The sequence below is a fragment of the Heteronotia binoei genome, chromosome 1 (assembly GCF_032191835.1).
Source record: "Heteronotia binoei isolate CCM8104 ecotype False Entrance Well chromosome 1, APGP_CSIRO_Hbin_v1, whole genome shotgun sequence".
NCBI lineage: Eukaryota > Metazoa > Chordata > Lepidosauria > Squamata > Gekkonidae > Heteronotia > Heteronotia binoei.
The window spans coordinates 255,993,210-256,058,785 of record NC_083223.1 but is presented as its reverse complement, the minus strand read 5'-3'; the positions used below and the strand labels follow the sequence as shown (position 1 = coordinate 256,058,785).

The 65,576-nt window shown below is 46.0% G+C and overlaps 3 protein-coding genes across 4 annotated transcripts; 2 read left to right on the top strand and 1 right to left on the bottom strand.

Annotated features, from left to right (window-relative positions):
• Window positions 1-18,982: 18,982 nt before the first annotated feature.
• Window positions 18,983-26,350, bottom strand: LAMTOR2 (late endosomal/lysosomal adaptor, MAPK and MTOR activator 2). The gene is made up of 4 exons (XM_060253833.1): window positions 25,245-26,350; window positions 23,341-23,503; window positions 21,303-21,392; window positions 18,983-19,268 (listed from the first exon to the last, which is right to left on the bottom strand). Exons 1-4 carry the CDS (start codon window positions 25,310-25,312, stop codon window positions 19,212-19,214), a joined length of 378 nt encoding a protein of 125 aa, XP_060109816.1. The 5' UTR covers window positions 25,313-26,350; the 3' UTR covers window positions 18,983-19,211.
• Window positions 26,314-47,194, top strand: UBQLN4 (ubiquilin 4). The gene is made up of 11 exons (XM_060253824.1): window positions 26,314-26,627; window positions 28,367-28,518; window positions 30,774-31,018; window positions 31,920-32,182; window positions 33,042-33,200; window positions 34,714-34,936; window positions 38,263-38,402; window positions 39,269-39,352; window positions 41,323-41,438; window positions 43,795-43,972; window positions 46,267-47,194. The coding sequence occupies exons 1-11, from the start codon at window positions 26,415-26,417 to the stop codon at window positions 46,417-46,419; spliced, it is 1,926 nt and encodes a 641-aa protein (XP_060109807.1). The 5' UTR covers window positions 26,314-26,414; the 3' UTR covers window positions 46,420-47,194.
• A 4,664-nt stretch (window positions 47,195-51,858) lies between these two features.
• LOC132582245 (G patch domain-containing protein 4) lies at window positions 51,859-65,252 on the top strand. Of its 2 annotated transcripts, none has more exons than XM_060253794.1 (8): window positions 51,859-52,020; window positions 53,427-53,516; window positions 54,679-54,752; window positions 57,061-57,153; window positions 61,028-61,135; window positions 63,070-63,176; window positions 63,386-63,436; window positions 64,702-65,252. In XM_060253794.1, the coding sequence occupies exons 2-8, from the start codon at window positions 53,435-53,437 to the stop codon at window positions 65,033-65,035; spliced, it is 849 nt and encodes a 282-aa protein (XP_060109777.1). In that variant the 5' UTR covers window positions 51,859-52,020; window positions 53,427-53,434; the 3' UTR covers window positions 65,036-65,252. The 2 variants fall into 2 exon arrangements, with proteins under 2 accessions (XP_060109777.1, XP_060109769.1); XM_060253786.1 differs by lacking the exon at window positions 51,859-52,020 and adding an exon at window positions 52,037-52,164.
• The last annotated feature ends 324 nt before the right edge of the window (window positions 65,253-65,576 follow it).

Genomic DNA, 65,576 nt, shown 5'->3' with positions numbered 1-65,576 from the left:
GTTGAAATAGAGGGCCCAAAAGGAAATTTAACTATGGGAGTTTGTTATCGCCCACCAAATCAAAAGAGAGAGGACGATTATAATATGATGGAAGGCTTAAAGATAGCGGCTAAACGTAAAAACTGTGTTGTAATAGGTGATTTTAACTACCCGCAGATTGATTGGGTCAATATGTGTTCTGGTCGAGAGAAAGAGATTGAGTTTCTTGATGCTCTCAATGACTGTGCTATGGAGCAGATGGTCTCAGAACCTACCAGGGGTGGGGCGATCCTGGATTTGGTCCTAAGTAATGCCCAAGACTTGGTGAGAGATGTAAAAGTGATTGTGCCGCTTGGGAGCAGTGACCATAATGTTATTGATTTCACCATTTGTATAAATAGGGAGTTGTCCAAAAAGACCACCACAACCACGTTTAACTTTAAAAGGGGTAAATACACTGAGATGAGGAGGCATGTGAGGAAGAAACTGAAAGGAAAGGTACATACGGTCAAAACCCTTGGGGAAGCTTGGACGCTATTTAAAACTATAATCCTAGAAGCTCAGATAAAATACATACCACAAGTTAGGAAAGGCACAAACAGGCATAAGAAAAGGCCTGCGTGGTTAACAAACAAAGTAATGGAAGCTGTAAAAGGTAAGAAGGACTCCTTTAAGCGGTGGAAAACCAGTCCAAGTGAGATTAGTAAAAGGGAACACAGGCTGTGGCAAATCAAATGCAAGACTGTGATCAGGCAGGCAAAAAGGGACTATGAGGAGCATATTGCAAAAAACATAAAGGCCAACAATAAAACTTTCTTCAAATATATTAGAAGTAGGAAACCAGCCAGGGAGGCAGTGGGGCCCTTGGATGACCATGGGGTAAAAGGATTACTGAAGGAGGATAGGGAAATGGCTGAAAAGCTAAATGAATTTTTTGCCTCCGTCTTCACTGTAGAAGACGAGAACTTTTTGCCCGCCCCAGAACCACTAATTTTGGAAGGGGTGTTGAAAGACCTGAGTCAGATTGAGGTGACAAATGAGGAGGTCCTACAACTGATAGACAAATTAAAAACTAATAAGTCACCGGGTCCGGATGGCATACATCCGAGAGTTCTGAAGGAACTCAAAGTTGAACTTGTGGATCTTCTAACAAAAATCTGTAATCTTTCATTGAAATCTGCCTCCGTTCCTGAGGACTGGAAGGTAGCAAATGTCACCCCCATCTTTAAAAAAGGTTCCAGAGGAGATCCGGGAAATTACAGGCCAGTCAGTCTGACTTCAATACCGGGAAAGTTGGTAGAAACCATTATCAAGGACAGAATGAGTAGGCACATTGATGAACACGGGTTATTGAGGAAGACTCAGCATGGGTTCTGCAAGGGAAGATCTTGCCTCACTAACCTGTTGCATTTCTTTGAGGGGGTGAACAAACATGTGGACAAAGGAGACCCGATAGATGTTGTTTACCTTGACTTCCAGAAAGCTTTTGATAAAGTTCCTCATCAAAGGCTCCTTAGAAAGCTTGAGAATCATGGAGTAAAAGGACAGGTCCTCTTGTGGATCAAAAACTGGCTGAGTAATAGGAAGCAGAGAGTGAGTATAAATGGGCAGTCTTCGCAGTGGAGGACGGTAAGCAGTGGGGTGCCGCAGGGCTCGGTACTGGGTCCCATGCTCTTTAACTTGTTCATAAATGATTTAGAGTTGGGAGTGAGCAGTGAAGTGGCCAAGTTTGCGGATGACACTAAATTGTTCAGGGTGGTGAGAACCAGAGAGGATTGTGAGGAACTCCAAAGGGATCTGTTGAGGCTGGGTGAGTTGGCGTCAACGTGGCAGATGCGGTTCAATGTGGCCAAGTGCAAAGTAATGCACATTGGGGCTAAGAATCCCAGCTACAAATACAAGTTGATGGGGTGTGAACTGGCGGAGACTGATCAAGAGAGAGATCTTGGGGTCATGATAGATAACTCACTGAAAGTGTCAAGACAGTGTGCGTTTGCAATAAAAAAGGCCAATGCCATGCTGGGAATTATTAGGAAGGGAATTGAAAACAAATCAGCCAGTATCATAATGCCCCTGTATAAATCGATGGTGCGGTCTCATTTGGAGTACTGTGTGCAGTTCTGGTCGCCGCACCTCAAAAAGGATATTATAGCTTTAGAGAAGGTGCAGAGAAGGGCAACTAGAATGATTAAAGGGCTGGAGCACTTTCCCTATGAAGAAAGGTTGAAACGCTTGGGACTCTTTAGCTTGGAGAAACGTCGACTGCGGGGTGACATGATAGAGGTTTACAAGATAATGCATGGAATGGAGAAAGTAGAGAAAGAAGTACTTTTCTCCCTTTCTCACAATACAAGAACTCGTGGGCATTCGATGAAATTGCTGAGCAGACAGGTTAAGACGGATAAAAGGAAGTACTTCTTCACCCAAAGGGTGATTAACATGTGGAATTCACTGCCACAGGAGGTGGTGGCGGCCACAAGTATAGCCACCTTCAAGATGGGTTTAGATAAAAATATGGAGCACAGGTCCATCAGTGGCTATTAGCCACAGTGTATGTGTGTATATAACATTTTTTGCCACTGTGTGACACAGAGTGTTGGACTTGATGGGCCGCTGGCCTGATCCAACATGGCTTCTCTTATGTTCTTATGTTCTTAGGGGATCCCCTGGTTTGGAGGCCCTCCCCCTGCTTCAGGGTCATCAGAAAGCGGGGGAGGGGAGGGAAATGTCTGCTGGGAACTCTGTTATTCCCTATGGATACTTATTCCCATAGGAAATAATGGAGAATTCATCCGCGGGTATCTGGGGCTCTGGGGGGCTATTTTTTGAGATAGAAGCACCAAATTTTCAGTATAGTGTCCAGTGCCCCTCCCCAAAATACCCTCCAAGTTTCAAAAGGATTGGGCCCGGGGGTCCAATTCTATGAGCCCCGAAAGAAGGTGCCCCTATCCTTCATTATTTCCTATGGAAAGAAGGCATTTTAAAAGGTGTGCGGTCCCTTTAAATGTGATGGCCTGAAATCCCTTGGAGTTCAATTATGCTAGTCATACCCTTGCTCCTGGTTCTAATCCCAATGTCTCCTGGCCCAACCCCCAAATCTCCTGGCTTCACCCCCATATATTTCTTGAATTGGACTTGGCAAGCCTCACTCCATCATGGAAGCCACGGCCCTCATTTTGCAAGAGCTGAGCAAGGGTGTAAATGTTTTGGAATAGATTTAGGTGGGTAGTCATGTTGGTCTGAGGCAATAGAAGAAAGTTTGAGTCCGGTGGCACCTTTAAGACCAACAAAGTTTAATTCTGGGTATAAGCTTTTGTGTGCATGCACACTTCCTCAAATACATGTTTTGGAAGTCATTGATTCATAGTGTTGCCATAAGTTGGAGACAGCTTGATGGCACGTAACACAAACACAATGCTTTTAAAGTCTGCTTTCAAAACAGTGTTATAATTTTTCTCCCTCCCCCGAAAGACCAGAACTCGAGGGCATCCAATGAACCAGGTGGGCAGTAGATTCAGGATGGACAAAAGGAAATACTACTTTACACAGACCATGACTAAATGATGACCACAGGAAAAGAGTTTTAAAAGGGGAGGGCCTGGCATGACTTTGTCCATGGGGTCGCAAATAGTCTGACTTGACTGTGCAACTGAACAACATAGATTGATGGAAGGTAGGTCAACCAGTGGCTACAGGCCATGGTGACTGAGGGGAACATCTACATTCAGAGGCACTAAGCCTCTGAATCCCAGAGCCAGGAGACAACATCAAGGGAAGGGCTTAATCCCTCTGTTGTTGGCCATTCAGAGTAATTGGTTGTGTGAGACAGGATGCTGGATTAGATGAACCATTAATCTGATCCAGCAGGGCTCTTCTTGTGTTCTTAGCATACAATGTAACCAAAGACAACGACATTAATTTTTTTTTACAAAAGGAACCTGTGTGTAAACAATGATCACCTGGTGCCCTTTCAAGGGGTTGTTTGCTCTCTCTCTCTCAGTTTGGGTGGAGTCCTTTACAGTTATGGGGCCGGCTCTTTGTAAGGGTCATCTTCTGAAGGCTGTTTGGAGGCCACTGATGCTAGCCATCTTCCGGAAGGTGCCTGTGGACATTCTTTTGAAGAAGGCCTCTTGAGGGTGCTTCCTTGATCATAGAATCATAGAGTTGGAAGGGACCTCCAGGGTCATCTAGTCCAACCCCCTGCACAATGCAGGAAACTCACAAACATCTCCCCCTAAATTCACAGGATCTTCATTGCTGTCAGATGGCCATCTAGCCTCTGTTTAAAAACCTCCAAGGAAGGAGAGCCCATCACCTCCCAAGGAAGTCTGTTCCATTGAGGAACTGCTCTAACGGTCAGGAAGTTCTTCCTAATTGAGCTGGAAACTGTTTTGATTTAATTTCAACCCATTGGTTCTGATCCTACCTTCTGGGGCCACAGAAAACAATTCCACACCATCATCTATATGACAGCACTTCAAGTAAGAAGCTGAAGATGGTGATCATATCACCTCTCAGCAGCCTCCTCTCCAGGCTAAACATCTCAAGCTCCTTCAACCTTTCTTCACAGGACTTGGTCTCCAGACCCCTCATGTTTGCTTGAAAGCATTCCAGAGATTTTAACTGAAGCAAACGTAGTGGCTACCTGAGGGTGTTCTTTGTCTGTTGCGGATGTTTTATATGCTTTGCAGTTTTATTAAAGCAAGGTTTGGGGCCATACTGAACACTTATTCAGGCACTGTGGGGACTGAAATGCTTCTTTTTTGCTTTCTGATTTCTGATATTGAAGTTAAAAGCTATAAATGACAACCAAAATAGCAATAGCAGAACTAAATCATAGGTTTAAAGATGTGCTGGGGGAAGAGCCACCTCCTCCAACCATCTGCCCACCCCTTGACAACAGGGTTTTCAACCTCCAGGTGACACCTGGAGATCTCCCACTATTGTCATTGATCTCCAGAATATCTCCAGTTCTCCTGAAGAAAATGGCTGTTTTGAAGGATGGACTCTATGGCATTATACCCTATTGAGGTCCCTCCCCTCCCTAAATCCCACTCTCCCCAGAAGGACCAGATCTATGGGCCCATTCTACTTTATGGGTCCATAGAATAGAATGGACACCATAACCAATTTGGTGCCCCCCCTCCAATGGCGCCGGGAGCAAGCAACCCCCTTTGCCCCCCACCCTAGATCTGGCCCTGCTCCCCAGCTGCACCCCCAAAATGTCCAGGTATTGACGTCTAGCAGTGTGTGTGGGGGGTTCTACTTTTAACCCACAACTGAACATGAAGGTGGAGGAAACCAAACACTGCTTCTCTGTTTCATATCACTGAAATAACATTCTATTGCATTAAGCATTTTTCTTCATTCCTGGGTCCAATATCAGCTGTGAGTTGCTCTAAAAGAAATGGTCTGTTGCTTTAAGAATATTTTGGTGGGTTGCTTTTGTGTGTGTGCAGATGGGAGGATGCCACAAAGTAAAAAGAGGGAGGAGGATTAGTTCTCCTCACTGGTGAGAATATTTTATTTAAAGAAAGAATTTCTGTCAAAACAGACACCCCCCCACTTTACACTTCAATATTCAAACACACAAACAAATGAAGATCGACCTTCCTGTTGTAACAAGCATAAATCTCAAAAATAAGCGGCTCTTGATTGTGGGATAATTGCATGGAAGCTGTTCCAATACCAAACAACAAACTTGTGGAAGTAGGGTTGCCAACTCTAGGCTGAGAATCCTGGAGATTTGAGAGTGGAGAGGGACCACAGTGGGGTACAATGCCATAGAATTCACCCTCCAAAACAGCCATTTTCTCCAAGATCTCTGTCTGCTGGAGATGAGTGGTAATTCCACCGGTCAGACTATGTTAGCCTGGGTGGTCCCATGGTCTGACTCTTGGTCACTGATCTGCCGGCTCTGGGTTGTGTGGAAATTGGTTGTAATAATGGGAGACCTCCAGGCTCCACCTGAAGGTTGGCAACCCTTGATTGAGCATCTTCGTGTGTCCTGTTTGCATCTTGAGAGACCACATACTTTGCCTGTCAAAGGCCTCTGGCTCAATTCTTAACATCTGTAGTTAATTCCAGATGGGCAGCTTTGCCAACTTGTAGCAGGAAAATAATAACCATGTTTAAGGTGCTACTGGACACTTAAAATTATTCCAGCATAAGCTTTCATGAAGCAGAGCTCTCTTGATCAGATGCATGAAGTATTCATCTATTAGGCAAATTTATACTAAAAGCCACAGACAGTGGTGGAGGTGGGAAGATATTTGTGGGATACAAAATAGAATTAATTAAAGAAATAAATATTAGTGAGAGAGGCCAGTAACCGATCAGAATCCATGGGATTGGGATGAGGGCCACACCCAATTTTAGAGACAGGCAAAGTAGGATTAACATAACATTTACTCTGCAGATCCAATTTGAAAATTATATAGGTGCAGTTGAACTATCTGTATGGGTGGAATGCGCTAAGAAATTATAGTGAGTGACAAATGCCAGATCATTATTCAGACCTGGAGGAGTGACAGTGTTGAACTTCATGATGAATGCTAATAACAAAGTTTCCTGTTGGATTTTCCCTTTGATGTTCTTTCATAGGAGAATAATGACTTCCAGATCGGCAATGGAATACCCTGGAAGATGAAAATGTTCACCCACTGGTTTCTGGATATTACAAGCTTTAATGCCAGATTTGTGTCTATTTATTCTTTTGCCTAGTTCAAGGATCCCAGAAAGCCATTGTTGGAAATGGCCCTGGAGAACTACTCTGCCAGCCAGAGCTGACAATACTGAACTATTCCAGAACAGAGGCTGGGCCAGCTGGATGCAGCTAGAGCACTGTTGTGGGACCTTATTTCTTAGAGAGTAATAAATGGTTATTTGTTAACTTCAGGCTAGATTCGTCTGTGTTCATTGAAGAGATGTTGCCTGTTGTACTTTTGAACTGAAGCCTCACAAAGGAACATTTCATACTCTGAGTGAAGAGCAGTGTTCCCTCTAAGCTGAGTTAGCGTGAGTTAGCTCACAGATTTTTAGCCTCCAGCTCACACATTTTTGTCTTACCTCAGGAAAAATGACCCCAGAGCACACTAATTTATGCAGTAGCTCACAACTTTAATGACAGTAGCTTACAAAGCAGAATTTTTGCTCAGAAGACTCTGCAGCTTAGAGGGAACAATGGTGAAGAGATAAAATTCAGTTTGTGACCATGGAAGAGCTGATGCCAGATGAGAGCCAGTTTGGTGTAGCAGTTAACTGTACGGACTCTTATCTAGGAGAACTGGGTTTGATTCCCCAGTCCTCCACTTGCAGCTGCTGGAATGGCCTTGGGCCATAGCTCTCATAGAAGTTGTCCTTGAAAGGGCAGCTGCTGCAAGAACTCTCTCTGCCCCACCTACCTCACAGGGTGTCTGTTGTGTGTGTGTGTGGGAGTGGAAGGTAAAGGAGATTGTGACCACTCTGAGACTCTTGAGATTCAGAGTATAGGGTGGGATATAAATCCAATATCATCTTCTATTATGAACTGAAGTCTCATAGTATATATGGTTTACTCTGAATGAAAATTGAGTTGTGTGAAGTTGAGTGGAATTATCCCTGATGGAGAATATAGTTCCAAAGTACATCTGATATCCGGAATATGTGTAGATATTGCATACTTTATCACATCGCTGGAATTCATATCATTCTGGAGGGCTGTCTTCATTCAATTGTACTAATAGTAGTGGTTATTAAGTAGTGCTTCATGATCGCAGGTTTTGTTTTGATATTAGTAGCCTGGGACTGTGGACAGGAAATATTACTGGGCCCAGAATCTCAGCACCTCAGGACATAATGCCATCCACACCCTCTGGAACAACTCTGATAGATAAGGTGTTGAGGTGGTCCTGGATAAATGGGATAACAAACAGGAGACAGAGAGGCAGCTCTCCAACACCATCTTCTACAGACATCAATCTTCAGACCCCACTGAGAATACTACAAAAAGAAAAAATCAGCCCACTGAAAAAACTTCCAGGAGAGTCACAGGAACAAATCTTTACAGACACATCCCAGGGACCTCAGTTAGAAATCTTCTGTTTGCTGCCCAAGACACACAAAATGGAGAATACTGGATGTTTCCCTATGGTTTTGGGAACCACTACTCTCACTAAATAGGTATAGGGTTGCCAAGTTCAATTTAAGAAATAGCTGGGGACTTTGGGGGTGGAGCCAGGAGACATTAGGGGTGGAGCCAAGATCAAGGATGTGTCAATCATAATTAAACTCCAAAGGGAGTTCTGGCCATCATATTTAAAGGGACGGCACACCTTTTCAATGCCTTCCTTCCATAGGAAATAATGGATAGGGGCACCTTCTTTGGGGGCTCATAGAATTGGACCCCTTGGTCTAATCGTTTTGATATTTTGGGGAGAGGCACTAGATGCTGTGCTGAAAATTTGGTGCCTCTACCTTAAAAAACAGCATCCCCCAGAGCCCCAGATAACCGCGGATCAATTCCGCATTTTCTATGGGAATAAATCTCCATAGGGAATAATAGAGTTCCCAGCAGACATTTCCCTCCCCTCCCCCTGCTTTCTGACGACCCTGAAGCGGGGGGAGGGCCTCCAAACTGGGGGATCCCCTGCCCCCACCTGGGGATTAAATAACCCAATCTGAATAGAGAATCACAGATAAATGACTAGCAGGGGAGCCCCTAAGGGTTCTGTGATTAAACCAGCCTCCAATATAATCAACAAATTTTCATTGAAATTTATAAAGGAAACATAAACAACCACTTAAAGCAGTGAATTGTACATAAGATGAAGTCATACAGTATGCTCAGTCCTTTATAAGGACAAAATTAGGTGAAGTATTATAATATGCACAGTCTTTCTTGGGACCAATAGGCCTCCAAATGGTTTCAGCCAAGAACTGGGAAAGTAGAGTCTTCTTCACAAGTCAAACTGCTGTAGAAAAAAGCCAACAGTAGCAGACAGATACGAAAGTGGCGCCTCTCTGCCTCCGTTTCTCTGAAGCTTCCAAAGGCTTAATGCAAAAGATTACAAAGTTGATAATGGAAATCAATCCTTCAAGTACAGTGAAAGTTATGTTTATAATGAGGTGCTCCAGCGACCATTTCTCCCAGATTAGAGTCTGCTGCTCTTAACCACTACACCAAATGGCTCGCAATAACTGTGTCAGGTACATCGGACTGAGAGAGTACAACTAGTCCAATATAACCCAAATTTTTCATTTATTTAACAAATTTATATCCCACATGATTCTTCAGCTCTTCAGTTTGGTGTAGTGGTTAAGTGTGCGGACTCTTATCTGGGAGAACCGGGTTTGATTCCCCACTCCTCCACTTGCACCTGCCAGAATGGCCTTGGGTCAGCCATAGCTCTGGCAGAGGTTGTCCTTGAAAGGGCAGCTGCTGTGATAGCTCTCTCAGCCCCACCCACCTCACAGGGTGTCTGTTGTGGGGGAGGAAGGTAAAGGAGATTGTGAGCCGCTCTGAGACTCTTCGGAGTGGAGGGCGGGATATAAATCCAATATCTTCTTCTTCAATTCTGAGGCAGCTTACTGATTAAAAGCAGTTAAAATTCACAATTTGATAACTCAAAACAATTTAACGCTCCCTTGAGTCAAGTTAAGAGCCCGTGGCACAGAGTGGTAAAGCTGCAGTACTGCAGTCCTAAGCTCTGCTCACGACCTGAGTTCTATCCCCGGTGGAAGCTGGGTTTTCAGGTAGCCGGCTAGAGGTTGACTCAGCCTTCCATCCTTCCGAGGTCGGTAAAATGAGTACCCAGCTTGCTGGGGGGGGAAGCGTAGATGACTGGGGAAGGCAATGGCAAACCATCCCGTAAAAAGTCTGCCGTGAAAACGTGAAAGCAACGTCACCCCAGAGTTGGAAATGACTAGTGCTTGCACAAGGGACCTTTTCTTTCCTAAGTCAGCACATCACAAAACATTACAGTCTACTCTGAGTCAAATGCCTGTAACAGGGATATTTTTTTTAACCAGCTATTTGTAACCAGAAAGGTTTGATACCAGGCCACTGTCTTCCCTCAATTATCTGATGAGGGGAGTTTTGACGCTTGAAAGCTGATATCCCACCCCCCAAATCTTGTTGGTTTCTAAGGTGTTGCCAGACTTGAATCGAGCCCTTCAATTATTGTATGAGTCCAGGCTGAGGACAGAGAAGTCCAGGCTGAGGAAGATTAATTCAAATGTGATGCATTTCCACCACATGAGATACGTTACTTCTCTATATATTGTGCAAATAATGTGCCGGTTGAACCGCACCAGCTTTTAACTGAAAAGAAAAGAAGGATGTGAGCCAGGGAGGTCCCTGCTTCAGATCTCACCGTGGCCCACTGCCTCTCCTCTCTCTTCAGTTCAGGGATGCTAGTCAGACTAGTATAACTGACAGAGCCATGGCTCATTTATTGACATTTTGCATGTATACAGAAAGATATGTGCATCCTTTAAAAAAGAAATCTGGAATTAAAAAAAAAAATTTAGTCCAATCATACTTTAAGAAAATCTGGTCAGTATTCCTATTTTACAGAGAACTGTGGTTCAGTATTTGAAGGAGTGAACATGAAAGCTCAAAATTTGTTTTGCTGCTTCAGACCAACATGGCTGCCCACCTGGATGAGGCTTTGAAAAAGTTATGGCGGGGGGAGGTTGCCCACAGCTGGACAGTGATTCCTACAGTGGTACCGAGAGATGAGGCCAGATCAGAGTCTTACCCTGATGTATCTGGCTCCTGGTGAAGATCAGTGTTCCCTCTAAGCTGAGTTAGTGTGAGCTAGCTCACAGTTTTTTAGCTTCCGGTTCACACATCTTTGTCTTAGCTCAGGAAGGATGGCCCCAGAGCAAACTAATTTATCTAGTTGTTAAATCATTCACTCACAACTTTAATGCCAGTAGCTCACAAAGTAGAATTTTTGCTCACAAGACTCCACAGATTAGAAGGAACTCTGGTGAAGATCCAGTTCCATTACATGGCATTTTAAAAATTATTAATTGTATTAGAAATGTGGTTAAGAAGACTCCAAAATACAATCCAAAGGAAGGAAGACATTCAAATGGTGTTTAAAACTGGCTAAAACCAGAACTACAGATATCCAATCAAGAGGGCCCCAAATCTTGCACGGTTACCAACTTCCGGATGAAGCTGGAGATCTCCCAGCATTGCAATTGGTTACCAGACTATGAGTGCGCTCAGACAGCCGATCTGATGCGCAGTCAGTATTCCTGAGGAATGGATTAGAATTGTCTGTTCAGACAGCCACATCTGTCAGGAGTTTAGAAGGTGCCACGCTCCTGTGGTCTCTGCAGATCTTCCCTGGAACAGCAAAAATCCATTACAAACGGATCAGCTGCGCTTTCCACAACACGTCTGACCGTTCTACAGCACTGTCCAGCTGTGAGGGAAGGGGCGCCTCCTCTTCCCTCACTTCCCCGGTTCTTCTGGAGAAAATGACTGATTTGGAGGGTGGACAGTGTAACACTGATCCTATTGAGTTCCAAACTCTGGGGTGAATTGCTTTCACAACATTTTCATGGCAGACTTTTTACAGGGTGGTTTGCCATTGCCTTCCCCAGCCATCTACACTTTCCCCCCCCAGCAAGCTGGGTACTCATTTTACCGACCTCGGAAGGATGGAAGGCTGAGTCAACCTCGAGCCGGCTACCTGAAAACCCAGCTTCCACGGGGATCGAACTCAGGTCGTGAGCAGAGCTTAGGACTGCAGTATGCAGCTTTACCACTCTTTGCCACGGGCTCTTAACTTGACTCAAAGCAGCTTTAAATTGTTTTGAGTTATCAAATTGTGAATTTTAACTGCTTTTAATCAGTAAAGTGCCTCAGATATGAAGAGCTAAAGAATCATGTGGGATATAAATTTGTTAAATAAATGAAATTTTTTTGTTATATTGGGCTAGTTGTACTCTCTCAGTCTGATGTACCTGACACAGTTATTGCGAGCCATTTGGTGTAGTGGTTAAGAGCAGCAGACTCTAATCTGGGAGAACAGGGTTTGATTCCCCACTCCTGCCCATGCAGCTTCTGGGTGACCTTGGGCCAGTCACAGTCCTCTCAGAGCTGTTCTCTCAAGAACTTATTTGGGGGGGGGGGGCTTAGACAGCTCTGAAAGACTGACACAAGGTCTCTCAGTTCGCTTTATGTGGAGGAGTGGAAAACTGAACCCAGTTCTCCAGATTAGATAAATAAACAATGATAAATAAAACTGAGTCCTCCAAAGGGGGGGGGGGGAGTCAGAGAGAGAAAAAGAAAATGTCTGAGTCTCCTCACACAGGACTCACAAATGTATTCTTAGGGGTCGGTGTGGGCAGGAAGGAAAAAAATAACCAACAGGGAAAGGGTTAAGCCCCTGGCTTCTCCCCTACTGCCTCATGGCTGATCCACTCTCCTCTCAGTTATGCCATCCTGAAAGAAAAGTGACTCCTCAAACTGTTTTAACACACACAGGAGTGTTATATGCTTGTGGAGGTGGTATAGTATAGTGACTCCTACATATTAGGAAAGTCCAGGTTTCTTACCCCACAGAGCTTGCAGTTGGGAGATACGGAGACAGTTGCCAACTTCAGGATGGGAAATTCCTGGAGATCTGAGAGAGTGGTGCCTGGGGAAGATTGGGTATGAGGAGGAGAGGGACCTCAGTTGGTTATAATGTCAAGAAGTTCGCCCTCCAAAGCAGCCATTTTCTCCAGGGGAGCTGATCTCTGTGGTCTGGATCTCCAGGCCTCACCTGGAAGTTGGCACCCCACATGGAGATAGTAGCCTACTTCAGGGGACTGTTGTAAGGATTACAAGAAGGTTACATATATGGAACACTACTTACTTAGAAGTAAACCCCACTGAACACACCAGGGTTTACTTCTGAGGCGAAATGCCTCCGCTCTCACAGCCTGAACCTTTAACCTAAATTTACCACATGCATTTTCCCACATGGCTGAAGGCTAGAAACTTGCATGTTTTTCTTTAATGGAAGGTACAGTTTTCCTGGTTCTTTTTTGTGTTATGGGGTTAAAAACCACATTCTGCTCTGAGCCGCTTAATAATCTGCCTCCTCAACCAGAAACCCGAATGACTAATAAGCCGGTTAGACCAGAAGAATGGAATGTGGAAGAGAGTGAAACATCATCACAGATTGTCAAGTTTGTTAGAAATGCAACCGGAGGGGGCAGACTGTAAATAAAAAAGGCTCAAACACTTGACATAACTTGTGTAAATGTTTTGGAGATTTTTTTTTTTTTGGAGCCGGGAGGGGGAGTAAGATATGTCAGGACTTCAAGGCTTCAGATGTCATTTGCCATTCAAAGCAAACCACATTCAAAATAGAAGTAAAATGATCAAAACAGGAGTGGCTGGAATGTTTCCACAAGAGCTAGAAAGCCGCTGAACTAGGGTTGCCAGCCTCCAGGTGGTGGCTGGAGATCTGGAATTAAAACTGATCTTCAGGCAATAAATATCAGCTCACTTGGAGAAAAATTGCATGCTGATGCATGAAACATGGCTACTTTGAAATATGAAGTCCCTCCCCAAACCCCAACCTCCTCAGGCTCCACCCCCAAAATCTCTTAGAATTTCCCAACCCAGAACTGGTAACCAGAGAAGTCTCCAGCACAGGAAAGAGAATTCAAACTAAACTGAAAGCTAATCTGGCACAGACAGACTTAATGGAATTCCCTGTGAAAAGGCAAAATGTTTCTCTGACAGGCTTGTCCGGTGGTGGCTCTAAGGATGCCACGGGACTTCATCTGGAACTTTCTGCATGCAAAGAAGGGGCTTGGTCATTAGATCATAACCCTTGGCTTTCCTTAAGACCATTTTACACCAACGCAGACCATGTGCCTCACTACTTGCTCCCAAGATCTTCTGACTCAAAGTGACAGGTTTTATATTGAACGTTGAAGCTGGAAGGGACTCCAAGGGCCATCTAGGCCAAGCCCCTCCACAATGCAGGAGATTCACAATTACTCCCCCCCCCCTTCTCCCAGTAACCACTGCTCTATGCCCAGAGGAAGGCAAACCCTCACCACAACCCCCCAGGATCCCTGGGCCAATCTCACCTGGAGAAAAATTCCTTCCTGAAGCCAAGTGGTGATTGGCGTTACCCTGGTCTTATAAGAAAGGGCCACAAAAACTTGGCAACTGCTGCATGCAAAGCAGATACTCTCTAGGGTTGCCAACCTCCAGCCGAGTCTGGGAGAGCTCCCAGAATTGCAACTGACCTCCCTACCACCGGGGTTAGTTACCTTAAAGAAAACGGCTGATTGGAGGATGGACTGCATGGCATAACGCCCCACTGAAGTCTCTCCCTTCTTCCACAAGCTCCACCCCCAAATCTCCAGGAATCCCAACCTGAAGTTGGCAACTCTCGTCACTCTCTGCCACTGAGTGGCTGTCCTTCTGTCATGCTCCGCCTCGCTGAACATTGTTTTTCCTCATCAAAATCAGCTTGCTATTTGAAAGTGTTAGGCTACCATGAGAAAAATAAAAGGAGAGAGAAAAAAAATTAAGTAAATGGGGGGGACACGACTATACTACAAACATAAACATGAACCAAAAGCGTTAACTGTCATAGCTTCCCTCAAATGAAAGAGAGGTTCAGTGACGCCTTAAATTCCAGGGCTTTTTTTGAGCCGGAACGCACAGGAATGCAGTTCCAGCTGGCTTGGGATCAGGAGGTGTGGCCTAATATGCAAATGAGTTCCTGCTGGGCTTTTTCCTACAAAAAAAAGTTGTTAAAGTCTAACCAAATTTATTCCACCATAAGCTTTTGTGAGTTAGAGCTCACTTCCTCAGCAGGGTCTAACGGCGCAGCGTCCACCTTCCAAGTAGCCATTTTCCTTAGGGGAAGTGATCTTGGTTGTCTGGAGATCCACGGTAATAGCAGATCTCCAGGTGCCATCTGGAGGTTGACAACTCTGATCAAGAGATTGGAGATGCCAAGAACCTCGACTCCCTTACCAAAATACGATATCCAGGACTGCTTTCAGGGAGCAGCAAGAGTCAGATGGGACACAAACCTGTTCAAAGTGGTTTTCAGCAGCCACCACTTCGCAAAAGCAGAAGTCTACAGTGCTGCCAAAACATCACTTCTGTGCTTAATGATCCAGTTTCAAAACGAAATAACAAGACTGCATAATCCCTTTTTATTAGGACCAACCAAAACATCATAAAACCAATGAGCAAGTTTCTGCTTCCCAGAATTCTTTATCAAGTTGACTGTTCAGTAACTTGAACAGAGGGAGAGGGAGGCAGAAGAAAGATGTTTGGGGGTATGATAAAAAAAGATCTGAAGCCCGCAGTCTGCAGCCTTCCCGAAACAGGAGGTGTCGCAGGCTTAAATGGATTAGAGTGCAAAACAGATTTTAAGATGCAGCCAATTCTGCTGGGATGGAGAAGCCTAACAAATAGCCACTCCTGGACTGAAAATATACATGCTGGCAGTTAATGAGATCCTGCCTCAGCCTAATTAGATCAAGCAGCTAGGTCCCTCGGAGAAAAGAAATGTGGTCATGCTATCATCGAAAAGCTGTGAGATCTGGAGAAGTGACTCACAAAAGCTCATCTCCTGTCACAATTTTTCTTAGTCTTTAAGGCGCTACTGGACGCTTGCCCTTTTCTACTGTGAGATCACCTTAAATTAAAAAGTCAAAACTGCACGGGGTGGCAGAGCGCGATGGTTGAAGGACATGCAGCCTTCCTATGAATAACTTGATTAACTGAAGGAACTGTCTGCAACACCCAGGCAAAACACAGAGCTTGTAAAGAAAGACAAATTATTCTCTGCGTCCTTCTGAATTTGAGGCCAGGCTCCTCTGGGGTCCCTCTGCTTAATTGTAACCAAACTGAAAGCAGGCACCAACTACAGAACTGGCAGCAAGACACAGCCCATTTGTGCAAGGCAAATTTTGGACTCCATTAATTGGAAGGCTGCAGGAAGAGGAACATCCTGGAAGATATTCTTAGTAAAAAAGGCTAAATCAAAACAGACTAATGCTGGAACTTCATATAAAATCTCTGACAGAGGATGTTTGGCAAAGAGTGTGGATGGGGTTGTTGTGAATTTGGTTGTGATAATGGCATGTTTTTCTTCTTCTTGAAAGAGACCACCCAGTAGAATGCATGTTTTGAAAGTTGGCTGGAAGTCTTGTTTGCAAAAAGAGCATCCGTACAATACTTTACAGAAACAAACAGGAACATGCATGTAATAACCCAATTCTCACACTAGGGGTCGCTGTCTGAATCCAACCACCTCCACAACTGACAGCTCTATTCCGTTTGGAGTATGCTGTCCTCTGCAAGCTTCTGCCCTGCTCAGTCTTTAGAAAAATAATTGACCAAGCAGAAGTGAGCCTCAGCGGCACACAGTGCCATTGATGCTTTAGCATTCATGCGCACAGGCATATGTGCAAGAAACAAAATACCTCCTTCTATCGCAGAGATTTTTTTCTTCTAGAGACTCTGAGGAGGGAGCTGAGCTCTGAAGAAGGACAATTAGAACATGTTAAGAAGGTACTCCCCAAAGCAGAAAAAAGGGCTAGGAAGTAGGCTCTCCCTAAGTAACTAGGGACAGTTGGAGCACCACTATGTGAAAATTGCTGGAAATCATAACATTTGTTGTGCAAATGACTTTAGTTTTCTTCTTTCTGCCAGCAAACTCAGAGCAGTGCCAATGAAATGGCCACACCGTTTCCCAGAACAACAGTGATCACCGGCAGAATTGGATAAGTTTTGTATTGCAGCAAGTGCCTCCAAACCGCCAGTGCTGGAGCATGAAGGTGTGCATTATACAGCACTCCCTGCTCATTGAAACTGCGGCAGCAAACACATAAAGTGTCAAAGCAGGATTACAGTGGCGTGTCAAGTAATGACTAGCAGGGAAATCAAACAACTTCAAGGCTGACAGCAAACAAACTGAAATTGTTTGAGATTTTTCTATTCCTTGGCTCCATCATCAACCAAAAGGGAGGCCACACTCAAGAAATCAGAAGTTTGAGTCTGGAATGGCAGCCATGAAGGAGCTAAGAAAGATTCTTAAGTGTAAGGAGTGTCATTGGTGACTAAGTACAAGTTAATTCATGCCACAGTATTCCCCATTACGGGTGTGAAAGTTGGAAAATGAAGAAAGCTCACAGGAAGAAAGTGAATTCAATTGAAATGGGGTGTTGGAGGTGTTTTATGGATACTGTGGACCCCTCAACAGACCAATACATGAGTTCAAACCAAGTCTAAAGACTCCTTAGAAGGGAGTTAGAATTCTCTCACACAAATACACCTGTCAGTTGGCCCCATCCTCTCCTTGGTTAGATGCGGGGACTCTTTGGCCCTTGGTTGCCTTCTGTTTCATATAGGACCACTCTTCTTCAGTCTCTTACCTGGGCTTGGAGCTGTAGCAAGGTCTTACCTTTTCCAAGTTAATCCGTTCACAATAAGTTAAATGACTCTACATGACTATGCCATGTAAGATGTGCATCAGTTTTTGTAAGTAAAATTTCTTTGTCTTGTTACCATTGGAGTTGGATAATCTTTGTTATTTGTTAAAACTGCATTTTGCCTTAACCAGGAAATGTGGAGGATCAAGGATACTTGGCCAAACTTGCTTAACATAAGAGCCACATAGAACAAATGTTAGATGTTTGAGAGGGGACAATAGTGGGAGGGCTTCTGGAGTTCTGGCCTCACTGATGGACTTCCTGATGGCACCTGGGTTTTTTGGCCACTGTGTGACACAGAGTGTTGACTGGATGGGCCATTAGCCAGATCCAACATGGCTTCTCCTTATGTTTTACATAGAGCCAAGAGAACTGGACCTTTAGAGAAAGGACCTAAGGCACAAGCTAGCCTGATTTCCTTAGATCTTGGGAACTAAGCAGGGTCACTCCTGGTTATTATTTGGATGGGAGACCACCAAGGAAGGCCATGGTTGCTACACAGTGGCAGCAAATGGCAAACCACTTCTGAAAACCCCTGGGGTTGCTGTGATTTCTTTGCAACTTGAAAGCACACAGTTATTATTAAGGACCAGATATGCTTGAAAGGAAGAACAGACAAGCATCGGGGAAAGACCTTCCCAATACTTGCCAAATCTCACCAACAAGTCCATCCCCCAGCCATTTTTCTACATTGGGTCCAGAGCATAAAAATTAAGGCCAGGTTTGCCACAATAAGGTGTGAAAAACACCTGCTGGGGAAAACAATCAGCAGCCAGCTACAGATTATTTGCCCTGTCATTGTGTCGACTCAGACACTGCAAATTTGGGAACGCACGCTTGTTACAGTAACGCCAAATTCAACTGTGAAACCAAACTAATAAGGCAAGGTGGCTGGGGAAGAGTTACAGGAATTGCCTCTCCTTCATTAACACAAAAGAGGAAGTCTCTTTTCAAGCTTTTGCTGCCACCTACTGGTCACCTTCCAGAGTAATTCTCATAGGCTAGAACTCTTGAGAGTCCCTCCGACTGCAAGAAAATCAAATCAGTCAGTCCTAAGGGAAACCAACTCTGACTGTTCCCTGGAAGGTCAGATGCTGAAGCTGAAGATCAAATACTTTGGCCACCAAATGAGAAGGGAGCACTCCCTGGAGAAGACCCTGATGCTGGGAAAGATAGAAAGCAAAACAAGAAGGGGACGGCAAAAGATGAGATGTCTGGACAGCATTACTGATGTAACTAACATGAATTTGAGCAGACTTCGGAGGATGGTGGAAGACAGGAGGGCCTGGCGTGACTTGGTCCATGGGGTCGCAAAGAGTTGGACTCCACTGTGCAACTGAACAACAACAAAGAAGAAAACTGCATGGACCACTTGAAGGTTTCTCAGTTGATGACTGCCTTGCGATCAAATTAAAGTAGACGATCCTTCCAGTATCATTGGACATCTCCTGAAAGTGTCTTCACCAAACCTTGTTTTACTGTTCACAGCTCCACTTAAGATAGCTTTTCTGGCCCCTAAATTAAACGAGACCAGGACTCAAGCTGATGAACACAGCCTTTTATTCTTTTCCCACCTTTGCTTTAAATTTGTTTGAAAGACGCATAACACAGGAGGGCTGACGTGATCCACAGTATTGGTAGGAGGCAGAGCCTGCGAGCCAAAACTCCAATTTCCAAGTACCCGGTTTCTCTTGTGTAAAAGTCTGTTTTGGAAACAGCACCTTCTGAGCAAAGTCACAAAAGCCTTTCCCTCATTTCTTTGGCTCTGTGGCTCACGATGCTGCTACCTGAGTGAGCGGGTCTTCAAGGTACTGGACCAACGCTTGGGCCTAGGAAGAGAGAGCAAGAAAGCAGTTGATTCCGGAGCTCTGCAAAGTGGAGGCACCAGCCCAAGTCACAGAAAACAAGGCGAAGAAGTGTGGGTTAGGAGTGACTTCCACCTGGTGAACTGGTTGGAGCACAGGAGTAGGGGGGAATTACAGCAGACAAGGAACTGGAAGCTGCAGTTTGCCAAGTGTGTTCAGAGAGGTACAAACCGTAGCCCGAGTTTCTGATCTGTGTGGAGGGGGGGGGCACAAGAGCACTGAGGGAAAATGCTACTACATATAATCTCTACAGGAAAAGAGAAGGGCGAGGTATAAATCTGCAATTCTTCTTCTTCTAACCAAAACCATTAGTTAAGCCTCCCATTCCAAACTAAATAAAAGTCAAGGTGAGTCTTGTTTGATTCTGGTTGATGGTCAGACAATTACAAAAGCTTACATTCTGAATAAAACTTAAGTTGGTCTTAAAGGTGAAACTTGTCTACTACTTTGCTCTATTGCTTCAGACCAACATGGCTGCCCACTTGGATCAACGGCTTGCCCACTTGCTCCCTTGTCATTCCTTCACGGAAGAGATCCTACAGCAGGGGGTTTGGGGCACTCAAGCTTGTGCCCAGGAGCCTATGGGCTTTATTCTTCCCTAACTAGAGCCAAGCTCCCCATCTCTTGAGGTGGTTGGCCTCTGCCCCCCTCACCACCCATTTGAAGAAGGGCTCTTGCTTTCCCCTGCCTTTCCTTCAGAGCAGCTCTGGTTGTGAGACAGAAGTTCTAGGTCAGCCTCTGACCCACTGGGATACCCAGGGGAAGTCATCGGCAGGCAGCACTGGCCGCAGCCACGGCACAGAGCTTGCCACCGTTCCGCCTCAAGGGGTTCCAAGTGATGGTTAACCCACACTACAATTCAGGCAGCTGCAATATTTGCGCCCCAAACAACTGCTTGAAAAAATGAGCAGCTCCATTTTCACCTTTCAAAAGGCGTCGGTGACCAAGCTCACTGGTATGGACACTCTGCGCTGTGTTTATGAAGTGGATAGCTTTGATTCTCTCACTGAGGGAAGGCGTTTAAGGTCCAAGGATCCTGGGCCTTGTTTGAGGCCAGGCACAAGTGAAGCTGCCTTATACTTTATCAGCCCATATCTATCTCATATTTATCCAATCAATCAATCGATCAATCTCTCTCTCTGTTTCTCTCACATATAATCTCTCGCAGTCTCTCTCTCTCATATATATATATATATATATATATATATATATATATATATATATATATATATATATATATATATATATATATATATATATATATATATATATATATACAGGGCTTTCTTTCTGCCAGAACCCACAGGAGTGGAGCTCTGTCTGGCCTGGCTTTCGCTGGCCTGACCCACTATGCAGCAGCCATGTGCTCCCAGGCTAGGCGGTGTGACCTAATACGCAAATGAGCTCCTGCCGGGCTTTTTCTGCAAAAAAAGCACTGTTCATATCTAACTATTCCATCTCTCTCTCTCATACTGCTTCTTAAACTATTAGTCCCAAGCAGATTACTAAAATATAAACACCTAGACCAACAGCTGCAAAAACCTGTCACAGCCACGTAAAATTTTGCAGCTGAAAGAATGACACGAATGAAAGAAAGTCTACGATCATCTTCTAATAAAAGAGCTCATGTCAGCTCAGCCCATCCAGATCAGTACTGTTTGCTCTGACACCCTAGGGAACCAATGCCTCACCTGCATCACCTACCCCCTGCTCCTTTCAGCTGGAGATGCTGGGGGTTGAGCCTGGGGCCTTCTGCATGCCAAGCAGATGATCTCCCTCTGAACCACGGCCCCTCCCTAGATCCTGGGAAGCACACCTCCTTCTCTGCTAACTGGGGGAAGAGCCTGCAGCATCCAAACCTCTGCCACAGTTTACTGGGAAGCCTCCTACGGGCCACAAAGTTCTGTGCTGATTTGGCTGCAAGTCAGTATAGCAACAACTAATAATGACCTTCCCGCCAGGAGAAAAGGCCTCCGAATCACTGGAGGGTGGGCTTACCTTTGCTTTCAGCATCCCGAAGCCCACTGTCTCCTTTGCATACATGCACAGCAGTAAGTTGGCAACTCTGGTGATTGCGACACGTCCCTCCTTGGGTTTTTTTTGGGGGGGGGGGAGTGGGGAAGAGAGAGAATGAAAGAACATAAGGACAAGCAATAAAAGTTGAATTAAAAGTGTCCAATTCACAAACTGCAGAGCAGGTAGAAGTCCCACCCTGGGACTTTTCCAACCAGAAACACACAAAAGCAGACAGTTGCTGTGAGTGGAGGTGCTGTATCAGCAGAACTTCTGCCTTCCTCAGGCTTTACAGGAATGCAAGCTCTGCTTCAGGGCTGCGTGTGTGTTGGGGGACAACCCCACTTCTAATAGCTAGGCAGCATGGAGACAGATTGTTTTCATCCCTCTCTTATGGTAGCCATAGGCCACACAACAGCTATTCTGTTTGCTCTGCCATCGTTGGCTGTTGTTAAGCTGTGCAAAAGACAGACGAAATTCAGCCTTCATTGACAAGCCTGTTACTTCATTTCTTTACATTTACAAAATTTATATCCCACTTTTCTGCTCTCACAAGAGCCGCTAAGGCAGCTAACAAGTAAAACATACACGATAAAATGCAGAGGTCGTTTTGTAGAAAAATAGGTGGTGGAGCTCATCCAGGGATTGTTATGCAGCTGCATCTACTATTAAATGGACAAGGAGGTGAAATTCTCAGGAGGAGGAGGTGAAACTCTCAGAAAGGTTCAGGAGCTGTGCTCCTGTGAGCTCCCACTGAATCTGAGGCCTGATAAAATCACAATTTGAAGACCATTAAAATCAATCCACCTAAATGCACATCATTAAAACAAATCAGAAACAGAGTTTAAAACACATACAGAGATGTAAACACAGCAGCTATAAAACACTGGTCAGGAAGGAGGGGTTCCTGGCGGAATGCCAAAATGAAACGAACAGTTATGACCCACTGGCAGAAGACAGCAACAGAAGGGGATGGACAAATCTCACTGGGAAGAGAGTTCCAGAGCTTTGGTGCCATGACCAAGAAGGCCCTATCCCAGGTTGCCTAACCTCAGAAGATGGGGGCACACAAAGCAGGGCCTCCGAAGATGACTGGAAAGGTCAGGAGGGTTCATAAGGGATTAAACAGGCCTTCAGGTATGTTGGTCCCAAACCACACAGGGTTTTGAAAGTGAAGACCAGCACCTTGAATTGTTCCTGGAAACGTTAAAGCCTGCTACACATTACATTCACCACAGGACAGTAGCCCTGAGCCACACAACAGCTCAGTTAAGATCTCTCCCTTTCAACACAGGAAGAAAGCTGGAAGGAACAGCAACCATCGCTAAGAAGTGACATCAAAAGGGGTACCAGAGTCAGTTAATTTAGAAAGGTCCAGTGCTTTACTTTAAGAGATCTCCTCTTGCCCTTCCCAATTCACAAGGAAAAGCCAGCTGCTAAAGAGAAAGAGAAGGGAGATCTAGAATCAGGTGATTTCTATTCCTCACACCAACGTTTTTCTGCCTGCTGTTGGGGCTGGAATAACTTTGAAAAACCGGGGGAACAAAAAAGGGTTATTGCAAACACAGTATGTTAAAGTTCTACTGAATTGATTCAAATGTCCCTTCCCTCACTTCTATACTGTAACTTGTTTAGCCAAATTCTTGCACTTCATATCATTTATTTTCATTTATTAAAATATTTATACGCCACCTTTCCTCTTGAGCCAAGGCAGCTTACAAGTGATAATTAAAAATTTTAGACTAAAGCCAAACATCCACTGCCCAGATACCTGCCTCCTCCCCTTGGAAGATGCCTGCCTTCATACCCCCTGCAAAACCCCTGGCAGACCAGCAACGCTTGCAGCATCAGACTCTCAGCCACTCCTCCCCTGGACAATTTCATTCCATATGCAGGCATGGAGCAACATCTGTTAAAAGTGAGCACATCAGGACATGGGCCTGGATCCAACCAGGAAAGGGACATGCCAAGCAGCCCAAAGCTTCCCAGGAAGCAGCCCTTGGAAACAGTCTTTGGTATGTACCATGCAGTCCATGAGGATGAACTTCAAGTTGTCTTCGTTGAAGGCCTGGTGGCCGTTCTTGTCGTAGGCCACCCAGATGTTGCTCGCAATGGCTGCCGTGACTCTGGCATCTGTGTCTCCGTAACCGGAATATGCAAGGAGAGAGCCCTCATTGTTCAGGAGTCTGGAGGAGAAAGCAGACACAGTGCAGAGAGCAAATAAGGACAGGAGCCAAGAAGGGTTCAGGAAGGAGGACGAATATTTCTAGAGTCAAGCATGGAGAGATTTCTAGAGTTTAGCATGGAGACAGAATTGCCTTGTAAACCTAAGTATTGCTTTGGTCCAATAAGGACAGTCCCGCGGGATCAGACCAACATCTGTCCCAGCCCTGAATCCAGTTTCCAACAGAGGTCAGCCACATAATACTGAGAAGCTCACAAGTGAAACATACAGGCAAGAGCTCTACCCTGTTGTTTGTTCCCAGCATCTGGCATACTGCCCTGAACACAGAGGTTCCACTTAGCTATCACAGCTACCAATATTTTGGGGAAGAAATCTATAAAATGCAAGACAATTAAGGGGTATGATAGTTCAATGTGTTTATCAGTTGCTTTAGAAGACGAGAGTGGAAAAATATTCTCATTCCTGTTGGCTTCTACTGACAGAGAAAATTTTGAATATTTGCACTTTATGCATAGTTTTTTCTGTTATTCTCTTACCCAAATACACATTACTGTCACTTACTATTTAACATGTATTGATTTTTTTTTTCAAATCAGTTTTATAAAAACAAACATACATCACAGATATAAAACAACTTTTTAAAAACACAGCTAGTTCTATAATTTAAAATAGTAGCTAAAATCCTCAGAAAAATTGACAGGAAAGTACAAAACACTCAAGGGGTGAAGCACTACTTCACCCAATGCATAATCAACTTGATGGAATTCAGGGCCCCAGTATTCATCAGTGATGGCCAATGGCTCCAACAGTTGTCAAAAGACACTACACAAATCCATGGCTTAGCCTAACAGGGCAGTTCTGCAGATAAAATGGAGTGGGGGAGAGCTGTGTGGCCTACCAAGAGATCATTGTAGAAAGAATGGAACAAAAAAAACACCTTCAAAAGAATTTTAAAAATAAGCTACCCATCATAAGAACCTTGGCACATGGATGTTCTGATTTAAGTTAACATATCAAAGATTATTTGAAACACATGCAAAAAATTCACAAATCTCTCCCCAACACCACCACAGTGACCATCTCCAGGCCCAGAAGATGGCAAGTCAGGTCCTTGGTTTATAGCAGGGTGGCCAAACTGTGGCTCGGGAGCCACATATTGCACTTTCATACATATTGTGTGGTTCTTAAAGCCCCACCACCCCATTGGCTGGCTTGGAGAAGGCATTTGTCTCTTTAAATCACTTCTCCAAGCCAAACCAGTCAGTAACTTGGAGAATGCACTTAAAGTTGCTTTCTTTCCACCTCTACCTTCCAGCTTTCAAACATCTGATGTTCATGTCATGCAGATCTCAAACATCTGACACTCACTATAGTTGGCTCTTACATTAAGCAAGTTTGGCCACCCCTGAACTAGATAGCTTGTATGGCCTCTTCTAACTCTGTGATTCTGATTCATTACCAATAACTTGGGAGGGGGATACAGACAGCGTTCAAGTCCTACTACATTTTCATCCCACCCGCCCTCACCAGGAAGTCAGGGCAGTACCCATGCTTCTCCTGCTCCCTCCCTCCATTTTTAACCTCAGCAGCAGCCCTGTGAAGTAGGTTACGCTGAAGCAAGTGGCCCAATGAGCTTCATGGACCTATCCGCCACACCACACTGCAATGTCTCCACTTTAAAGCCAGGAACGGTGGTTGGCTTTTTTTGTTTAATTGGAGCCCGAAACCTCCCAACTACTCACAAGGTGCTCTGAACTCCTCCCGTGTTGGCCTGGCTCAGCACTTGGGTCAAAGCCTTGGGGCGCAGCATGGCAACCCTCCTTATAAAACGCAGAAAAGGCGAAAGTCAACCACTGGAGAAAACGCAGTAGCAGGGCAGCTTCCTCCCATCAGCTGATCTCCTTTGCTCCCTCTAAGCATTCTGGGAGTTGTAGTTTTCATGCCACACACGCTTCCGGCTCTGCAATAGCCGATTCTTTCCGCTCTTCCTTCAGGCTGCAGTTTCCCCACCGAACCTGATGGTGTCGCTACGACCCAGTGTTAGCAAATAGGCGCGTCGGCCGGGCCACTTGTAGCCTGGAGTTTCGCGTCGCCTTTTTAAAAAAAGCAGAGCTATTCTAGAACACTCCGATGGCGGGGAGGCTCCCTTAGAGACCGAATAAGGGCTTGGAGAGAATGAGATGCGCCACGGCAATCCCTGCAGTAACGTCCGCTTTAAATTTGAACTTTCTCCCTCAATACAAATTATAGACTATTTACCACCGATGCCTTTTTGGCGCCATGGCCAAAGGCGGCCTTTCCTGTGTCAACGTTGGCTCCCGAAGGCACTTCAGATATTTTAATCAAACTTTTTTGCCTCTCTCTAGTTCATTCAAGGCCTAATGGGTTAATATCATAGAGGTGCCAAAGCCTAGAACGGTATAGCTATATCCATACAGCCATGGCCGAAGTTAATCCGGCGTCTCAACGTGACTCATCTATAAATACATTCAACGTGTTGGCAGTTGCGCTGCACTTTGAACTTCTGGAGTAACCCACAAAAATAAAGCGTCAACCACACCACCGTCGCACTAATGACTACTTCCGTTTTAAATTTTCTCCCGCTCTTTAATAATTTCCTATACAAAGCCGGTTCGTTGGGGGAAAGAGGCTAACTTCTAGTGGGCCTCTCCGCCCACTTCCTTCCGCTGCAAGGAAAGGGAGGGAGAAACGGCGGGTTCCTCTTTGAAACCGGAAGTGTCGCTCTTGCCCCGTGGATGCGCATTGGCCGGGAAGCCGAGGAGGAGGCGGGAATCTTGCCTCTGTGGTGGTGGCTGGTGGCGGGGTCCTCTCTGTCTCCTCGTTGTCTGTGGCCGGCCGGCGCCTTGGTGGAGAAATAGGCGAGGGGGCGGTCGGCCGGCCAGCCAGCCAAGATGGCGGAGCTCAGCGGCGGCCCCGGCTCGGCTGCGAGCTCGGCCGGCAGCAGAGAAGGCGGCGGAGGAGGAGGGAGCGGCGCCAATGCAGCCGCGGGCGCCGCCGTGGGAGGCGGGGAGGGCGGCCCAGGGGGGCTCCTCATCCGGGTGATGGTGAAGACCCCCAAAGACAAGGAGGAGATCCTTACCGGCGAGCGCGTCTCCGTCAAGGAGGTGAGGAGGGGAAGAGGGAGGGAGAGCGGGGCTGCGAGGAGTAGGACGGTGGCTCAGTGGTAGAGCATCTGCTTGGTAAGCGGAAGGTCCCAGGTTCAGTTCCCGGCACCGCCAACTAAAAAGGGTCCAGGCACAAACAGGCGTGGGAAAACTTCAGCTTTGAGACCCTGGAGAGCCGCTACAAGCCTGAGTAGACAATACTGACTTCGATGGACCGAGGGTCTGATTCAGTAGAAGGGCAGCTTCATATGTTTAAGATCTGATTTGAGGGAGGTTTTTTGCGGGGAGGGACGGTGGCTCAGTGGTAGAGCATCTGTTGCTTGGTAAGCAAGAAGGTCCGGGGTTCATTCCCTGCTGGAGAGCCACTGCCAGTCTGAGTAGACAATACTGACTTTGATGAACTTGAGGGTCCAATTCAGTAGAAGGTAGCTTCATAGGTTCATATATATGTTCATATAGGAGTCTCTTTTTCCCCCATCCTGCTTGGGGTGGCTTGGTGGGGGCCGCCACAGAGACTTCTTGGAGAGCCCCTTTCATGGGTCTGGAGAGAGGCTTTTGTCTTGGCTGAGCCGCTTTGTGCGGAGTTGCTTTGGAAAGGCATGGTGAGGGAGCAGAGAAAGGTTACAAAAGGCTTCCTGGGTGTGAATAAAATCTGGTGGTCAGGAAGCTTTGCAAGAGAAGAGGGAGGGGAAGGGCTTCAAACTGGATCAGGTGAAGGAAGGAGAGGGGGGGAGTGTGGGGTGGGGGAGTTAGAGTGTTAAAGGGACCTGGGCGTAGGTGAGATTAGGGAAAGAGTGGAAGGTGCAAATGGGGGTAGGAAAGAGTGGAGGAGAAGAAAAATGTATTGGATTTATATCCTGCTCTATACTCTGAATCTCAGAGCAGTCACAATCTCCTTTACCTTCCTCCCCCCACAACAGGCACTCTGTGAGGTGGGTAGGGTTGAGAGAGCTCTCCCAGAAGCTGCCTTTTCAGGGACAACTCCTGCGAGAGCTATGGCTGACCCAAGGCCATTCCAGCAGCTGCAAGTGGAGGAGTGGACAGCGCAGGGCTTTAGAGTGGCTCATCTTAGAAGCTGGTGAGAAGAGAAGCAAGAAAAAATGCAAATAGGGATGAAGAGAGCAAAGAGAGAGAACAGGGAGGGAGGTGTGGGCGGCAAGTGTGTATAGAAAAAGCGCTATGGGTGGTGGTTTGATGTTGGGAGAGTGTGGAGAAGGAAGAAGCATGTTGAGACATGTGATGTACCTGGCCCTGAGGAGTTGGAGGGGCACTGCAGGAGCCGCAAAAAGTGTAGCATGGGTACTTGAGGATTTTCCAGAAGCTCCTCATCATGCAATCTTTGTTTTCTCAACAACAGTCTTGGAAGGCGGACCTGTGTGTGATGAAATTGAGGGTTATTAATTAACTTAAATGAATAGGTTGCCTAGTCAGCTTGTGGTCCAAGAATAAAAATAATGACGGGGTGAGAGTGAAGAGAGGCTTTGGGTAGCTGGGAAATACCTAGCAGCAACACTTGTGTTAGGTGGGATTTAGCAGGAGTTGCCACAGGGGGTTCTGTATAGGCTGGGGGCTGAATAGTAACCATGGTGGGAGGGGGCAAGGAATTGGAAAGCAGATGCAGTACTGGAGGGGACGGGTGACTCCCACCACCTTTAATTCCCAGGAGAACCATTCTAGACTGCCACTTTTTGCCTGGTAGGGTGGGGAAGAAAGTGATCTTATGAGTGTTCCCATTCCAGTTTAAAGAGGAGATCTCCAGACGGTTCAAAGCCAAACAGGATCAGCTGGTTCTGATCTTTGCCGGGAAGATTCTGAAGGACAGCGATACACTGAATCAGCACGGGATCAAAGATGGACTAACAGTTCACCTGGTGATCAAAACGCCGCAAAAGTAAGAAGAAAGTTCCTCTGGGAAACAGGATAGTTAAGTTAGCTAAAGTTGTGGGCATGCATAGATTTTCTTTCTTAGCTTGGCACAATAACAGTTTTTACTGAATTCTGATCTTAATGCATAAAAGTGACGTGTGAGTTGGGAACTCCGGCGTCACGTAGATGTCAGTGGTATGCAAATCAGTCTGTTGTGTGCATTTGCAATGGCCCTTTGTCTCCTGGAAGTTCCACACCACTTCTTGGCCATGCAGTCTGCAGGTTGCTTCGGTGCCATGAATCAGTTTGTCTTCCTGTGCTTCTTTCTTCAGTGGGCTGAGCAGTTGTCGTTTCTCAGGTTCCCCTTCCTCATCACTGCTGACAGGTTTGCTTAAATTCTGCCACATCATCTCATTATGTAACTGCACTTGAGGCAGTTTACAAGAAGGTAAAAATGGCCCCATTGTAACAGCATCAAATAAAGCATCGATAGTACTCTTAGTAATAATAAAGATCAATTCTTAAAGTTGACTCAGGCAGCTGCAGATTAAAATGAAAAGGTCTGGACAGAAACTGACTTGGTGGACCAACTAGTCAGTTATTGGCCAACTGTTTTTAAAGGAATCAGAGAGAAATTTTTTCTACTAGTAAATTTGACATTTAATTTAGTTTTTTTTTTCTCTAATTAGTTGAGCATGAAACAATGACATTTACTTTAATAAAATTGGGTTGTTTTGTAGAAAAACAGGTGGAGCTTGTTAACATAACTAATAAGCTTATGTCTTTCCCCCACCAGCCAAAAACAACCTGAGGCAAGAAAGGAGAGCCCTGGGCAAGCGAGGCCTCCTTGGGCTGGCTAGAGATCCAGCCAGCCCGAGCAGGTCTTGATCACCTAGAGCTCTCCTTGGCCACCCCCCAGTCAAAAGGTCTGCAAGCCACCCGCCACCCAAAATCACATAAGAAGTGGTGGTGTGGGCTTCTCCAGCTCCTGAATTCAAGGCCTGAATCAAATTATAACAAAATGTAACTTTTAACAGAGGTTACTGCCAATGAAAATTATTGCTTGAACTGTGCTTCACTTTGGTGGGTTTTTTTTCCTGTTTACTGTACATTTCCTTTTTTTCTTTTAAATAACATTAGAGCAAATACCCCCAAAAATAAAGAGCTGCTGTTAAAATCTATTTGGAAATGCTGGAGGAGGTGCTTTGTGTAGCTCAGGTTTTGCCTCTGGCTGCTAGAGGGCTGGGGAGGTGGAACAGGTTGAAAAGCAATACCCTTCCCAGTCTTCCTAATCCATGGCACCATTGTGCAGTTAAAGAAGAAGGTATTGGATTTATATCCCACTCTTTATTCAAAGTCTCAGAGCGGCTCACAAACTCCTTCATCTTCCTCCCCCACAACAGACACCCTGTGAGGTGGGTGGGGCTGAGAGGACTCTCACAGTAGCTGCCCTTTCAAGGACAAATCCTGCCATAGCTATGGCTGACTCAAGGCCATTCTAGCAGGTGCAAGTGGAAGAGTGGGGAGTCAAACTTGGTTCTCCCAGATAAGAGTCCGCACACTTAACCACTATACCAAACTGGCTCTCTACACTAAAGAAACAGTCTCCTAAACCCACATTACACAGTGACATTCTTGGGTTTGTGGACTACTTAACTGGTTGTTGCACTTTGGCCCTAGTGAGAAGTCAGGAATCCGATAACCTTTGAAAGCAGCCTTAACAGCCTTCCGCATTGTGGCACAGATAAATTTGATTGAGGGATGGCATGGTTGCAAGGGCAGGAGATGAATTTTGCAACAATAACAAAAGAACCCCCAAACCAGTCTTTGCTGCTCTTGATCCAAAACGGGTGCAAGAGTTGGCAGCTTTTGCATCGACATGTTCACACATGAGCCACTCTTCAGCACTAATGTATTGCTGCTGACTCCTGGGAAGAACATGATGTCCTGTGTGCAGGCTGTTCCTTTTGTGGGTTTGTTACTATAGACATGTGCAAATGTCCCAGCTGTTATGACGAGTAATGAATTGCATTTAAAAAAAAAAAAAAAAAAGTGTTGCAAGTTCCACGTCTCCACCAGTGTTTCCCATACTGCAAAAATATGGGACGCTTGAGCACAAAATTCAAATTTCCCAGTGTTGCTGAATATAAATCCTGCAGGAAATGTTTCTTGGTGATGTCTTCTCTTTTTCCAGTCCAAGTTGTCTGAGCCTGGGTCAAAACCCTTCCTTCCTTTTGCCTCCATATAAAGCTTTTGCCTCTCACTTGGTGTTTTCCACAGGTCTCAAGATCCTTCGGCAGTGGCAGCAGCTTCATCTCCTCCTCCTCCTGCCCCTCCTGTTACCACTACAGCTGCTGCTGCGGCTCCCTCCACAGCCCCCGCTTCTCCTGCCACCCCATCACAGCCTTCCACGTCCAGCAACGCGCTTTCAGATGCAGGGAATAACAGCCGGAGAAGCAGTGGGCTTGGGGCTGCTCCAGGCCCGACGGCAGAAGGGACGCCCAGTGGCGCCACGTCCATCTTGTGTGAGTCTTCATCAGTTTGGGTGCCTGGTTTCTCTTTTTTTTTTTTGCACTACCAGAGAATTGGGAGAACTAGAGAGTTTTGACTCTACTGGAAAGCCAGGTCTTGGCTTTCCTTCCTTTTCACCCACTGTTCTCACCCAGTGGAAAGAGCTGCCTGGCAATGGTGTACCTGCCTCAGTCTCTTCTCACCACCAGGACCTGGGAAGAATGGCCAGGAGATTTTGTGGGTGGAGACAGGTGCTCTGAAGCATGATATTGCTTCGGCACTCTCCCCCCCCCCCCCCCTCTGAAATTTCAATGTGCCATTGAGGTTGATGCAGTAGGATGCACTGAGAGCTTCAGGACTGAATCATAAAGTTTTGGCTAATCCTAGAGTATCACCCTCACTGTCATGATGTCACTTCTGGCGATGTTGCATGCTGTTGTGCCCCCCCCACTCGCCCACCTGCGAAGCACCAGCAGGGGCCAGGAAGTGCCTTCTAGTGCCACTGAACGTCCACAAATCTCACATGCTGCATACATATCACTAAATGTCAGGACTGGAGTGGGGACTTAGAAGGACTGTCGGGATGTTTAACCCACTGCCTGAGCCTTTTTGGAGGGGGGGGGGGGGGCGGCTTCAACTTCTTGTTCAGTTGCTGTGAAAATTTGCCACACAGAAAAGCTTGCAGACTTTGCAGTTGGCAGAGGTCATGCAGACTTCACCCAAATGCTTATTTGGCTCTTGTCTCTGCTCCACAGAACAACATGGACCGAGCTTTTGCTTTGGGCCTTTTCCAGTAAGCCAGCCTCGATGACAGGGGATAGAGTGCAGGGGTTTTCTCTAGATCAGGGCATGGAGGCCAGCTCTTCTTCCTTGGCTCTTATCTTTACTCATCTCTCTTCTTTCTCTGTCTCTCAGCTGGCTTCGGGGGCATCGCTGGACTCGGCCACTTGGGTATGGGCTCTGCCAACTTCATGGAGCTGCAGCAGCAGATGCAGCGGCAGCTGATGTCCAACCCAGAAATGCTGTCCCAGATCATGGAGAATCCCCTGGTCCAGAACATGATGTCCAACCCAGACTTCATGAGGCAGATGATCATGGCCAACCCCCAGATGCAGCAACTGATGGAGCGCAACCCAGAGATCAGTCACATGCTGAACAACCCAGAGCTCATGCGCCAGGTGGCTGGCTGTTCCTCTTCCCTGTTGGCTAGGGAAATCTGCTTGTCTGTGTCGAGTCCAGTCCAGATCATGGGTTGTGCTAACCCTGATATAGTATAGTAGCCAAGCACGCATCTGGCAAAACCACGGTTTAGAGCTGCTTGCCTGCTGCTGTGTTCTTTAAAAGGGGTGTGGGCCAGATGAATTTTGTTAGCAGCGCTGCTTTCCCCGGTGCAGCCATGGAAATGTCGGATGCAGCCTGTATTTTTGGGTTTGCACATGAGGCTGCCTTATACTGAGACCATCGATCAAGGTCAGTGTTGTCTACTCTGATTGGCAGCAGCTCTCTAGGATCTCAGGTGGAGGTCTTTCATCTGTTATTTGATCCTTTGAACTGGCAGTGCCGGGGATTGAACTGGGGATTGAGCCGGGGATTGGCAGTGCCGGGGATTGATCTTCTGCCTGCAAAGCAGAGGTTTTTCCACTAAGCCACAGCCCCTCCCTAGCAATGCATCAACTGTTGCAATGTTGGGGCATTCTGATCCCTTCACACCTGTTCTCCTCGCATCCTGGGACTCACCTCAGTGCCCACCTTGCTGCAGGAGGCTGCATGTTGTAGAGAGACTGGAATGCATACCAGGGTGTTTTTCCAGGGACCCACGTGATCTGCTTTTTGTAGGCTTCTAGGAAAGCGAGCTGAGAGTTTTCTCCCAACTCCCAGGAATTGCCACTTGCATGCTTGTTTTAAAATAACATGCCAGATCTGTGGAGTTATTCTGACTGCGGGCTTGGGGATGGTCTAATCTTGGGTTTTCATAGGGAAGAAATCCAGGGATGGTTGGGCTTGTTCTGAGTCCTCTGTTCTTCGTTCTCTTTCAAGACCATGGAGTTGGCACGCAACCCGGCCATGATGCAGGAGATGATGCGCAACCAGGACCGAGCCCTGAGCAACCTGGAGAGCATCCCAGGAGGGTACAACGCTTTGCGCCGGATGTACACGGACATTCAGGAGCCCATGTTCAGCGCTGCCAGGGAGCAGGTATGCTAGGCTGGACTTTGTGGAATTTTTATATATCGTTGTGCAGCAAAAAGTTAGCATGAGCATTTCTGCCCTTCAGCAGAACTGATTCTGCATGTTTCCAGAATCAATTCAAGGTGCTGATACCCTTCCCCTGAATAGACTTCCTTTGGGGAGCATTTAGAGCTTTCCTCTTCAGGCCTGCTTTTCTGCTTTGTGACCTTATCTGGGGAAGGTGAAGACTTTATTTGTTCTGTTGGGTTTTTATCGGTGGAGGTTTTGTTGCCTCAGGGAAATTCTGATCAATGCTGTTGTCATGCTTTGGATTTTGAAATATGCTTTTATGATTTTGTAGTCTGGTTAGGAGCTTTCCAAATAGAAACAGATTGTAAAAGTATTGTAAATATATAAATCAATGGGTTGGATCCAGTCTCTGCCTTCTGGTGTGTGAGAAGTCATCCAATGGGTCTGATCCAGGGATGTGTGTCTTCAGGTGCTTTGGGTTCCACTTGCTGTGTTTGGTTGCACCATTTGTGGTAACCACACAGAGCCTGGGATTGTTCACTAAGGAAACTCATGTCCCTACTTGGTCTTCTCAGGCGTTTTTTTGGTTTTGTTTTTACCCCAGTTCTCTTACAAGGTTCAGTTCAGACATTACTTGCAGTTCAGAATGCAAACCATGGTTTGAACTTCCAAACATGCTCTAGACCTAACCTCAGCTGAAACCCACTTGTCTTCTTTTTGTGCAGTCTTACCTGCTCAGCCTTCCAGAAAAAATGGCTGATGTTATGGCTGGTCAATTCAGATCTCACTCCAAGCCATGGTTAGCACAGACCACTTTCAAACCATGGTTTCTGGTTCATTAGCTCATTTGCCAGCCTTGCTTAGCTAATTCAGACTTTGCACTTATCTTTAGTCAAGCTTCATTATTCCTGTAAGCTTGGATCCATTGACTTCAGGTGAGCGGCAGTAAATGTCCACTGGGTGTCTATGGATGCTTGCAAGCTCAGGCTAAACTGCTGCAACGGGGGGCTACCTTTCTGCAAAATTGTGACTGTTTCTGATGAGTAGTGGAGACTGTGATGTTTGAAGGAACTATTTGGGTTGCTGGTTTGTTTTTGAGCACAGTACAAGGTGCTGGTTTTGACCTTCAAGGCCATAAACAGCCTGTCACCATGACACTTGAAGGACTCCTGCTGCCACCTCCTCATGGACCCACATACTGTGCACAGTACACACTTCTCCAGGGGTCTCTTAAGTTAGTCAGATGGTGACTAGAGGGGAGGGCCTTTTCAGTGCTGGCCTCTCATTTATAGAATACTGTTTCCAGTTGATTCTGGAAGTTGTCTGTTTACCTTTAATTTAATTTTAATTTGCGATTTATATCCCGCCCTATCCTGCAGACTTTGAAATCAGGATCACACTTTTCTGAATCTTGTGTCAGGATGTAGAAAGTAGCATATGGAATTCTCAGATGGGGCTTTTGTTATCTTTTCCCTTGGTCTGACTCTGTAACGTCTTCTCTCCCGTCTAGTTTGGCAACAACCCGTTTTCTGCCTTGGCCGGAAGCTCCGACACCTCAACCCCCCAGCCTCTGCGGACAGAGAACAGGGAGCCTTTACCCAACCCTTGGAGTCCCACAGCCGCTTCTCAAAGCCAGGCACCCAGCAGTGAAGGGAGCACCAGCTCTGTCCCTCCCCAAAGCACGCCCACTTTGTCCAACCCTTTGGGGATCAATGCAGCCAGCCTAGGATCTGGTAAGAACACCCCAGCTTGGGTAATACAAGCTCTGGGTGGTGGGTTCAACAGCGGTGGCTATCTAGACAAGCTTGGGTACGCTGGCAGAGGGACTGATTGTGTGCTTTACTCAATTGCTGCATTGCTTTACAGGCCTGGATGGGGCTCAAGACATGGCTTGTAGTAATTATGAGAGCCAGTTTGGTGTGGTGGTTAAGTGTGTGGACTCTTATCCAGGACAACCGGGTTTGATTCCCCACTCCTCCACTTGCACCTGCTGGAATGGCCTTGGGTCAGCCATAGCTCCTGTAAGAGTTGTCCTTGAAAGGGGAGCTTCTGGGAGAGCTCTCTCAGCCCCACCTACCTCACAGAGTGTCTGTTGGGGGAGGGAAGGTAAAGGAGATTGTGAGCTGCTCTGAGACTCTGAGATTCAGAGTGGAGGGTAAGATATGAATCCAATATCATCATATTATTATTATAAAACTTAAAAAAACAAAGGCAGTTTAACACTGCTTTTTACATCCAGTAAAAGATGTGGATCCTATTTCGCACTACAGAAAGACAAACTTTCCTGCCTCCTCCTTCTAAGTGTCCTGTTTTCTTCTTTCCCAAATAACTCTGGACGTCCCGCCCTGTCACAGTATGACGTTTTGGCTGTGAGCTCAGCCCAGGAACCTGAAGGAAGGTTCAGGAGCCCCCTTCAGCTTAAATGGGACTCAAAGCATTTTGAAATTCCAAATTAATAAAATATTTATTCAACATAGAGGGGAAAGTTCAGGTGAAGTCAGGGGTAAAACGTCTGAGGTAACTTCAGTATATAACTCTAAAATCAGTTTTAGATTGACACACCAGTAGTCGTCTTGAGTTTTTAACTGACTCTAAAGGTCTCAAAATCTAGTTTCTAACCACACCAGACTAGGGATCTCTGTGCACTTTTCAGAACTACCTGATTTTTTTTTTTTAAATTTTGAAAAGCTTTATTAATATAAAGTTCAAGGTACAATAGTGATGAGACATCAACAGATGAACTACCTGAATGACTGGGTGTGGAAATTCTCTTTTCACTAGAACAGTGGTCCCCAACCTTTTCAGCACTAGGGACCGGTTTTGTAGAAGACCATTTTTCCACAGACCAGAGGTGGGAGGCGGTGGCGATGGTTTCAGGATGATACAATTGTGCACTTTATTTCTGTTAGTTTGGTGTAGTGGTTAAGTGTGCGGACTCTTATCTGGGAGAACCGGGTTTGATTCCCCACTCCTCCACTTGCAGCTGCTGGAATGGCCTTGGGTCAGTCATAGCTCTCACAGAGTTGTCCTTGAAAGGGCAGCTTCTGGGTGAGCTCTCTCAACCCCATCCACCTTACAGGGAGTCTGGTGTGGGGGAAGAAGCTAAAGGCGATCGTGAGCTGCTCTGAGATTTGGAGGGCAGGGTATAAATCCAATGTCGTTGTCTTATTATTACTACATTGTAATATATAATGAAATAATTATACAATTCACGGCATGGTTGCTAACAGACCATGGACCAGTACCGGTCCACGGACCGGGGGTTGGGGACCCCTGCACTAGAAGATCCATCCCCTTTCCTTGGCCCACATGGGAGTTTTTGCTTACTTCCCAAACTTATTTTGCCAATTTATTTGTGTTAATTTGTATTCTGCCCTTTCCCGCAAGCGGGCTCAGGGCAGATAACAACAAAAGCTTTTACAAGCTAAAACCATAAAATATAATAAAACAAACAACATATATGTCACAGGCGGTGGTTTCCATTGGCCGCGTTCTATATATCCCTACAGCAGTAGGCCCAGAGATGGAATAATAGATTGATAAGATTAAAATAAGATAGCATCATGACAGGCAAGGGAGGCCAAGCAGATAGAAATAAGGATGTCCACTGCCTCAACTGAAAGCTGAGCGGAATAGCTTCGTCTTGCAGGCCCTACGAAATGGCATTAAGTTAGGTAGGGTCTGGATCTCCAGAAGGAGCTGATTCCACCAGGCCGGGGCTCATGATGTTTAACTTTCCCTCAGTTCTCTGTCTGTGCTAAACTGCTCTCAGCTAAGGCTCAAATCAGACCCCATCCTCCTCGGCATTCAGTTCAGAAGTCTTTCTCTGCTCAGCTGATGCTAACCAATCAGATTGCTTGGATCAGCCTGTCACTCAAGGCTCTCGGTTTCTGTTTAGTGGAGCACTCCTCCAGTAAGAAGACCAGCTGGGCTGTGCTGAAGAAAAAGCCCCAACGTCTAAGTCAGCTCCTTTAAAACTGGAGGTGGGGGTTGTCAAGTCACCCATGAGATCTTTTGTATTTGCAAATAGATTCATTTATTGTAGATAGGATAGGATATCAGTGACGGGTTCAGTGAGAAGATTAAGAAACAAAAGCAAGGGGAAGCATTATATAGATGGGGAATAGCCGTTAGCAAGGCGGTAGCTTTTCAATCCTAAAGGTTAAGGGGTTACAATAACATCTATAACTCGCTATAAAACTTCTACAAGGCAATTCTACAAAGCTCTGGGTAACTGATAAGGACTCTGAGAAAATGCAGAGGAGGGCTATAACTTCGACACTCCAGCATTCTTCTGTAGACATAACAGAGAGACACAGAGTGGGTCAATAAAACCTGAATAATCACACAGCAGTTGTAAACCAAATAGGATGAAGGAATGGGGGGCTTGACAGGGGTCCTATCCTGTGCCTCTTTACAGTCACCCTTTTTACTCTGCCCCTTCTGGTTCCTGCCGCTCTCTTTTCCATAACGTTAAGTACTCCTTTCTGAGGTGCTGATCATTCTGCAGGCTGAGTACAGCTTCTTATGCCAGTGTCTGTTTGCGACAGCAGTTCCGTTTACTCCATGGTTCATTTCTTGCAGCCTCAGCTTTCAGGGGTATATTTTGACATGCGAGTCCAAGCCTCCAATTGCCCCCACATTACTAAACCAAGCCAGAAAGCAGCCTCCAACCTACAATAAGCCTGTGCCTGCCCACGTGAATTAAGATGCAGCATTGCATGCTGGGAATCTGCGTTTCCCCTGATCTGTTTTGGAGTGCCACATGGTGTGACCACGGTGCCACATAGATAACCAGAACTTAAATTTTCCATCAAATGTAACCCACAGTTTCAATTGCTCTCAGTCCTGAATTAGTATATTTGGTGTTATGAACTGTGGGAACTGGGAAGTTTGGAGATTACAAGGAATAGAGGGATTGTGAGATACAGCTTCTCCCTGTTTGTCCCATGGTTGTATTTTTTTGGTAGGAGTCTTTACCTAATCGTTGTAGCAGAATCACATATTCATTTCTCCTCCTGGTCATTTTTTTAATCCCCCCCCCCCCAATTATTTCTAGGGATGTTTAGTAGCCCTGAGATGCAAGGCCTCCTACAGCAGATCTCGGAGAACCCCCAGATCATGCAGAACGTGACCTCTGCCCCTTACATGCGCACCATGATGCAGACGCTTGCCCAGAACCCTGACCTTGCAGCACAGGTGAGTGGAGTATAGTCTGCTTTCCAGATCAGGGGGTGCAGTGAGAAGGGATTTAGAATGGAAGTCTCCATTGGGTGACACTGAGGAGTGCTTTTAACCAGGCGTGTCAAAGGTGCCAAGGCTTTTTTTTTTATCAGGAATGCAGCTCCGGCTGGCTTGGCATCACGGGGTGTGGCCTAATATGCAAATGAGCTCCTGGGCTGCCCCCGCCAAAAAAGCCTTGGATAAAGCTATGGCCCAATTCTTTTAATCTCCATATGTTCCGGTTGATCTTTTAAAGTGTTGCAGTATAGGCAGGTTTCCTCAAAACTTCCTGGAGCTTGAAAACATCCTTGCTGTTCAGCTGGGAGACTGTTCAGACCCAAATCCCCCCGTATCAGTTTGATTTCCGCAGCATCAAAATGTCTGTTTAGTCTGATTTTTATCCTGCCTTTCAGTCAGTGGAGCTCAGGGTGGCTTGCACAGTGCCTTCCCTTTAACTCATTTTATCCTTGCTGTAAAGTAGATGGGGTTTATACAACGTACTAGCAAAGGGCAAAAGTCCAATAGCGCCTTGAAGATTAATAAAATTTGTGTCAGGGGATGAGCTTTTGCGAGTCACTGCTCATTCTTCAGCTACAGCTAGATATATTTTGGCTGTATCTGAAGAAGTGAGGAATGACTCGCAAGAACTCATCCCCTGCCGCAGGTTTTGTTAGTCTTTAAGACGCTACTGGACTCTTTGCTCTCTTTTACTGCTACTCACAGGCTTCATCTGAATCCAGGCCTTTCCTAGTCTTCACTGTCCAACTACCACGCCTCGCTCAGTGCTTAGCTATGTAAAGGGCTTGCAAAAGCTGCCCCTCCCCCTCCTGTCTTTTTTGCAGATGATGGTGAATGTCCCCCTCCTTGCTGGCAACCCTCCGCTCCAGGAGCAGCTACGGCTTCAGCTCCCTGCCTTTCTACAGCAGGTAAGGTGGAGTAGTGTGGCGGTCCTGGAATTGCAAGGGGATGGGGGGGCAGTCCTATGCCTGGGACTGAAGCTTCAGATGGGTGGATGTTCTTGTCCAGCTTTGGTGGTGTTTTCTGTAGCTCCACCACTGTGCATTGGGTGTAGCACCGCCATTGTGCATGGTGCTTTGTAGTAACAGGAAGGAGGTGGGTCTCCGCCCTCTGTGGAACTTTTTTTGTGTGGAAGAAGGTTGGCAGGTGCAAGTTGAGTGTTTCCAGTACAATGGAGCCTTGGTCAGTCTTGTCTATTCAGCCTGGCAGTGGCTCTCCAGGGTCTCAAGCAGAGGTCTTCTCCATCACCTACTGCCAGATCTTCTAACTGGAGATGCCAGGTGTCAAGCAGGGGACCAGGGAGGGCCTTCTACTGACTGCTATCATCCTGCTTTTCCTTCTTAACAAAACCTATCTGTGACCGAAGAGATGTGCAGACCCAGATAGTATGACAACAATAAGTTTACAGTAAGTGCTCAAGAACGAACAAGTGGGTTGTAACTTTTAGTGCAGTAGTGAACATGGAAACAGTAAAGTTGGTACAAAGAAAAAAAGTCCTGACACGACTAACTATAAATTCCCTTCCTCTATTTCCAACTGACTTACCACTCTTTGGATGATGGAACCTTCCTAGCTGCAGCCTTTCCCTAGCTGTGCTTTTTCCAGAGAGAGAACAACCCTCCCTCTCCAGCTGGGCCCTTTCTTTCCTTCCTACCTGGTCCTACCCCTCTGGGCAAGTTTTCCCTCCAAAACTGCTTTCCACCCAACCAGAGGGACAGAAGGTATCCTGGGAAATGTAGGCCCTCTATAGCTATAGGCTTCCCTGGAGCCTGTAGGCTGCACCAGGCCTTGGATCTTGGCACCAGGAATTGAACTTGGGACGTTCTGCATGCTAAGGAAATCCTCTACCATTGAGTCGCAGTCCTTCCCAAGTATATGTCTGAGTTTTGGTGGAGGGTGAGGACCCCAAGGGCTTGTGCAAAAATTGTTCAGGAGAGGGGATTTGGAGGAGGAGAGGCAGTTCCAGGCAGCAGGGGACAAGGCTGGAGTCCTTTAAAGAAGTGGAGAGCACTTTGGAGAACAACAGTGGCAGACTTGGAGGATCAGAAGGGAGATCCCAAAAGCACAGTGGATGTGCAAGCCCTTTACTCCAGTCAGAAATCCTTGTATGTGCTAAGGTCAAGGTGCAACTGATTTATGGTAAGCTCATGAAGTTACGTTTACAAGAGAATGAAGTCCTTCTTCACCCAAAGGGTGATTAACACATGGAATTCACTGCCACAGGAGGTGGCGGCGGCTACAAGCATAGACAGCTTCAAGAGGGGATTGGATAAACATATGGAGCAGAGGTCCATCAGTGGCTATTAGCCACAGCGTATTGTTGGAACTCTTTGTCTGAGGCAGTGATGCTCTGCATTCTTGGTGCTTGTGAGGGGACACAATGGGGCTACTAGCTCCACTGGTGGACTTTTTTTTTTGGCCACTGTGTGAAAGAGTGTTGAACTGGATGGGCCATTGGCCTGATCCAACATGGCTTCTCTTACATTCTTATCATGGGGTTTTCAAGGCAAAAAATGAGTGGAGGTGGTCTGCTATTGCCTTCCTTTGCATAGCAACTATAGTCTTCCGTGATGGTTTCCCATCCAAGTACAGACCGTGATCAGCTATGCATAACTGCCAAGTTCTGACAAGATCAGGCTCGTGCTGGAGCTGCTTCCTTGTGGCACTTAGAGATCCAAAATAGTGGGCATGGCTCCTGGAGCAATAGAGGAGTTGTCATTCAGTCTTTCAGAAACTGGCCAAGAGCAGCAGTTTCGTAGCTAAGAACAAAAGGCTCAGAAGGATATATTGGCGCCTATGAGCCACACACAGGAAGTGGCTGTCTGAACATCCCGTCCACTAATCCACTGATCCCGGCGGTTCTCTTCTGTCACCCCAGATGCAGAACCCCGATTCTCTCTCCGTCATGACCAACCCTCGAGCCATGCAGGCCCTTCTCCAGATCCAGCAAGGGCTCCAGACGCTGCAGACAGAGGCCCCGGGACTGGTGCCCAGGTAATGGAGAGCTCTCATGTCTAGGGATGATGGAGAACAAGTTTGGTGTAGCGGTTAAGTGTGCGGACTTATTCCCCACTCCTTCACTTGCAGCTGCTGGAATGGCCTTGGGTCAGCCATAGCTCTGGCAGAGGTTGTCCTTGAAAGGGCAGCTGCTGTGAGAGCCCTCTCAGCCCCACCCACCTCACAGGGTGTCTGTTGTGGGGGAGGAAGATACAGGAGATTGTAAGCTGCTCTGAGTCTCTGATTTGGAGAGACAGGCGGGGTATAAATCTACAGTCGTCGTCTTCTCATTTATTTATTAGATTTTTATCCTTCCCTCAGGGTGGGTAAGAATATAGTCAAACATAAAAAACCTGTCAAAACATTAAAAGCAATTATACAGTTCAGCATCCAGGGAGGGGGCGTAGACCACAAGCAGGTATGGGGTGGGCAGCCTGTGGCCCTGGGATGAAAAATCGCTCGTTGCTGTTTGATTCTGCGAAAGGCTAATTTGGCTCTTGCTGTTTGACCGGTGCCCTCACAGTAGCATGCAACACTGGCAGAATGCAAAAGGTGGCAGTTTTTCAAAAAAGCAAATAAACACTCCTTTCGGTGTTCAGGTTCATTTATAATCAGCCTTTTTTTTTTTTTTGCTAAACTTCAAAAAAAGGGGTTGCATTAAAAACTAGATACAAAGAACCATCATTATTTGGAGCAGAATAACGTTTGAGTCCAGTAGCACTTTTAAGACCAACAAAGTAATTCAAGAATGTAAAAAAGTGGCAATTTTTATATGATTGGTTAGGAATAACATGGAAACTAGAAGGCTAACTGGGAAATATAGACGGATGTATAGAATGTGTAGAATTTATGGAATCTATGGAATGGATAGAGAAGGAGAACTTAGTATGTAAGTTGATTAGACAGTAGGATATATATGAAAAAGGGGCAGAACTAAAGAAAAATGGTGATAAGAAAATAAGAATTTGGAATTAAATGGGAAGAAGAAATGTAATTGAATTAGATATATCCTCATGTCCTCCGGTTTAATTGTTAATTATTTGTTAGTGGTGTGTTATTTCTTATTTGTATTTGATATCTGTATTTGTTTTTTTTCTTTTTTGTGTCGGTTAATTCACTGTTACGTATGTTATAAATTAAAAAAAAAATTGGTAGAAAAAACCCAAAGTTTTATTCAAGGTGTAAGCTTTTGCGTGCTTGCACGCTTCTTCAGACACAGTGAATAAAACACCTTGAATGAAACTTTGTAAACCTTCAAGATGCCACTGGACTCAGATTTGGTTCCGCTGCTTCGGGCCAACACGGCTACCCACCTGATCCATTGTTTGGAGAACACTCCATGTTCTCTGCATCTGGGGCAAAGGAAGTATTAGGCAGAATACTTGAGCTAAGGCAGGAACAGGCAGCAGCTGCGGCCTTCACCTTCCTGCATTCCTCTTCTGGTTATCTTTGTTTTGTCTGAAGGGCTGTAGGGTGGGGAGGGGCAGCGCAGCTCAGCCACGAGAGAGAGAGAGATCGTTCTTCTTGTAGCCTGACCTCTTCCGGTGGCAAATGGAAGAGCTGTTAAGTTGCAGAAAAAGTCAAGTTTCACCTTTAAGACCAACGAAGTTTTATTCAGTACGTAAGCTTTCGTATGCAGGCATACTTCTTCAGACTAGGGGATAAGGTAGAGTGGGCTGAAATACATGTAATTGGTGGGTTAAGAGTGCAAACTGATACAAAGCTAGGATCACATGTCAAAACTAACAAATTAGAAGGCCATTTGGTCTGGATAGTCATAAAAGGTAATGAAAGTTGCTTGCCAATTGGTGTTGCTGCAAGTCTAGGTAAAACAAAAGGACATCTTCTAATTTGTTACACTGTTTTGCCATGTGAGCCTAGCTTTGTTGCACTCTTAACCCACCAACTGCATGTATCTCAGCCCACTGTACCTTAACCCCTCATCTGAAGAAGTATCCCTGCATACGAAAGCTTACGTTCTGAATAAAACTGTTGGTCTTAAAGGTGCGACTTGTTCTACTGCTTCAGACCAACATGGCTGCCCACTTGGATCTAAGTTGCAGAAAGCCTGAATTTTATACAGACCAGGCACTATTGGTGGGTTTGGTCCTTTTTTTTTTTTAACTTGGCAGCCAAGTCAAATTCTGTCAAGCAGCTAGTTGCAATCTGCTCTTTTTTGCATTTCTGTAAGCACAAAAGGTAATGGGGTTTCCATTTCCTGTTCAAAAAATGCTGAGCGGTTTTGGCAATTGGAGCAACAGAACCCAAGGAGCCCTTTTCAGGTTCCTAAAATTTCCAGACCAAGTTAGCCTCCCCGTCGTCTCACCCTTGGACCTTCTCTCCCTTTCCGCAGCCTTGGGTCTTTTGGGACTCCTCGAGCCCCCCCACCTTCTGCCGGAGGAAGCACAATCCCCGAGACCCCCATGTCCTCCGCTTCGACGCCTGCCAGTGCCTCTCCAGCCGGAGACAGCAATCCACACCAGCAGCTCATGCAGCACATGATCCACCTCCTGGCTGGCACAAACTCTCAAGTATGTCAGGCACGCTTTTTCTCCTCTGCTTGGTGCAGTGTCTCCCCCTCTAATGTTCACAACATTGATCCACCTAGGACAAACGTCAGCTTTCCCGGGCAGTGGTTCTCCAGGCTTTCAGGCTTGTAGTGAGATGAGAGGGGCAAGAGACACCTTGACAGATACGGTGATGGAAAGCAGTCTGGGAGATGCTGTGGCTGCAAAGAAGGTGCAAAGAAGAGCATCCTTTTCTAACTGAGAGTGATAACACACTAGCCATTTGATGTGTTAACCCAAAGTGTTGAACATGCAGCCCAGGGGCTGAATCAGGTCCCCAGAGGGCTTCTATCAGGTCCCCGAGCAACTGGCTGTCATCTGCTTCTCTCCCTTGCGTCCTTCTGCATCACAGCTTGCTTTGCCAGGCTTGCTCAGTCACACAGGAACTATAGAGCAAAGCCTCTCTTTGCTCCATTGGCTAAGGCTCCTCCTTTGGGGTGAAAGGGGGGAGGGAGAGCTTGCTTTGCCAGGCTCCTCCCCCTCCTAGTCCCCTGGGGAAGGAAGGAAAAAGCCGGAGCTTCCTTTGCCCAGTTCTCTGAATCCCATGGGAGAAATACAAAGAAAGCCCTTTAAAGAACGAGTGGTAGTGCTTTATTTTAAGTGTTTTTGTTTTTTTTAAATCCTTAATTGTGTTTGTGTCCTTTATAAAATTTATCTCTCTGCTACCTAATCTTAAATCAGTACACACATGGCCCGGCCCAACAAGGTCTCATTTATGTCAGATCCGGCCCACATAACAAATGAGTTCATCCTCTTGATTGGAGGGTCCAGGCTTAGCACCTGGATTGACTGAGACCCTGGGAGCCTATGTGGGGGTGGGGTCTGAAAAGGGGAATTGTCCTTTGTTTAAGGGATGTTCAGTTGGAAATTCTTTAGAGTGCATGTTTCACCATGAAGGATGGCAGAGAGAAGTGATGAAAAAGAGAGTTGCAGATGCACCAGGGATGGGAATGGTGGGGGGTGGCATCCTGCAACTGCCAGAGATCAGATGTAACATGGATTGTGAGTACTTAGATAGCAGTCGTCTTCCTGTTTTATTTTATTAGTGTGCCTAGATCCTGTCCTTTGCAATACCCTTTCATCGTGGTGTAGCATCGAGGCACGATAAAAGCTAGTACTTCAGTCATGTGTTAAGTTTTTAAGATTGTGCCTGTTTAGCGTAAGTAATATTTCCTCTGGTTTAAATATGCAGATTCCTGCATTGTATTGGTGGCCATTTGTTGCCTATTAAATCCTGGAAGGGTTTGCTAACAAAGGCAATCAGAATGAGAGTTACACCTGGGATTCTCATGTGGACTCTGGATTCTTTTGTAGAATTTATTTCATAATTGTTTCCATCTTGCCATTTTGTGCTGTATAAGAGTAGTTTCTGGTGTGGAAGTGGATTTTTGACTCCTTTTGTGCAAATGAATTTATATTGTATGAATGAAATTATTGGTTGTACTGATGAATTTTCCATTTGCTACATTGAATAATTTGATACAAGGTTGGTGCTATTACAGCAATATTCCTATTTGTTTCTTATGCACATCCAGGGGTGCTATGAGGGCCGGATCTTGACCTTGTTGGGCCGGGCCATGTGTGTCATAAAATACAATGCCAGGTCAGGGAGATAAAAACTTTACAAAGGACACAAACAAACACACACATTCAGCCTAATCCAACTCATTTCCTTGCTGAGGCTCAGCCAACAGAAGGAAGAGAGGCTTGGCTCAGTAGCTCTGCTGTGCAATTGAAAGAGCCTGGCAAAGCTAGCTCCCGTTCCTCCACTTCCTCCCCAAGGGAGGAGCTTTGCTCTGTAGCTCCTGTGTGATTGAGCAAGCCTGAAAAAGCAAGCGGTGATGCAGAAGGAAGCAAGAGAGGAAGAAGGAAGCAGACGACTGAGTTGCTCGGGGGCCTGATAGGAGCTTTCTGAGGGCCTTATTTGGCCCCCGAGCCACATGTTTTACACCCCTTCTGTAATCCTTATTATAGAGACCACAATGAGGCATGTATTTCCCAGTCCTGTTTCCCACTGTGCTTGTTTCTCACTAAAAGTCCTGAAGTATAGGGATTCTGCCTGGGATCGTGGGCATGCCAAAGCTGTGCTCTGTCACTGAGCTGGGGTGCCCTTAAGATAGTTTTGTGGCAGCTGTCCAAGCAGCGGGTACCCAGGACAGGCAACATCCTTCAGGGTGGCCATGGGGGTAGTTAGTATCACCAGCCTCTGCTGGCGAGTCTTCAGTCTGTTGACACCAATGGTCCATTTCTCTTGTCAGGCTCAAAGCCCGGAAGTGAGGTTCCAGCAGCAGCTAGAGCAGCTCAACGCCATGGGTTTCATCAACCGCGAGGCCAACCTGCAGGCGCTCATCGCCACGGGCGGGGACATCAACGCTGCCATCGAGAGACTGCTGGGCTCGCAGCCTTCCTAACGCCCTGTGGCCCCTCCAGTCTGCCTGCTCTCATCTCCAGCACAGGGACCCATCGAGGAGACTGCCACGATGGCCCCCCAAGTCCCGCAGTAGCTGCCTGCTGATCGAAAGAGAAGAAGAGGCCAAGCTTCAGCCCGGCGCAGCTGAGAGATCCCTTTCCAAACTGCATCGCGCATGGATTCTGATTCTCATCGAGTGGCCATTTCCAGACCTATATTCATTTCTTCCTCCCTCCCCCCGCCCCCGCCTTGTTCTGTCTCCCTGCCAATTAGGCTGTTTAGTTGGTAGAAGTGTTTACTTCTAGTTAACCCAAATGATTGTGTTGGATTAGCTTGCTTTTAAAATAAAAGCTGTCTTTCTCTTCCTGCCCCCTCCCTCCTCCTCCTCCTCCCTGGAGATCAAGGAGAGATCGATCTGGTTTCACTGACCCAAAGGCTGTCTTTCCTTACGCAAAACAATAATCCAAGGGGCAAGACTTTTTAAACACTACTAGCGAAGATGGAGCCCATCTTGCGATACCCTCGGACCCTCCCTTTCGGACCTCGGTTGTGGACTCCCAACATCGCTTTGGTGCTTGTGGGGGGCTTTGGCTGGAGGAATACAGAGGAGCCCCTCCTGGGTTTGAGGATGGAGGCGTGGGATTGGAGGTCTTTGAAGGCAGAGGGGGAAATGTCCTGAATTAAGGGCATGATGCTTGAAATTAGACTGGAATTATGTTTTATCATCTACCTTAAAAGTCTCCTCATGAATGTCATTTACTTCTTGATGCATCTAGGGGACAAATTAGCCTGTAACTTGAAGCAAAGTCCCAGTTGTTGGATTGGATTCTACTTAATCACTTCCCTGTGGGCCAGAAGCCTCCCTCCAGGGACACGAAAGGCCAGAAGTGAATTTTTGGCCTACTTCCTTCTCATGGCTTGTGTGCAGTTTTTTATCCCCTCCCATGCCCAGTTCTACTTTTTGGGCACTGCCCCATAGAAAGCAGGAAATTACAGCCTCTGCCAATACTTACCATGGATGCCGTTACTTCTTTTGGCCAGGTTGTGTGATGTTATATAAGTTGCAGGGAGCAGGAGTTTTAAAGCGTGTGGACAAAGCATGGGAGTGGGGAAACTTCACTGCTGTAGGAGTCTATCGATAGTCCTCCCACCCCTTTCTTTAACCTTTCCTCTTAGTTCAGAATGTTAAAACTTGGATCTGACTGCCCGCAACCGACTTAAGAATTCCCTACGGCAGTGTAATTTTCGTCTGAAATTTACGTACTGTTTCTATCCAGGAATAAAACGCAGCCTTCTGTCTCCCATTTCTGAAGGTTAATTTTATTTTTCTGTGTAGATTCACAAGCCTGCTCAATTCCTTGTGTTGGGGACATGGGATTCTTTATTGGGAAAGCATTGCTTTCTTTCTACATAGCTGCCTTTATGTGAGTCGGACCGTTGGTCAATCAAGATCGGTATTCTGGGGAGGCAGCTGTTTTTTATTTTATTTTATTTTTGTTAATTTGTATTCCGCCCTTTCCCACTAGCGGGCTCAGGGCGGATGACAACAAAAGTTAAAACAATTAAAAACTACAAACTAAAACCGCAGGATACAATAAAACATATATGTTCTCAGGCAGTGTGTTCCAATTGGGCATATTATATATATCAATACAACAGTAGACCTAGAGATGGAATAATAGATTAAGATAAGATTAAAATAAAATAGCATCATGACAGGTAAGGGAAACCAAGCAGATGGAAATAAGAATGTCCACTTCTTCAACCGAAGGCCCGGTGGAATAGCTTGCAGGCCCTACAAAATGGCATTAATTCAGGTAGGGCCCAGATCTCCACAAGGAGCTGATTCCACCAGCCCGGGGCCAAGGCCGAAAAGGCCCTGGCTCTGGTTGAAGCAAGTCGAACATCCTTCGAACCAGGGGTGGTCAGAAGATGCTGCAAAGCAGAACGCAGAGATCGCTGGGGCGCATATGGGGAGAGATGTCGGTCCCAGACTGTGTAAGGTTTTAAATGTTAAGATCAAAACTTTGAAGCAGATCCAGTACTCTATTGGTAGCCAGTGCAATTGGTGCAGCACTGACTGAATGCTTGTCAGTAAAGACAGTGCAGTTACCAGCCATGCATTTTACACCAGCTGGAGTTTCCGCGTCAGCCTCAAAAGCAAGTCTGCGTGGAACTTAAGGGTCTCTCAGGTTGAGGTCTTTGATACCAGCTACCGCTTGATCCTTAGGAAAGAGCAAGAGGTCAGAAGGAGCTTTTGTGAGTCACTGCTCACTTCTTCAGATAAGAAAGCGCCTACCCTTAAAGACTTGTTAGTCTTTAAGATGCTTCTGGACTCTTGCTCTTTTCTACTACTACAGACAGACTAACATGGCTACCCATCTTGATGTCTCTCCACTTGACTATGGGTATTAAATCTGGGACCTTCTGTGTGCCAAGCAAATGCTCTACCCACTGAGCCACAGCCTCTTCCTGTTTCTCTTCAAGGGAAGCACGAAGAATCTTTATGCTGTCCTTTCTGTCTTCAGGGGCTAATGGAAGGCCCCACCCTTTAGATGGGTAGGATTAGTGGCAGCCCATACCAGAGCCTTCTTCATGGAGGCCCCACCTGGAGAAATAGTTTGTCTGACAAAGGGCAGGGTGGAATCCACCCTTTGGTGGTTCTTTCACATACTGTGAAGGGTAATAATGCTAGACTTGGCATTTTTTTACCCCAGAGTTGTACAGATATATAAACCCCTAAATTTAAGCAGTAGCAGAAATTTCAAGGGAGTAATATTTTATTTAGAAGAGCCCTGTGGCACACAGTGGTAAAGCTGCAGTACTGCAGTCCTAAGCTCTGCTCACAACCTGAGTTTGATCCCAGCGGAAGCTGGGTTCAGGTAGCCAGCTCGATGTTGACTCAGCCTTCCATCCTTCCGAGGTCGGTAAAATGAGTACCCAGCTTGCTGGAGGGAAAGTGTAGATGACTGGGGAAGGCAATGGCAAACCACCCCATTAAAAGTCTGCCATAAAAACGTGAAAGCAATATCACCCCAGAGTCTAAACGACTGGTGCTTGCACAGGGGACTACCTTTACCTTTTTAATATTTTAGTTACAAGTTGAATCATAGAGGCATTCTTGTCTACCACGCGTGAGATCCTGGCTTCCACACATTACTACCACGCATGAGATCCCTTACTCTGAAAATGCTTCAGCCATTTTCTGATTTCTTTATCTCCTCTAGAATCTATAAATGCTCTTTTTTAGACTCCAATAGATATCTGCCCTCTCTACGTGGGAGAATGGGGTCTACCTCCTTCAAGCCCTGGTGGGAAGATATTAAGAAATGTTTGCATTATTTTGTCAGAAGTTCTGGCTCCCCTTTAGGCCACCCTGCTTTAGGCCGAGTCTAAAAGGTAGATGCCCTGACCTAGATGGCCCAGACTAGTCCGATTTCATCAGATCTCAGAAGCTAAGCGGTTGGACGGGAGACCACCGCAGATGTCCAGAGTTGCTGTATAGAAGCATACAGTAGCAAAGCATTATGGGGACTCCATAAGTCAACTGTGACATGACAGCATTTTTTACCACCAAAGAATAGATCTGTTCATAGTAAACAGATTGCAAACTAACACCTGTATGTTCCTTTCTATTTGGTGGATAGGGAGCGGAGGCAAGATTAGGCATATATTTCCCTGTCTTAATTTTCATTGGTGGAACAAAGCTCATTGGATGGATTGCTGTGATGTCAAATAGCTGGGTGGGCTAAGGCTTGGAAGACTGGTGGTCAGTAGCAGTCCCAGAATATGATGGTGCACATGGCTGAATATAAATCTGGGCTTAGATGCTCCAACCTAGATGACCTTGGTGAGCCCCATATTGTTAGATCAGGAAAGCTAAAAGCAAGAACAGCCCTGGTTAATGTTTGGATAGACACCAGCAAGGCATTCCAGAGTTCCTATGCAGACAATGACTAGCCTCCATGGTTCATCTCTTGGCTTGAAAACCCCTTATGGGGTCACCATAAATCTGAGATTTGGTGGCACTATATATGCACACACTATATTAGCTGGTTACAAGTGGGCAGCCCTGTTGGTCTGAAGCAGTGATCCCCTCATCTGAAGTGTGCTTAGAGAGCACATGAAAGCTTACGTTCTGAATAAAACTTGGTTGGTCTTAAAGGTGCTGCTTGACTCCTGCTTTGTCCAACTATATTAGCTGCAGAGCTTGTGTCACTGACTTGGGCTTGTTTCTAAAATGGCAACGGGTCTTGGAAACATTGTAGTTGGCAAGGGTTTGAACTCTAGTCTCCAGAGTCTAACATTATGCCCCAAAGACAGTTATCCTACTATGCACTTCAAGTTAGGGTTGGGAAATGCCTGGAATCTTGGTAGTGGAGCCTGAGGAAGGTTGGGACTTCAATGGGTTGAACATCATAGAGTCTGCCTTCCAATGCTGCCATTTTCCCCAGGTGAACTAATCTGTTGATTGGAGATCAGTTGTAATACCTGGAGGTTGGCAACCCAAACCTAAGCAGAATTTGGCAGCAAGATAGTCTAGGCTGGGTATAGTTGTGCAAACAAATGCTAGCCCAAGCAGTGAAGTGTGGAAACAACCACAGAAGTAGAAGCCAGATTCCTAGGAAGCTCACAATTTGAGGCAAGCCCTTTCCCAGAAAACGGCCTCTTATTTTCTTGGTGGGGGTAGGGAGGAAAAGGCATTTAAGGCGAGCAAAAAAGGCAGATTTTGTATCTCTGGAGAAAAAAAAGCAAATTGTTTTAAGAGTGAGATTTGACTAGCAGGGACGGCTTGCAACGGACACCTATTTAAATCAAATCCAAGTGGGGAGGAAAATGGAAGAGGCATAAACAAAGCTGGTATGTCAAAGGCTTTGCCTGTAATCCAGAACAAAGTTCGAATCCAGTGGCACTTTCAAAGGCCAACGAAGTTTTATTCATTTATTATAATTCGTGTGTTATGCTTGTGATCCAGACATAATGAAGCACTTTGAAGTACCATGATTTCAGTGATGGAGTTAAGCACATGCTTAAATCTCTCCATGCTACCCTAATGATGGTGTTTTCTCTCTTCCTACAAATAAAAACAATGTCGTTTCCTAGTCTGTAACTTACATTTAAAAAACCCCCACTAAAATAAGCACATTTTGTCCTGTTTGCTAAAGAGGGGGGGAGGGCTTTCTACAAAACAAAAAAACCCGTTGAACTTCAGATCTATTGAAGTCCTGAAGTGCAGTTTTGAACTTTGATATAAAATGATTTTTTAAAAAAATAAACCAAGATGGGTTTTTTTTTTTTCAGCAGATATGCTGCCCAGTTCGCTCGGGGAAAAGTCCCACTGTGTTCAATAGGATTTACTTCCAAGTAAGCATGCAGACAAGTGAAGTTCTTTAGTAAGCTGCAACCGCGCAGCTCAAAAGTCTCACTTCTTTTAGTGCGAGGTTCCAGACCACGCCTCTTCCCTGCGCAACGACAATCCTTTGCAGCCCGGCAAAAGGGGGAAAGTTTTCCTTCCTGTTAAAATGGCGGCTTCCGTCGGTTTCATGTGCTTATGAGAAGAGGGAACCGCTAGGATCCAAGCTGGGTGCTTTTTAAAGGAACGGTAAGTTAAATGCTTTGCTCGGATCAGAAAGGAAGAGGAAACCATTGATAGCTGCCTGCGCTGTGCGAGTTTCTGAATTACATAGGATCTTCTGCAAGAATTCGATGTTCAAAGATCTGTATATTTTTGCTGGCGGATGTTAATGTAATAGCGCATTTATTTAAGCAAAATTTCAAGTTGAAAGTAGGCCGGTATTGATTTATGCACCACTACCATCATGAGGGCAGCATGGAGAGATCTAAGCATGTGCTTAACTCCATCACTGAAATCATGGTACTTCAAAGTGCTTCATTATGTCTGGATCATAAGCATAACAAACGAATTATAATAAATGAATGAGTATAAATCAATACTTATTACTCCGAAATAAGGCAGCGAACAATCTCTGTAGGGCTGAGGGGGAAAGGAAAAGTTCCATCTTTTCCAAAATAAATTATATAGTGAGAAGGAATCTGGGTTGGCCAAACCTGTTTGAGGAATGTGGCTTCCCAGCAGGGTGTTACTATGTGTACGCTCTTGAGACTATTAATTTAAAGTCGATCCCATTCCCGGTGGGTTGTCCTGAGTGAAGGTTCGATTAACTTTCCACCTGATCTTTGGTCTATTAAACAATGAAAGAAATCACTTTCCAGTCAAAATTGGCTCTCAGTTTAATGATCAAGACAGATGACGTTGAACTTGGGGAGGGAATTCTCAACTGTAGCTGGATTTAAGTATGGTGAAGTCTTTCCACAGGAAAGCTGTCTTAAGATTGCTAAAACAAAACAAGTGAAGACTTACAAAGGGAAAAGCAGGTTAGTCTGTTGTACCAAAACAAAACAGAAGGCCGGTGGCACCTTAAAAACGAATATAATCTTTCCCCAGGGAGTTTTGGTTCTTGAAAACTCATACCCTGAAAAACATGTTGGTCTCTAAGATGTTAACAAGTCAACATAACTACTCTCAAACAATTTTTTCTGGTTTTTCTGGCAGTACCACTAATAGCAGCAGGGAGCAGGAGGAAAAGATTCCTTTTTTAAAAAGAAAATGGAGATTCTTGGAAGATTTGCAATGACCATTCTCTGTTTTTTCTCTCCATGTGTGATTTATACTAAACAACTCTGCCCTGATTGTGGATAGGCCTTCTGTAACTATTGAATATAAACTCTTCTGGATTGGTTAACTCATTTAGAAAGACAATGGGAATGTACTGGAGATCGTTTGGCATAGCTACATTCACCATTTGGTTTAATTAATATGAAATCGCTCATGTTTGAATACATAGAGGTGTGTATGTTAAAGCCACAATTGTACTCATGCATCTGTATAATGATCTTTTCGCCTGTGCTGGGCAGGTGATCCTTTGAGGTTAAATCTGGGTCCCTGAGCCTTTAAAATCAGAGCTTTCCACTTTCTTGTATACACAGCTTCCATCATGAGCAACTTTTCTCAGCAGCAGAAGAGCAAAGGCTTAAGATTTGCAGAGAAGCAGTTGAAGAGGCACGGCTGGAAAAAAGGTTGGGGAGATGTTGCATATGCTTCGCTAGTCTCTTATTTATTGTACTTTCTGGTCCCTGGACCTGGTAAATCCCTGTTCCTGTTTTTTTCCTGTTCTTCTTTTGGGGGTGCCTTTTAAAATTTGGCTAGTGTTATTTGCTAGTACTGTTGTTCCTCAGACTTTGGCCCAAGCTTTCTAAAGATTAAATCTCTGTGTGGGACATGAATGCATCTTGTCTGTAGCGCACATCTATGTCAATGCATGTTCATATGAACACTAAGCTGCCACACATTATGCAATCTTCTGTTTTGCATACTGGGCTGGAAGCCTCAAAATCCACAAGGAAAAGAATACCATTAGTCTCTTGTTCCTACATTTGTTCAACAAATGCTTCTCACATCTGGGACAGACACCCTTCATATATTCTAGATTGTCAAGAGAGCCAGTTTGGTGTAGTGGTTAAGTGCACAGACTCTTATCTGGGAGAACCAAGTTTGAGCCCCACCTCTCCACTTGCAGCTGTTGGAATGGCCTTGAGAAGCCATAGCTTTCGTAGGAGTTGGCCTTGAAAGGGCAGCTGCTGTGAGAGCTCTCTTTTACAGGTGTCTGTTGTGGGGGAAGGAAATAAAGGAGATTGTAAGCTACTCTGAGGCTCTGATTCAGAGAGAAGGGCAGGGTATAAATCTGCAATCTTCTTCTTCTTGTGTGCTAACAAAATCCAAAGCTTGCCTCAGGTCCATCTGAATTCTGTGTTGTAAGTAAATCATGCATACAAACTAAGTCTGCATGTTTTCTCATCTATGGAATTGTGCATTTTCTACCATGTTGATTAATTTTGCATTTGCTAGCCATGGAGAAGGAGCATGTAGAATAATAAATACATAACCATATGTGAAATTGAACCAATTCCCTTCCCTATGTGCATTTTAAATATTAACATAACCAGCTGTATAAACTGGTGTAAGGAAAATACTTGACCATTTAGTTATACTGGAACTTTCTTATGAAATGTGTCTGTGGTAGATACTGTCTTGCTCTTCCAATAATGAATGCCGACCATATTTCTGTGAACCATTTTGCTTTCAGGATGCCAGGGCAAAGTTAAGTGGCCATCCGTCTCCTGTTGATTTCTGTTTTTCCCTCCTGCCCCCTCATTCCTTTTGAAAATAATGTTTTTTTAGGTAAAGGACTGGGCAAGCAAGAGAATGGGATCTCTGAAGCCATCAAAGTCAAAGTGAAGTGTGACACTGCTGGGGTGAGCAAAGGGACAGCCTTGGATCTGGGGGGGAAAGTGGCTTAAAGATGCTCAAAGAAGGCTGAGCCTTCCCGTATGTATAAATAAACTTCCTTACTGCTGATTAAATCCATTTATACTACACGCTCAACTTAAAAAGTTGACAAGGCAGCTAAAAGATTCATGGATGGTAATGAAACTGAGTAATAAAGATCAACAAAACAAGATCAGCAAGTGTGCCTCAGGCTGCTTGGACACGTTCCTTGAGGACTAGAAACTTTATTCAAAATAAATCAAGGATTAGGACCTTGTATGTTATCAGAAAGATACTGGGGAAGAAAGGACAAAATGAAGGTAGGGATGGGTTGAGATGCAGTTGAGAAGTATTTAATGTATTCTTTATTGAATTGTACGGATGTTTTATTGTATACTGAACTTATATGTTGTGAGCCGCCCTGAGCCTGCTTCGGCGGGGAGGGCAGGATATAAATAAAATGTATTATTATTATTAAGTAAAAATGGTCTTTACCAGATATAGTAGAGGCTTGTGAAAGCCAGTGGTGTGGAGGTTAGGATGTTGGTAGGGCAAGGGTGGCTAAATTGTGGCTCGGGAGCCACATGTGGCTCTTCCACACATAGTGTGTGACTCTTTAAGCCCCCACTGCCCTGTCAGTCAACTTGGAGAAGACATTTGTCTCTTGAAATCACTTCGCCAAGCCAGCCAGTGGTTTGAAGAATGAATTTAAAGTTGCTTTCTTTCCACCTTTTCCTTCCTCTCTCCCTCCCTTCCTCCCTCCCTCCCTCCCTCGTCTTGTGGCTCTCAAATATCTGATGTTTATTCTATGAGGCTCTTATGTTAAGCAAGTTTGGCCACCTCTGGTCTAGGGTCTGGGAAACTGAGTTTTGAATCCCCGCTGTACTGTGAAGTGATGCTGAGCCAGTCACACACACTTGCAGTTTAATTTACGTCACGGGATTGCTATGAGAATAACATGGAAGAGGGGAAGATGGTGTATGCTGCCCTCAGCTCCTTGAAGGAAGGGTTTAAATAGGAATATACTAAAAAAAAATGTGCAGGGCTTTTTAACTTTTCATGCTGCACTTTATTAGTTTGTAAATAACCTTCATTAAGCAAGAGGTTCCAGTATGACCATGGCAAAGATTTCAATCTGCCCTGCAACTGCAAAAGATTTTTCAAAAGCTGGTGTGGGATTCTTGGCTGAACAAAAATACAGATTTTTGCAGAATCTGAAAGTGAACGGGGGGGAGAGCCAGAAGCTCCAGCAATAGAAGCCCCTGCCCACCCCACCCCCAGTCATGAAGCTTACTGGATGAATGAGGGGCTGCCACACTTGGTTTCTAACTTACTTAACAGAAGACGAGCCTGCTGGATCAGACCAGTAGTCCATCTAACCCAGCCTCCTGTCACACGCAGTGGCCAGCCAGTTCCTCTGGAGGGCCAACAACAGGGCATAGAGGCCAAGGCCTTCCCCTCATAAGAACATTATTAGAGCCCTGCTGGATCAGACCAACAGTCCATCTAGTCCAGCCTCCTGTCTCACACAGCGGCCAGCGAGTTCCTCTGGAGGGCCAACAACAGGGCAGAGAGGCTGAGGCCTTCTCCTCATAAGAACATTATTAGAACCCTGCTGTATCAGACCAATAGTCCATCTAGTCCAGCCTCCTGTCTCACACAGTGGCCAGCCAGTTCCTCTGGAGGGCCAACAACAGGGCATAGAGGCCAAGGCCTTCCCCTCATAAGAACATTATTAGAGCCCTGCTGGATCAGACCAACAGTCCATCTAGTCCAGCCTCCTGTCTCACACAGCAGCCAGCCAGTTCCTCTAGACAGCCACCAACAGAGCACAGAGGCCGAGGACTTCCCCAATGTTGCTTCCCGGCTCTGGGATTCAGAGGCTTAGAATTTGGAGGTTCCCTTAAGCCATCATGGCTGGTAGCTATTGATAGACTCATTCTCTGTGAGTCTATCCTTTTAAAGCTATTTATTCCTGTGTCTGTCACTATATCCTCGGGCAGTGAATTCCACATTTCAGCCACTCTCTGTTTAAATCAGTATTTCCTTTCCTGTCCTGAACCCACTGCCCATCAGCTTAATCGGATGCCCTCAAGTTCTAGTATTTTGAGGAAGATATTCACTGTGAATTTACTTCAGAGTTGTTCAGAGGCTTAACTGTAGGAAGGAGACTTTAATATGGCAGTCTGGAGGAAAGGCAGGGTAGAATGGGGACAGGTAGAGGAACTGGGCCTTATCAGAATGCTTGGGTGCTGGTGAACTCCAGCTGTAACAGATGCCTCTTCCCCAATGCAGGTGGGTCACGATTCAGCTGAGCAGTTCACCTTCCATTGGTGGGATCACCTCTTCAATTCGTCTGCTGCTAATATCGCTGTCGAGGCTGGACAGGTAGGAGGCCTCTGACTTCCCCTGGTGCAAGGGACTCAAATGGGATGGTTCTGCCAGGCCCAACCCATCATAGAGCCAGTTTGGCATAGTGGTTAAGAGCAGCGGACTCTAATCTGGAGAACTGGGTTTGATTCCCTGCTCCTCTTCCAGATGCTGGGTGACCTTGGGCCAACTGCAGTTCTCTCAGAGCTGTCTCAGCCCCACCTACCTCACAGGGTGTCTGTTGCGGGGAAAGGAAGGGAAGGAGGTTGTAAAACTCTCTGAGACTCTTGAGTGAAGGGTGGGGTATAAATCTAATTCGCCGCTGCCTCTGTCATTCTAAAGATGGTGTTGGGATGTACAGTCCTGACAGCATGCACAAAAACCCAAAGGGACCAGCTCACATTGCATGAATTGTGGTGGCAATGGAGGGGCAAAACCACCTCCCTCTTCCATGCATGGAGCTGCGCTTATGGAGAAGGCGGTGATTTCACTCAATTCCTCCTCCACTTTCTCCTCGTAACTGCAAATCCCTAACTTGCATAGCTGTTTTATCCTCTTGGGTCCCACAACTCCAAGCATCATCCTTTTCTTTCCAATCTTTAATTTCAATTTAAAACATAGGCTTTTTTTAAAGCAGGAATGAAGTTTCAGCTGGCTTGGCATCAGGGGTGTGGCCAAATATGCAAAGGAATTCTTGCTGGGCTTTTTCTACATATATATATATGAAATGGAATAAAGCAGAATAACAGCAGTCATTTGTGATAGCTTTTAGCCCTTCAGATCTGTGGTGGCAGAAAGTACTGTCAAGCTGCAGCTGACTTATGGCAACCCTGTAGGGCAGGTGTGTCAAACATGCAGTCCGGGGGCTGAATCAGGCCCCTGGAGAGCTCCCATCAGGCCCCCAAGCAACTGGCTGTCATCTGCTTCCTTCTCCCTCTCGCTTCCTTCTGTATAACAGCTTGCTTTGCAAGGCTTGCTCAATCGCGCAGGAGCTACAGAGCAAAACCTCTATTTTCTCTATTGACTGAGGCTCCTCCCTTGGGGAGGAAGGGGGGGATGCAGAGCTTGCTTTGCCAGGCTCTCTCAATTGTGCAGCAGAGCTACTGAGCCAAGCCTCTCTTTTTTTTTATTGGTTGAGGCTTCTTCCCCTTCCGGTCCCCTGTGGAAGCAAGGAAAGAGCTTAATTTGCCCGGTTTCCTGGATCCCATGGGAGAAATACAAAGAAAACATCATCAAGACCAATGAGTGCTAATGTTTTAAGCATGTTTTATTTTAAGTTAAAAAAAACACTTTGTGTTTGTGTTCTTTATAAAGTTTGTATCTCTGCTATGTAATCTCAAATAAGTACGCACATGGTCCGGCCTGACGTGGTCTCATTTATGTCAGATCTGGCCCTCATAAGGGAGGCCAGATTGAAATCCACCCGGGATCCGGCCTTCTCCATAGCGGCCCCCCTACTGTGGAACCAACTCCCGGAGGAGGTACAGGCCCGGCGATGTTTAGACCAATTCCGCAGGGCCTGTAAGACCCACCTCTTTAAAATAGCCTTCACTTAAGACCATGCCAAGGAAGTCCTGCTGGATATGTTTATGTTTTAGTCACTGGATTTTATGAAAGATCTTAACTATAGCACCACAATCTTAACTCTAATGTAATTTTAATGATTTTAAGGATATTTTATAATTGAAATTGTATATGAATTTATAACTGGAATTTATAATTGAAATTATTATATATGGTTTTATTGTACACTGTATTCATATGTTGTGAGCCGCCCTGAGCCTGCTTGCGGGGAGGGTGGGATACAAATAAAAAGTTTTATTATTATTATTATTATTACAAATGAGTTTGACGCCCCTGGGGTTTTGGAAGCAGGCGACAAATAGAGGTGGTTTGCCATGGCCTGCCCCTAACAAGAGCCCTGCTGAATGAGACTCATGGTCCATCTAGTCCAGCCTCCTGTCTCACACAGTGGCCAACCAGTTCCTTTGGAGGACCAACAACAGAGCATAGAGGCTGAAGCCTTCCTCTGATGTTGCCTCCTGGCTCTGGGATTTCAGAGGCTGACTCCCTCTGAAGATTCCCTTTAGTTGCCATGGTTAGTAGCCACTGATAGGCCTATCCTCCATGAATCCTTCTAATCCTCTTTTAAAGCTGTTTATTCTTGTAGCCATCATTACATCTTCTGGGAGTGAATTCCACATTTTAAACTAAAGTACTAATCTGGGCCAACCTTGCGAAGTGTGAATGCAGTGGCACCTTTAAGACCCAACAAAATTTTATTTCAGGCGTATGCTTTTGTGTGCATGTGCATTTCTTTGGGCATGCACATGAAAGCTTTTACCCAGAATAAAACTTTTAGTCTAAAAAGTGCCCCTGGACTCAAACTTTGCTCTGCTGCTTCAGGTTAACACAGCTGCCCACCTGCTTAGCTTCCAAGAGCTGATGAGGCTAATCTGGGCCATCCAAATCTATCTAAACGTTCACTCTCTAATGATCAGTCTTAGAAACCATTTTTTAACTTAGTAAGATAAGAGGACCCAAATTAATTACCAGGTTTTCAAAGTTCAGAGAGAGAGCCAAAATATATAAAGAAGGCAGACATCAACTAGAGAGCCAGTTTGGTGTAGTGGTTAAGTGCACAGACTCTTATCTGGGAGAACCAGATTTGATTCTCCACTGCTCCACATACACCTGCTGGAATGGACTTCGGTTAGCCATAGCTCTCACAGAGCTGTCCTTAAAAGGGCATCTTCTGGGAGAGCGCTCTCAGCCCCACCTACCTCACAGGGTGTCTGTTGTGGCGGGGGGGAGGGGAAGGTAAAGGAGATTGTAAACACTGAGATTCGGGGTGTAGGGCGAGATATAAATCCAATATCATCATCATCTTATGCCAGTTTACCATCTAATGTCATCTATCTAATCCTGTTTTACCTAACAAAAAGATTACCGTATTTTTCACACCATAAGGCGCTCCGGAGGATAGGACGCACCTTCCTCCTGGGGAGCAATCCGCTGCCTCTTCCTCTGATCCGGCGCTTCCCCCGCGCCTGCCTGCCTGGCTCCATCTTCTTCAGGCAAGCGCTGGGATCGCTCCACGTGGCCCCAGCGCTTCGCAAGCGCCGGCTGCGGAGGGGGCAGCGTGCTTCCTCCTTGCCTGTGTGCCTAGCTTCACCTGTGATGTTTAAAGCAAGCGCTGGGATCGGAGGGGGGAGGGAGCGATCCCAGTGCTTGCTTTAAACATCACAGCTGAAGGCAGGCACACAGGCAAGGAGAAAGCACGCTGCCCCCTCCGCAGCCGGCGCTTGCGAAGCGCTGGGGCCACGTGGAGCGATCCCAGCGCTTGCCCGAAGAAGATGGAGCCAGGCAGGCAGGCGCGGGGAAGCGCCGGATCGGAGGCAGAGGCAGCAGATCCCCCCCCCCCGAAGGTACGTACCTTCAGACCATAAGACGCACACACTTTCCCCCCCGCTTTTTTGGAGGGGAAAAGTGCGTCTTATAGTCCAAAAAATACGGTATATCATTAACTCACCTATTCTAGACACACCATAACCTCCTATTTCACATTGGAGGTAAGATAATGACAATTCCAACATTTAATAAAAAGCAACCAGGCCTCTGCAGATCTTTTCACTTGATCAAGATTTATGAGATCATGTAAAGTTCAACGCTGGAATAATCTTTCTTGAAGTCAAAAGAAACTGCTGGGGGAAAGATAGCTTGTGGGAACAACCATGTTTCCCAGCACCTTCCATGGACGGTTGGCTGGTATAGCAGTCAATTGCTGAAGCATAGTCGTCAGTTGCTAAACAAACACAGACTTGGAAGCCTTGCCGAAAGCAAGCCCCCATTTTCTCTCCTTTCCCCTTTTCTCTCCTTTCCTGTGTCTTAGGAGGGTGTCAAAGTGAAGCGAGTTTCCGAGCAGGATGGAGTGGTCACAAATAAAAAGCCCCGTAAAGCAACAGGAGCCAAGGACATGCTGTATGGCCGCTTTGTGAAGGTAATGGGGACATGAAGGTATTTATTTTTTATTTACACTCTTTGTAGTCCACCTCTCCCCCAAGACTCAAGGCAGATTACATGGTGTAAGTCAACAGGATGGAGAAAATAAAAGGAAATAAAAAGTACGTGGGGTGGGGGGGCCACAGCAGAGAACACACCTGTCCATTTTGCTCAGTTGCAGAGTGGCAGCTGCAGAAGGTCTTGCTGAGAGTGAACTGAGATGGGGAGGGGCCATGACTCATCTGCTTGGCATGCAGAAAGCTCCAGGTTCAATCCCCGGCATGTCCATTTAAAAGGATTAGGAAGTAGGGGATGTGCAAGACCACTTCCTGAGAACCTGGAGACCTTCTGCTGGTCTGAGTAGACACTACTGATCTTGAAGGACCCAAGGTCTGGTTCAGTATAAAGCAGCTTGATGTGTTGATGGGAACTTGTGCCATCCCTGGGATGGAGTGAGGGGCAAGTTTAGTGCAGGAACACATTCAGAAAGCTACAGACCCTTGGTGTCTGTGATTTAAGGATTTCAAGCTGCAGGGACAAGACAGGCCCCTTTCTGCCTGAGGGTCTACTGCCTGCTGCCTCAGAGTTCTGATACACTGACTTGGTCTAAAGGCAGCTTTGTATGTCACTTTTGAGGAAGGGCTGCAGCTCAGGAGCAGAAGATACTTGACCTGTAGAGAACCTTGGCATTTCCACAAAGAATCTTGGGTTTGAGAGCTGAAGGAAGGCAGGAAGGCAAATGGGGAAGGGGGGGGGAGGAGAGGTGGAAAGAAAGCAACTTTAACTTTAAATGCATTCTCCCAGAATCTTGGGTTAAGAGGGCTGAGAAAGGCCCCTCTCTCCCTTGGAAAGCTGGCAGCATGACTAGGCTGGATGGAACTGCAGTCTTCTCTTGCCTTCCCTTTCATGAGGTGTGCCTGTAATGCTGCCTCTTTCTGGGATGTTCAGGAACATATAGGGATAGAAAGAAATTGTCACAGGGATACACAGCAAAACTGCCTTAAAGACAGGCAGACTTTTGGTCTATGCAGGGAGCCACATGTGGCTCTTTCATACATATAGTGTGGCTCTCGAAGCCTCCACTGTCCCATCAGCCAGCTTGAAGAAAATATTTCTCTCTTTACATCACTTCTCCAAGTCAAGCCAACTAGCGGCTTAGAGAATGCATTTAAAGTTGCTTTCTTTCCACCTCTCCATGTTTGCTTTCCTTCCTTCCATGTCTTGCAACTCTCAAACATCTAATGTTTATTCTATGTGGCTCTTACATTAAGCTAGTTTGGCCACCCTTGGTCTATTGCGTCAAGCAACAGCACTCCAAGGCTTCAGGCAGAAGAGTTCTACACTACCTTTTAAAATTAATCCTTTTTTTAAAATCGGAGATGCCTGGGATTTAACTCTGGACCCTTCTGCATACGAAGCCAATGCTCTGCCCCGAGCCACGCCCACTCCTGCTGCTTGTGGTTGGTTGTCAGAAAAACCACAGAGCCTTGGATTTTATTATTTCACATCTACAAGGGAAATTCTGGTCCCTTCCACCTCTCTCTGCTTGTCCTTCCTTATCACTGCTTGTTAAGTGGGTACATGCTTTCCTGTGCTTTATGTGAAATTCTGGGTCCTCAATCAGGAATAAAAGTGGAAATTAAAAAACATCCTGTTAGACCTTGCCCTCCTATTTCCTCCTTTGGTTGCTACTGTAGACCCCTTTTCTTCTGCCTTTCTGCGGTTCCTTCCACTGTCTCCAGTTGGCTTCCTTCTTGAACCAACCTTCCTCTTCTCTGGCTGTCTCTGTGTTCCAGCAGTGAGGTCACACTCCTCTTGCGGGGTTAGGAAAAGGGTCCAGGAATCCTAGCTTGCAGGCTGCTATTCGGTTTTGCCTGGCAAAAGGCATGGGGTGCTAGATCGAACTTGGGCTTCATTTGCACTTTGTTCCAGGCAGCCACTTTGACGTCCGGCGGAGAGGAGCCCCTGAAGCCGCCTTCCTCTTCTGAGAGCAGTGAAGAGGACCAGGAGGAAAAACTGGACTTGTCTACAGCAAGGAGGTAAAAAACAAGGCCAGAGAAAAGAGTAGCTCAGGCCTCCGTCCGTTTGGCTGGTAACAGGGATTGGGTTGGGTTCAAATGGAATAGAAGACCCAGCTAGCCTCAGAACGTATCCAAAGCCTGGAGAGACTGAGTGTGGATTACTGTGCGTGTGGCCGCTTACCTGGGCACAGGTTCGCTCCTTAACTCATTTCTGCCCTTTTTCACAGGCTCACCGATGAAGAGCTGGTTGCAGCTTGCGGAGGACGTACGGCACACAAGTGAGTGTGGAGTTCAGTGTCAGCTGCAGCATCCCTAATTTAGGGAATTTCCCAACTTACTGGTCCAGCCAGAAATGCACTGAGAGTCAGAACTGGATTTGTTAGCAGAGGAAGTGGGGTAAGGAGGCCAGGTTCCCTCACCTTACTTTCAGGTAGTCACTAGCTTAGCATCCATGTGTACTGCTGTTTCCTTCACCAGTCTCGGCGAAATCTCTGGTTCTTGCATGGATTAGGGGGGGGGAGCAAAAGCACAGGAAGCCCCTGCAAGCTAACTAGTGCTAGCTAGTGGGTCATTTCTAGTTGCTGACCATTGTCAGGGAGGCAGAACTTTGCAGTCCTTGAATCACCTGTCTCAGATCCAGAGCTTTTTTTTGTAGCAGGAACTCCTTTGCCTATTAGGCCACACACCCCTGATGTAGCCAATCCTCCAAGAGCTTACAGTAGGCCCTGGAATAAAAGCTCTGTAAGCTCTTGGGAGTATTGGCTACATCAGGGGTGTGTGGCCTAATAGGCAAAGGAGTTCCTGCTACAAAAAAAGCCTTGCTCAGATCTATTATCAGTAAATGTCTTAGCAGCACCTTAGTGATTCATATACAGTTATCCTTACAACTACCCTAAAAGATAGGCCTAGTATTATTCTCAGGGGTGGAATTCTAGCAGGAGCTCCTTTGCCTGTTAGGCCACACACCCCTGATGTAGCCAGTCCTCCAAAAGCTTACAAGGCTCTTTTTTGTAAGCTCTTGGAGGATTGGCTACATCAAGGGTATGTGGCCTAATACGCAAAGGAGCTTCTACTAGTATCCCATCTCTGATTATTCTCAGATGAAAGGGCTAGAGCAGGGGTCCTCAAACTACGGCCCGCAGGCCAGATGCGGCCCGCTGAGGACGTTTATGCGGCCCGCCGGGTTATGGCAAAATCAGACCGGAAGTGACGTTTGACCTAAACTCGCGTTAGCAACGCACACTTCCGGCACTGGGCTGAGGTGGCGGAGACAGAGTGTGAGGTGATACCGAGGTGAGGTGGGTTCCCAGGCCGGGGTGTGTGGTGTGGGGAAGGCAGAGAGATGCAGAAGACAGAGAACTGACGGCCCGCGGCCTTGTACAGTAACGGCAGTCCGGCCCTCCAACAGTCTGAGGGACAGTGAACTGGCCCCCTATTTTAAAAGTTTGAGGACCCCTGGGCTAGAGCTAAGAAGGGTGTTCCTTAATTTGCACTAGACTTGAACATCATAAGCTTTTGCATGTTTCCCTCATTCTTTTCCCAGAGGGGCTCGCCATGGCTTGACTATGAGTGCGAAGTTAGCTCGCCTGGAGGAGCAGGAGAAGGCTTTCTTGGCCAGCTACAGCAAGCAGGATGGAGTGGCCAAGGCTGCCTTGAGCAGCAGCCACAGCCAGGCTGAGAGACAGAATCCAACCAAGAGGAAGAAGCAGAAGAAGGCCAGAGAGAGAGACTTTGAGGAGGCCGTTTGTGAGAACGAGCAGGTTGCAGGAGAAAAGGAGCTGTCGGTGGATCAAGAGGCGAAGAAGAAAGCCAAGAGGAGGAAGAAGAAAGAGAAAAGGAGGCGGCAGCAACAGATAGGCGAAGGAGATGGAGATTGACATGGGACTTAAGAAACCCCCGGGCCCAAAAGACAGTGGGACTGAATTGTTGGTAGGGAGGTAGTAGTCGCACAATGCAAAAGGAGTGGGTATTTGTGGTGGGAACAAAGCAGTATTGTGCTTTGTCATGATTCCTGGTGGATCTCATATCCTGTGTTTGTTCTAGGAACGGAGTTTGTGCAAAAAAATACATCCTGTGTGCAATTTTCCCTCTAAACTGTGGAGCAGAAATTCTACTTTGTGAGCTACTGGTGTTAAGGTTGTGAGCTACTGTATAAACTGACTTGCTCTGGGGCCATTTTTCCTGGGCTAAGACAACACTGCGTGAGCTGGAGGTTACAGAACTCTGAGCTGGCTCACACTAACTCAGCTTAGAGGGGACAATGCCTGCCTTACGCACTCCATCATGGGGAGAAGACTCCCCTCCCCCCCATTACAAAGATTACTTTTAAACATGAAAGGTGGGAAGTAAAACATCAAAAGAAGTTTCCGCAGAAGCTGGAAAAATTAAGATGGATAACTGATTGTGAAATAAATAGGG

Coding starts and splice junctions, on each gene's coding strand:
- LAMTOR2 (XM_060253833.1), bottom strand. CDS start 25,312: ATGCTGCGCCCCAAGGCTTTGACCCAAGTGCTGAGCCAGGCCAACACG. Junction 23,504..25,244: donor GGAGGAGTTCAGAGCACCTT/GTGAGTAGTTGG, acceptor TTTCTCCTCCAG/ACTCCTGAACAATGAGGGCT. Junction 19,269..21,302: donor TCGGGATGCTGAAAGCAAAG/GTAAGCCCACCC, acceptor CTCTCTTCCTAG/GCCCAAGCGTTGGTCCAGTA.
- UBQLN4 (XM_060253824.1), top strand. CDS start 26,415: ATGGCGGAGCTCAGCGGCGGCCCCGGCTCGGCTGCGAGCTCGGCCGGC. Junction 32,183..33,041: donor ACCCAGAGCTCATGCGCCAG/GTGGCTGGCTGT, acceptor TTCTCTTTCAAG/ACCATGGAGTTGGCACGCAA. Junction 43,973..46,266: donor TGGCTGGCACAAACTCTCAA/GTATGTCAGGCA, acceptor TTCTCTTGTCAG/GCTCAAAGCCCGGAAGTGAG.
- LOC132582245 (XM_060253794.1), top strand. CDS start 53,435: ATGAGCAACTTTTCTCAGCAGCAGAAGAGCAAAGGCTTAAGATTTGCA. Junction 54,753..57,060: donor TGAAGTGTGACACTGCTGGG/GTGAGCAAAGGG, acceptor TCCCCAATGCAG/GTGGGTCACGATTCAGCTGA. Junction 57,154..61,027: donor TCGCTGTCGAGGCTGGACAG/GTAGGAGGCCTC, acceptor CCTGTGTCTTAG/GAGGGTGTCAAAGTGAAGCG.